Source organism: Vicia villosa, linkage group LG6, assembly GCF_029867415.1.
Source record: "Vicia villosa cultivar HV-30 ecotype Madison, WI linkage group LG6, Vvil1.0, whole genome shotgun sequence".
In the NCBI taxonomy this organism is placed as follows: Eukaryota; Viridiplantae; Streptophyta; class Magnoliopsida; order Fabales; family Fabaceae; genus Vicia; species Vicia villosa.
In genome coordinates this window covers 136,118,171-136,181,781 of record NC_081185.1, presented here as the reverse complement: position 1 = coordinate 136,181,781, position 63,611 = coordinate 136,118,171, and the positions used below count along the sequence as shown (strand labels likewise).

Below are 63,611 nucleotides of genomic sequence, written 5' to 3'. Positions count from 1 at the left end.
ATTGAGTGGCACGATTTCCACGATTGAAAATTGCTAAGTTAGCAAAATCGCAACATAAAATCAAGGTATAAAGTGGCACAATTTTACAGTTTCAAGATTTTTCATATATAATTTAAAACATGTTTAGTTGTTAGGATTTCGAATTTTTATGAGAAAAACATATTATAAAGCAAGGGAGGAGGAAAAATAAACATCATATCTAGTTGTAGATTTTCTTATAGAAATGAAATAAGATAGTGGAAATTTTTATGTTTGTTAGAGATATGGTATACTGGGTCGTGACAATCGATACTTTACATGCAATAAACTTTATCATGATTTCATTAGGGTCATTAGGGAAGATCAATAAAAAAAGAAAGTTACGTGATGATGAAATCATTTGTAACTATTTTGTAAAATAATTGTGATTTAAGAGGAATTGTTATGGGTTATAGCAGGGATTAAACATATAAAAAGGGAAAAGGATTCAAATGGGAGACTTAATTGTTTCTCTCATAGAATATTTCAACTCTTAGTCTAGTTTAGTTATTTACATAAGGAAAATGCTTATTGTTAAGAAAATATGAAAGCAAGAAAGGCAAGAATAATTTCAACGATTCATTATCACCACTACCCCATGATCCCAATTTAATAGGAAATTAAATTTAAAATAAATTAAAAATTCAGCTATAAAATAATGACATGTGTACATTATTGCATTTCTTCTTCAATTTCTTTCGTAATAAATAGCATTACTATTTACATAATTATAACACAACCAAATCAATTACACTCTACGCACCCCCATTGTAGTTACGTATTTCATGCTTCTAATAACAAGTACAATTTCCTCAATGTTGTCAAAGTAATGAAAATCCATATGGATAGGATTTAAATTTACTCACATTTATGCTTTTTTTTACTCAAATAATACTAAAGTTTACAACCAATAAGATCCGATTCTAAGGATAAATATCATAGGAAACCACAAAAAGAGTGAATTTTTCATATTTCAATCTAGTGGATTGAAGAATGTGGTGGAGCAATTTAGAATGTACGGTGCTAAATCATAAGTACCCTTTTGGATCATCATATGAGGCTGTAGGACATGCAATGTCCTAAAATTGAAGAAGAAAAGAAGATTTTGAAGAGTACTTCCTGTGCAAGTGTAGTTGGAAGTATGATGTATGATATGGTTTGTTGTAGACTAGACTTAACATATGAAATTATCATAATAATTCGGTTTATAGAATATTTTGGTCAAGTTAATTGGGAAGTTTTAAAATGGGTGCTGAGACATTTCAATGATTCATTAAAGGGTTGTTTAAAATAGACAAAATCAACCCAAGAGAAAGACATTTTTGTGGGTTTTGTGGATGCAAACATGCGGAGAATGTGGACACTCGAAAATACTTATCCAGTTTTTGTGTTTAAGTTGTTCGGAGAAACTATAAACTGGAAGTAAAATCAATAATAAATGTTTGCATTATCTACTACTCAAGGGATCAAGGAAGCCATATGATTAAACGTCATAAATGGAGAGTTGAGAATCACTCAAGAATGTATGCAAATACATTGTGATAGTCAAAATGCCATTCACTTGGTCAATCATCAAATATATCATGAGAGAAGAAAAAAATTGGCATTTGTTTGCATTTCATAAGAGACATGATCGAATAGAAGAAGATCGTGGTTCAAAAGGTGGCTTTAGAAGAGAAACCAATGGATGCATTCTCAAAATCATTGACTAGATCAAGGTTTAAGCACTCCTTGAACTTGATCCAGTTTGCAGAAGAATGATTTTAGCTTTGGAGAAAGCAACTAGGTGGTTGATGGGAAAATTGACATCACCATCGTTTTTAGAGTCAAGGTGGAGAATTGTAGAGATTGACTCAAGAAATCTTATGAAAATTTGCTAGAACACAATGTGTTTCAGGGTAACGTAATGAGTTTCACCCCTAAAACTTATAAAAAAAGAATTTTCAACCATTTTTCTGGTCGAGATTAAGAGAGGTAAAATTAGAGAGAGAGAGAGAGAGAGAGAGAGATTATTAAAATTCAGTGTTCTACGAATTGGAAACCTTTGGAATTATCTTAGAGTGTGTTTGGATAAAGCATTTTAATGAGGTAATGTAATGTTTTGAGGGAATTCAAAATGATTGCACAAAATTTATTGTTTGGATACAAAAATGAAGAATTGTTAAAATGATGGAAATTTATGGAGTATTTTATCTAAGTTAAATTTAATCATTTTGAAATGACACCAAAAACTAAAGAATTTGAAATTCCTTCATACTCCACAAAATGTATTTGTTACTATTATTTCTTCAAATTTTACAAATTGGTCCTCATATTTTCCAAAATTACAAAATTGACCTTTTTTAAAAAAAAATTGCAAATTGGTCCTTAATAATTTTTAAAATTTACAATTTGGTCCCTACTTTTCAATTTTTTTAATTTGGTCCAAAAAATTTATATTATATAAAAAAATATCCCAAAAATCTAACAATGAATTACCTTACTATTCTATCTATCCAAACAAAATAATTTAAAATGAATGAATTTCAATTGAATCATTTGAATTACTTTGAATTTTAAATTCCTTAAAAATTTTCAATTACCTCATCCAAACACACTCTAAGAGAATTAAAAAACACTTCTAAATACCTTGAATTTGTGTGATTTATATATTAAGATGAGACATGGGCAGAAAATAGGAGGTGTTCTTATGAACTTGGAATGCTATTTTCTTGTAAGTCATCTTGAAATCTCTTGTAACAACTCATAGTGGATTGAATAGTTGTTATCTCCCCAAAATAGATCGGTTTGATGGAATTAAATAAACAAATTAGGCATGTACCTATTCATTATTTTATTCTTACTCTTGTTGAGGTGCTTACTCAGTTTGACAATTGAAGTTGTTTAATCTAATTGTCATTATTCTTTGTTTTACCCATCAAATTTTAGGTGTGTTTGACCTTTCAATTTCACGACATGAATTTATTCCGTCACTAGACAATGCAAGACATTGATTTCTTGCCTCTAGTCAGAAATTAGAATACATTATTAATTTTTTTCTATTGAAGTGAATCTGCAAATATCGAAGCATTCCATCAATAATCTTATCTGCATGTTCTGTTAAGTGTTTTGCATCTTCTATACTCTTCTTATATAGTGGGATACTACATTTGTAATTCATAGTTTTTTTTTGACAGAAAAACAAATTCATTCAACAGAGAAAACAGTGATACAAGCAAGATGATAACCTTTGAGTGAGGGCATTTCCCATCCTCAAACTAAAATCAACACTAATAGCTAAGCTTACAAAGAGTTGGAAAAAGATAAATTGTGAGAGAATAGAACCTAAAAGTGTAAAATCAATCCAAGCTCTTGAACCTAGCAACCAAGCAACAACCTTCCATAAAATATAAATGAGTTTAGGAACCAAAATCTTTGAATCTATCCAATTAAGGATCATTTTTTTGGCTTTATCACGCGCAGTTTGATTATACAGGTTCTTTTTCTTAAAAAAAACTCATCATCTCTAGAAGAAGTCTTAGTTGGAAGGAAGAAAGAAGTTGATTAGAAATCACCCTTAAGTTATTACTCCAAAACTCATTATCCTCAGCCAAACCTCTTTGGAGCAAAAGATCAAGCACCTTGAAGGCCCACTGAAAATAAGGCAAACTAAAGCAAAACACACAATACTGATGCAAGACACCAAAAGGAACAAACATGGGTTCCAAAAGACAACAACACAAAACAGTAACCACAAAACTAAAATTAGTTAAATGAAAAGGAGCAAGAAAACAAAAACCGGATCTAAACCATGGTGGCTTTGGAGTTGGGCGAACGATGAACTCTGTCGAAGTTGTGGGAGAGGCCGATGGTGGCTTTGAAGGTACCCACATGAGCAGAATGAACTTTGGGAATGGGCCACCTGTTGACAGCTTTGAAGATGGGAAAACAACTGTTGGTGGTGGCTCCGGTGGTGGCCGCTTCAAAAGAAAGAGGGATTTGACAGTGATTCGAGATGATGAAAGGGGAAAGCCGATGGATGGGGTTAACAGATGAAAGGGATGGATACTCTCCATAGAGGAGAGGAGGAGACAACCATGAAGGTGAGAAAAGGAAACCACCATGAAGATGGGAGGTAGCCGCCAAACCCTAGAGGGCTGGGGGAAAAGTTTTGTTACCCTTTGATTAAGAAAATTGAATGTTGATAAAGTAAAATGGTTGTAATTCATAGTTAATGCTTACTTAATCGAAAATAAAATACAATTATAAGAACAAGTCTGTAATCTCTAACAACATTTCCAATTTCATAACAGCTATTTTCCATTTAAAAACATATTATAAGGATACATAAACATTCAACAGCCTATGTTGGAAACATTCTTCCAACTCAAGATGCAAATTTAAGAAACTTATTAATTTATAATACTCTAGCACTCTCTATGCCTCACTATATATTCTGTAGCATGATTCAGAAACTAACATGCCACATATAGTAGCAATTAGTAGCTAAGATAAACTCTATAATAAACCTGCTTCTTCTCACACACTATTCAAACCTTCTGATTCATCTTTAGGGTTAGCCTTTTGTGTATGAAGCATGAAGCTACTGCATACTCCAACAGCCTCTTCAACTGTCACATAAACCCATTTATGTCCTATTTCATCTAGGAACTTTGATTTGTTCAGCTTCTTCGTCACCTCGCTTCCGGGATTAACCAAAACAAGCTAAAAACATAATTAAAGAAGTGTTCAAAAATTTGATTAATACTCGCTCGATATTATAAAGGGACAAATATTTGATATTAAAATAATTACTTGTAGTCCTTTTCTATCGACTGTCTTCTTGAACTCTTCAAGCATGCTTATTCCACTTGTATCTATGTTCGCAACAGCTGCAAATCAAAATAAACTTCAAGTTAAACTCGAAATCTTTTGAACCAGATTGTTAATTAATCTCTTAATCACTTTTTAATCAAGAATTTACCTGTCATATCCACTATAACATACTGCAAACTAGTACTTCCTGCACCTTTGATTTTCTCTTCCTCTTCATCAATCCACCTTGTAATCCTATAAACAAAAATTTCTAGTAAGTTTCGAATTTTATTGAAAAAAAATATTTTTGCATGCAACTATTTAGTATCTCACCGCTCTCTTAAATAGCTTGCATTTGCAAAGTAAATCGGCGCATCAATTTCAAGAATTAGTATTCCAGGTACATGATGTGCATTTGGATAATGTTCTACATTTCTGTATGCCGATGAATTTGGAATGTTTCCTAACACAAATGTTCTAGGCCTTGCTACAAATAAAAGTACTCTAAGTACAGATATTGCAACCTGCATATTCACAAAAAAAGCATATATTAATTTCAATAATAGAAATTCATATCAAAACAGAAAAAAAAAATGAGTATTGTGATACATACTGCTAGTACTAAGCCAATTTCGACACTGCCAAAGACAACTCCAATGTATGCACTGAAACATACTAGAAAATCAAATTTATCTATTTTCCACAAATGGATTGCGGCTTGATAATCTATGAGTCCAAGCATTGCAGATACGATTATGGCGGATAGTACCACTAGAGGAGTGTAATGGAACAAAGGAGTTAGGAATAATAATGTTAACATCACTGCTATTGACATTACAATGTTTGATGCTGCAGTTTTGCAACCAGCATTGTAATTCACAGCCGAACGCGAAAACGGGCCTGTTGTGAGATAGCAAGAGGTTAGTGAACCAAAAATATTCATGGTACCAATAGCTATCATTTCTTTATTGCCATCAATATGGTAATTCTTGAACATTGCAAAGCTTCTTCCTACTGCGATTCCTTCCTGCATAATCATGAACTCAATTTCAAAACCTTGTTGTCTTGATAGAGAGATAAATTAAAGTACAGAAAGCTACTGTGTCCTGACATTTGTAATTACATTTAACTAATTTATTTTTTAAAATTATTATTAGTCTTGCCGTGTCAGTGTCAGAATCGTGTTCGAGGTGTCCATATTTTATAGATAAAAATAAAAAGAAATGAGAATTGAGATGTACTCACCGCAAGAGCTATTATACCAGTAATGAGTCCAGTTTTGATGGCTGTGCCCAAATAAGGTGACACAAACACTAAATCTGATGCTGAAGGTGGATTTAGCCCCTTCTTCAAGTTTCCTATCTGAAACAAGATTTTTAAAATTCAACAATAATAATAGTGTCACTTAGCTTTAATTCTTTTTTTTTTTTAAAAACACTAATGAATTTATATTCAATTTTGGTCTAGAATAATTTTTTTTTTGAAATTTTAAAAATATTAAATCTTACGAAATTAACTATTAATTTTTTTTTCATTTTTCTTTTAGTGAATACATACTCAATTAAGTATTTATTGAAAAATGTAATGATTCAAATTTGATCATAAAATTTTACACAATATTCTAGACCAACATAAAATTCAAACATGTACTTTTAGTGTACCAATTTTACATTGATAAGATATTTTATTGTAATAAATGGGCCTCTAGTTTAATTTTAAATGTAGATTTTTTTAATACTAACATTAAAATTAAATATCTATTAAACCATAATTATTAATTTTATATTAAAATAATAAATTAAAAATATGTTTGGATTATTTTATTTGAACTTCTCTACTAATGTTAGTGACATATTCAATTTATTAGACATATTCAAATAAATTAAAAATATGTTTGTGACATTATTTAATTTTTTTTTTACCAAAATAGCTCATGAAAAAACATATATTATATAAAATAATTTAAATTAATTTTATCTTTTAATTTATGAAAATTTAGTCTGAAACGCTTATTTTAATAAATACTTGTACTATAAACTAAAAATTAGTTTGTTTATCCAATTAAATTATCCAATAAGTTAATATAATAATATAAAAAAAATACATATTCAATCAAATTATGTGTCATATTATAATATTACTTTGTTGTGTTAATTTCTAAAATGTGAATACAATTATTTATATGATGATTTGATTTGATACATTTATAAAAAAAAAAAAGTTTTATACTAGTCATGTATCGAAATTAAATGTCTAATAAAATAATTTTTGATCAATAATACAAAACCCAAACGACAACAACAAAACACTACCCACAATAAGTGAATGAGGGCCCAACATGAATCGTACTTATAGGCCCACAATACTTTTGGGTTGACCCAATTACATCAACAACCCAAAAGGCCCCTTTAAACATGAGATTGTGACTTATGAGACATATTGTGGTTGTTGTGTCTGTCCTAGTGCCGTGTTTGGCTGTGTGTGAGAGTCACTCAAGAAAATCAGTTATTATGAAATTAAGTGATTTTAAAAAAAAGCTCACCACTTCAACCCCGTGCTTCTCAGCGTGAGTTAGATAAACCAATATACTTCCTAATATCACCGACGTCAGTGGTGCCATGGCTGACACCCAAAAGAACCTTGGTTGTCGTTTGCTCTGTCATCATAATCACAAATAAACAAAATTAATCATTAAAATAATGTGGGACCCGGTTTTATTACCATAAGAAATAAAAAACAAAATCTGCACCTAACATGTATAGAAGAACTACAAAAATGAGAAAGAGATGAGAATCATGTGGTGGTAACATTATATAGACACATCTATATCTAAGAGCATCTTTCAACTTCCATGCATAGTGCATCTATGTATTGCTTTTTTAACTTATAAGACAAGGGTCCCACAATTGTGTTAGAGTTTGTTTCAATGTGAAAGTTATCCTTAATTAAACGTGGATGTCAATTCACTAATCACCTAAGACCAAAAATAAATAGATATTCACATCCATTTTTGTGAAAAGTTTAGGACTATTTTAAAGTTGAGAACAATAATATTTTTGAGATATTCGAGTTAATATTCATTTTGTACTAAAATGTAAGAAAACATAGTTTGCGAAAAAATAGTGTATTTGATTTAAATATATCAACTTTTTTATATACCTTTTGGTTTATATAGTCATATGTATCAAAATGAATATGTGTTTGATTTTAGTGTTTGGAACATTCATAATTTTATGTGGATGTGTATAAATTTAATTTTGAGGAAAAATAGTTGTTTTTAAAATTAATTCTAACTTAAAATTAATATTTATTATTTTTAAATTTAAATTAATTTTTATACTAAAATTTATAATCAACTCACTTATATGTAAACATATATTTAATTTTTTAATCAATATTAATTTCATATATCCATCATCACCATAAGATTCATGGAATATTTGTTCTAAAATGGGAATCGAATTAATGTCTATAACTTAAGCTAAAAGAACATTATCTAATATAAATATATAAAACAATAGTATTTATGTTTACTATAGTCTATGGATCAAAATCTAATGTCAATTTACTTTACAAAGAGAGCATAGTTTGGTTAATAAGATTTGACAACTTAAGAATAAGTAGGTTTTGAAATTCCAATCACCAAGAATATGAACATAGAATCATAATCAATACGAATAAATTAATTAATTAAAATGTGTGTTAGGTAATACTTACGAAGTATCTTGTAACAAGGAGGAAGAAAATGAAACAACATCCTAACACTGCACTTTCCCACCTCCACTGCATTACATGAATAAGAAAACAAAATAATTTGTGTAATTAGGTGCACAATAATGTCTTGTCTTATTGCGTCACGAGGTAACAAAACAAATAGATACAATGTTTCAAGTTTCAACAAGTTGTGTATATATATATATATGTACCTCGTGAGTTTGGCTGAAAACAGAGTTCATAACTGACACAATATCAGCTTTATGTGTGAATTTTTCAAGTCCTAAAATCGATTTTAGCTGCTGTAGACAAACTACTGTAGCTGCTCCTCCCATGAACCCTACTATCGCTGCATGTGATAGAAAATCCACAATAAACCCTAACCTGCACCAACATGCTTAAATAATTAATCATTCAAAAAATTATAATTATGTTAAGGGAAGGAATAATAATCATACTACAAAGTTCAATCATTCACACTCATGCTTATTTAAAATAAATTTCGGGTATGTGAGATAGTGATAGTACTGTTGTACATCAATATATGAATTGGACTGAAATAGATCAATCGCACTCAACAGTTTTATTTCAGAATTTAGTTTGTATTAGTATAATGTTTATATACGTGGTGAATCTCATAATTGCGAAAATACAAAATGGTTTTGACAAAACAAATTATTAAAAGACAAAATACTCCAGCGCACCTCATAGCCAATTGTTCAAACATCATTCCACCAATTTTCCCTCTGTCTGCTAATAAAATTTTACCAAAATTGTGAATGAAGTAATATATCACCATTTTATAAAAAATTTCATATTAACATAAATATGATATATTTATTACCAAAATTTTCAAAATTTTGTCTTATGATAAAAACTACTATGATCAGTGTCGCAACATTTATACCAACCGAAATCACATAAGACTTTACATGATCGATATTTAAAACGTTAGTTTATATGCAATAGTAGTTACCTGAAGAGGCCAAGTGATAATTGTAGAAGTCCAGCAAAGAATGTAGCAGTGAAAGCAAGGTGGAGATAAAGCGTCGGATTCTCGGTTGGACTAGCTTCACGACTCAACATCGACGCCATCAGAAGCGATCCAACCGCCACAGTTCCAACCGCCAAATCCCTCGAGCTACCCATCATCGCGTATATCAACGGCGGTATAAAGCTTGAATCTGCATTCATCCACACACACCTTTAATTTTCTCTCTAAACTAGTTTTTCTATACGAAGTATAAGGGATACTCCAACCCAATATGAAAAGAACTGAGTCCAGCATCACAAAGAGTAGGAGACTCTCGCGATCATATACTCGAAAGCTAGACCAATCTAAACTAGATGAAGATGAAGTTCAATAAAAATTTATATACTCACAAAGTCCAAGAATGGGAGGAAGATTGGCAAGTTTAGCATAACTGATCCCTTGAGGAATAGCCAAACTAGCAATGGTGATCCCAGCAATAAGATCAGATTTAAAGAAGCCAAGAGTATATTTCGGACCCCACTCCAAAATGGGAAGAAAGTGTTGAAGAGCAAGCACAAACTTCTTCAAAGCCGGTTGATTCTTGAACTTCCTCAATGGATCATCTGGGAATAAAGTCTCCTTCATAGAATATTTCAGAGACTCGAAAAACGGTTGCGGCGGCGGAATAGCCACACGGTGAACACTCTCAACGTTCATACCGGAAGAGTAAGAAGCATAGTCACCATTACCCATCTCTTAAGATAACTTTGGCAGTGTATTATATTATATAGTTTTTATATGTATGTAACTTAATATAGAAAGGTTATAGCTTGTAGGGTGGGACTATATATATAATTATACATATGTTACCAAAATAGTGGCGGTTTTGTTTTGATAACTAGAATCAGAAAAGGGTAAGGGATGGTTGGGTTGAGAAGAGTTGGGAAGTGAGAAGGGATAAGGATGAAGGAAGAGGAGGTAACTTACACTGATGGGTTTGAGAGAGTTGTGAATTATGGCATGGATTTATATTAAGAAGTTTTTGACTTTGTGATGTGTATGGTTGGCGAATTGGAATTATTGTGTTATGGAATGATTAATTAATTATTGTTTTATAAGACTATTAAACTAACTACTTTATATGAAAAAAAAAAACATATATCACTAAAAGTTGTCAATACAGGGTCTTTATAAATTTTGGATCATAGCCCCCATGTTTAGAGGTTTAAAATGGGTGTTATACACTTATAACCTCTGAAGCATGCCCGTACCGGGTACACACTCATAGCGGGTATACATACCGCACTCGTGATATTTTATTTTTTCTCATTATTCGATTTCAAGTGAAATTTGTGAATTTTTCAAATATCAATATAGTATATTTATAATATAGGATATTTATATATTTTAATCTATTGACTATTTTATCTTAACATTACTTTTTTTTTAACTCTTAAAGTGATGTTTTGTTGTGAGCCTAATAATTTAGTTCTCTATTTATATATTTTAAAGAAGATTCTTCTTTTCTATTAATGTAGCCGTACCATAATTTTTAAGAAATGTCGTATCCTGTACCAGTATCGGTACCTGCACCGTACCCTTACCTATGCATCATAGCTTAAAACTCTATGCAATGATGACACATCATATAGAAATTTCAAAATATCATTTATATATTTAGGATTTTAAACTTCGAACGAGTTTATATCAATAAAATCGGTTTATGATTGAGACATCCCATTTGTTAAGAATTTGTTTCGAATTTCAATCTTCGTATCATAGGTCATGATATTAATCTTTGAATTTATCATTTGACAATATTTTTTCCCTTTCATGGTAAGATAGATGAAGTTTGACATTTTTTATAATAAACTTGATTATAGGTCATTTTTAAATCAATCTCATAACAAATCATATACATTTGTCATTCAATAATAAGATAAAATATAAGAACTACTACATATATATAAATGTCAAATACAAAATATCATTATGTCTTAATCAATCCAAGTACAAACCATAATACAAAAATGTCAAAGTATACAAAAAAAAATTCCACTAATGACTATATCTGACGCCCATAGTTCTCTCCTGTCGCTGGTACTACTAAGCATGTAGTGCCTTTGCTAAGATATGGCATGTAGAGTGGACATCTGAGAGATGTCTTCCACAGACTTGACCCTAGATATAGCCTCTTTTCCAATAGTCACAATGTTATGACATGCATGTAACACATTAATGACATGCTCCGCCCTCGCCTGCTCCTCCTCTAAGATCTCTTGATGAACTTACCTTGGGGGATATCCCTATGCACTTGAGGTCATATAAAGATATGACACTTTATAAAACCATTGGATGTAGCCGCATACCATACTCCATGAACAAGGAACTGACACACAACGTACATCCTCTAGCACCATCCCTACGAAGTACAGTGGCACGAGCAACAACAATGGGGACTCTACGTATACACTGGATATACCGAAACTGGCAATAGACTCACTCAAGTTGATTGGGGGGTACTTAAATCGAGTCCCACAAACCATCCATCCAGAGTACAATGCCATCACCTCCAAGGGGCATCTGGGGAAGCAATGACTTATAAGGGCATGAGGGACTTCTCGGGAGACAACGAACACTTGAATTCGGGAAGAAGCTGTTGGAGAACCGTGAACCCGTGATGACGACCCCTCATTAGTAAAAGAATTTTCTCCAATAGCAGTTTGCGAGAGTCTAGTTGTCTCAATTTTTCCTAGTTGCTAGACATTTTATCTTCAATCAAACAAGCACAATAGAGATATGTCATAACACAAAATAGAAACAAGATGCCAAGCCAAAAATTTGGTAGCAGGAAAATTTAATTTCCAATCTCCAAATTAAGGGCTCCGATTGTACAATTTGGACTACATGCGAACCAGGACCAGAACTAAGATATAAACCATATAAGTTATAGTCCTGAAAGAAACAATGCAAGACGGTTCGTAATAAGTACAACAAACATTTATATTTCATTTAAGCATAAACTATCATACATATAGTCTATTTAGGCAATGCGTACATTTGAAATCAAAAAAAGAAAAGAGAATGAGTAACTTACCAATGCATAAAAGGAGAGCTTCAAATAAGTGCATTGTAGTGAAATAGAGATGTGATAAGCTTAAATGCAATGGATAGAAGATATGAGAAGATTTGAAATTAGGAGAAATTATTCTGTAATCGCAGATGAGTGCACTTTCTTCGTATTCTCTATTATTGCTCTTTTTCATAAATGGAAATGTGAAAGGAGAAAGAAAGGTGCAGGTTTACTTAAACAGAAGCATCTGAATTTCAATCTCCGGATTAAATTAAACCTTAGAATCTGAATTAGTTTGAAAATCGTACGGTCTTGACTCCAATCTAGATTTTATCTGTTAGGTGCATTTGGATTTCAATCTCAAGAGTTTTTTAATATCTAACTTTGAGGGTTCTTTCCATTATGCTAAAATGTTTGTATTTTAAGTGCGTTCGAATTTTAAGATTCAAAATTGAAGAGTAAATTTGGAATTTTTCTAGGGTGCGCGAGTAACAATGGGGTGTGAAGAGTATCCCCATTTAAATTTTTACAATATTATTTAGTCTAAAATAAATAAGTCTTTAGATAAATAAGTTTTCTTTTTCATTTTGTCATCAGCTTGATTGAATCCACATGTATAAAATTATTTAACATTTTACTACTGTTGTGATTATGGTGGTTCCTTCTGCCGGAGCTCCGACCCTTGTTACCGTAGTTGCTATTTTTGCCCCTGCTGTTATTATTACGGCAATAACTATTGTTGTTGGTGGTTGGACGAACGAAATTGATTGGAGGAGCTGCCGAAAGAAGATGATGTTGTCGGATTCATGTGCAACACGTTGGGTCATAGTTGATTCTTCTAATTCTAATTGTGATTTATTTGTTTCAAACATAGGCAAGGAATCATCATGTTGAGTATATGTGACAATCCTGCATACGAGTCAATGAGTCCAAAAATCATCTTCAACACAAGACGAGTGTTGTTGACGGGAGAACCAACATGAGTAAGTTGATCGACGAGGAGTTTAAGGCAATTGCAATAGGCTTTGGTAGACGGGAAATCCTCCAAATTTATGTTATTGAATATTGATGCTTGAGATGGACTGCTTTTGAATGTTTATTATCCTGAAACATAGCAGTAATTCGTTTCCAACAACTTTCAGCAATATCATTGATCACAAGAATTAAGCTGAGAATATCCATGGCATACATCCACTGCGAAATGACTACGTTGAAACAGTTTTGGAGATCAGGATCATCAATCTTTGTTTGTTCACTTGTTTGCTGAACTTTTGCATCAGTTGGAGAAATAATATGATCTCAAGTATGTTATGGACACAGGCTTAAATTTGAAACAGAGCAAATCAAGAGAGGTATAGGCTTGAATAGTTGTCCAACGTGATCGGGATGATTCATTTCACGTTGGTAATTGCAAAAGCGGAATGAAATTAGATTTTTGTGGTGTTATTTTGATGCGGTGAGTGGAGGTTTGTAAAGAGTTTGCAGCAAATGCTTGTGCTTTAGGCATAGTCGCAACAACGGATGAAGAAGAATTAAGATTAAAGTGGGGGATGAAGCTATGGATCGAAACCTTAGCTGATACCATATAGGAAAATATTTCGATGATTTTTTTATTGATCATGAACATGTATAATATACCAAAATTACAAATTGTATAAAAGAAAACTAATTGTGACTAATCAATACAAATATTTTCTTTGTAATATATCATTAGTGCAATATATCCAAATATGTGTGTGTGCGGTCATGTTCTATCAGGATCGATGACAATCCAAAGTGATCCAATAACTTGATCGGATCGATGACCTGTGCATATTCAGATCATTGCTAATAAGTAAAACTTTGTGATTTGATGTCTTTAAAACACTTCTAATGATCACTTGGAAAAAATGTAAGATCTTTTTAATTAAGTGCATATGTGAGACTTTAATTTTCTTCTTTATAGTATTAAATTACAACGGAGGAAAGCAAATAAAGGTTAAAGTGGCGGAAGAATAAGGAAGAATAATAATTCAAGTGGTGGCTAGGAAGAGGTATGGATTGAAACCTTAGGTGATATAGGAAAATATTTTGATGATTTTTTATTAATCATGAACATGTTTAATATACCAAAACTACAAATTGTATAATAAAAAATGGAAATTTCTTTGGCCACCTCCCAACCTTCTAGCCCACCTCTGCTGAAAAACCCAAACTACCCCTGACTTCGGAAATGCATTTTCGAAATGCAAGAAAAAGGTGTTTTCGGAGATGCATCTCCGAAAGCGCCATTTTTTTAAAAAAATTTGACTTATTTCGGAAATGCACTTCCGAAAACACCATTTCGGAAGTTCATTTCCGAAATATTGCGCGTTTTGCAGATTAAGCAAAACAGCCCCCCTCCCCCCAAATCATTTACCCTAAACCAATATCAAACTCAACTCCTCTGAGATTTTCTGCTAACACACTTCCAAGGCTGCATCAAAGGCTCCAATCACCTTGCTATACTACATTCAAAAGCCCTCAAATCACTCAATTTGTAAGTTTTATATTTGTTAGATCCATATTTCAAATGCATGTTAGGGTTGTTTTCAATTGCATAAATGATATAGGGGTAGGTTGTTAGTAGTATTTAGGTTGTTTAGAAGCATTATGGGTTGTTTTGAAGTTTGATTTTGGGGTCTGCCATTGGAGGTTGCAGAGAAGTTCTGCGCAGGGGTGTTTTGGAAGTTCATTTCCGAAAACACCTCCATCCCAGTTTTCGGAAATGAACTTCCGAACTGTATCAGAAGTGCAATTTTTTGTTTTTTATTTTGTCTCGCATATTAAACGATTTCAATTGTTTACAGGAACATGTCAGGCAACCAACCAGCACGTATCAGACAGGGTAGAGAGCCCAGACTGCGTCGGCTAGACGCGAGCGGGCGGTGGCGCAGCTGGCGTCGACCCAGGGAAGGGGGCAGGGTCGGGGACGCCGTGTGCGAGTTCCCATGGACGTGGGAGAGGGTACCTCTTCATCTGGATCTAGGAGTCGGCTGGCTTGGGTATCTTCTTCCCGCCAGCGAGAGGAGGAGGATGAGGAGGAGGAGGAGGAGGAGGAGGTGACAGTGCCATACCTTGAGCTGGAGGGGGTACCGGATGTTGACCCTCCACCTGGGGAGGAGGATGAGCAGGAGGACAGCTACCCGGGAGGGCCCATTGACACTTCCGTGCTGATATCCTACCGCGACCACGTCGCTAGGCGTATCTAGGAGGGAGAGGTACTTTTTTAAATTTAACCGTTTATAATTTAGACGTTTATTCGATATTTTCTTAACGGTCTATTTAACATATGCTTTTATTTGTTTTTTTTTGTAACAGGAGAGAGAGTTTTTGAAAATGGTGAACCATACCCGAAAGATTTTCAGTCTGTTTAAACCAGCAGCTGAGTGGTTTAACGACGCGGTGCGAGGTTCAGGGCTTAGCGGGCTCTGCATGACGGGGTACACCACCATCAGCCACGGCATGCAGGGGGCATTTGTGGAGCGCTGGCACAAGGAGACGTCTTCTTTCCACTTGCCGGTTGGGGAGATGACGATCACCTTGCATGATGTGCAGTGTCTTCTCCACCTACCCATCAGGGGGCCGCTGTTGACCCACTCCCGGATCCAGAGGGTCGAGGCCAGTCAATGGATGGCGCTCTATTTGGGCATGGAGCCCGAAGTTGCTGACTTTGAGTGTGCCACGACATCTGGGCCTCATATCCGGTTCACCACACTGAGCCGCTATTTCGAGCACCACTTGGACGGGGCGGCCGATGCCGAAGCCGCGGGTGACGATCTATTCACACAGTATCACCGCGGCTGCGCTCTCCGGTGCTGGTACATGCATGTGGTAGGTGCTGCATGCTTTGTGGACAAGAGTGCAAGGTACGTCGACGTGACCTACCTCCGCTACTTCATGGACCTGGATACCGTTCACCAGTGGAACTGGGGGCAGCTACTCTGGCATACCTCTACCAGAAGCTGAATGAGGCCTCCAACTGGAGGACGAGGCAGTTGGTTGGATCCTGCACACTACTCACGGTACGTTTCCTTTTAATTGTTTCGTATTTATTTATGTTTCGTATTTGTGTTTCGTATTTACTTATGTTTCGTATTTATTTAATTATGTTTCAGAGTTGGATCATCTCCTACTTCTCCCGCATTCTCGGTTTCCACATCGATCCTGCGTACGTTGACGCCATGCCCAAGGCCGCCAGATACGTTCTCCAGATGGGGAACAATACTGTGGGACCATACCGTGGGTACCTGGACCGCACGATGCACGACGACATCACCTGGAGGCCGTTCAGCGACTACACTCAGATTGTCCCCTTTGACGGCATATCTCTATATTCTGGCTGGTTGGCATGCGGGACTACCATCATGGTCCGATATCTCCCTGAGAGGTGCATGCGGCAGTTCGGATTCGTGCAGATGATACCCAAGTCACCTTTCGAGGCTGCTCCCGACACAGTGACCAGAGTGCAGCTCACTGCCATGTGGGACGATTGGGAGCATCATGTGGTACCGGAGGAGTACCGTCTCATGCGGGTCACCCAGGACTGGCACAGTGTGGAGGGGTACGTCACATGGTTCTAACGGGTGTCTCATCCTCTGCTGACACCCGACGCTCCCGGCGCTCCTAGGCCAGCACACGAGGAGATCCTGGAGAACCAGCAGGCCGAGGATGACCACGCCATTGATCTCCTGCCGATCTGCCAGCGGATAGAGATGCTTGGGCGGGACGCGTTGGATCGAGGTGTTGTTCATCAGGGCGGTCCAGAGGCAGTCGCCGTGATGGAGATGATCGTCACTGTTGCAGGTCGTGCGGCGGCATACAGGCGACAGAGGAGGGCCTAGGGTGAGAGGGTTAGGCACACCCAGTAGTGGTCGGGTTTATTTATTTTTTGTTTTCGGATTGTATCTTTAGCACACTATTTTTATTTGGATTTGGATCGGCTTGTATATACTACTTTTTTTATCATATTAGTTTTTTCTGTTTATATGTCATTTATTTTATTTCCCCGTTTCCTTTAATTAAAAATACGAGACTGTGAAAAACATAAAAAAAAAAACCAATTTCTGCATAATTCGGAAGTTCATTTCCGAAACCCCCCAAAATCTGAACAAAGGTGTTTTCGGAAGTTCATCTCCGAAAACACCCCCCATGAGGTGTTTTCGGAGATGCACTTCCGAATTGTGGAAATTTAAAAAAAAAAAAAAGTACTTCGGAAGTTCATTTCCGAAGCAGGGATAATTTGGGTTTTTCGCTGGAGGTGACCCCCATAGGGAGGTGGCTAAAGAAAAAACTTAAAAAATTAATCATGGCTAATCAATACAAATATTTTCTTTCTAATATATCATTAGTGTACAATATATATATTTCAAATATGTGTGTGAGATGTCATGTTCTATCAGGATTGATAACGAGTCTAAAATGATCCAATAACTTAATCGGATCATGATCTAAGCAGATTCAAAACATTGCTAATAAGTAAAACTTTGTGATTTGATGCCTTTAAAACACTTCTAATGATCACTTGAAAAAAAATGTAAGATCATTTTAAGTGCGTACTTGAAAAAAAATGTAAGATCTTTTTTAAGTGCATATGTGAGACTTTTCTTCTTTATAGTATTAAATTACATTGTTTGTCTTTCTTCTACTTTTGAGTGCGCTAGGTAGGACCTAGAAGAAACCATAGCGTTCAATATTAGTGGGAGAAGAGGGAGGTGTATGTATGGCATGCTTTTTCAGATAGATAGCTGGGGAAGGTGACATACTAACCAACATGCCCTCAACTTCAAGATATGATTCCCATTTATCAATGGTGAATAGTGGTAGTAACAATAACACTAATAATGTTGCGAACAGATCGAGTGGACGGTGTAAGAAAATGCAATTAACTAAAAAGAAACAGAAAACATAAAGAAAATGAGAGATGTAACATTTAATTTGACTAGTAATAAGTTGAGAGATACAAAGTGAAAGCGAATCCATATAAATATTTCATATTTTAAAATTACAAAAAAAAAAATTACAAATTTATGTTGCTGGAATGGTGATAAAAAAATTACAAATTTAGGCTTATACATGCAAAGTTTAAAAGAATTTATCATAAAATTTATGTTCTGGACTGGGTCAAGACTAGGGGTGGCAAAACGGGCCGCCCGCCCCGCCCGCCGCCCGCCCCGCCTTATGCCCGCTAAAAAACGAGCGGGGCGGGCATGCCCGCCAAGTAGAATGGGCATCAAAATCATGCCCGCCCCGCCAAGATGGCGGGTTGGCGGGCGGCGGGCTTACCCGCCTATTTTTATTTATATTTTTTTAATAGATTAATATGCTTTTTTTTACCTTTTAATTAAACTTTTCACTTATTTTTTAAAACAATTTTTTATAAAAGTAATTTTTTAACAAATTTACTCAAAAATATTACATATATTTATAAATAAATGTATAAAATAAACCATCAAGAATTGAAATTACTAGAATTAACTAAAAAAATAGTGAGTTTTGGAGGAGGAGCGGGTTTTGGCGAGCGGCGGGCTTTGGCGGGGCGGGTATGGCGGGCGGCGGGTTTTGGCGGGGCGGGCTTTGGCGAGCGGCGAGCCTAGAATCCCAACCCAACCCGCAAATTTTTGGCGGGTGCGCGGGCGGCCCGGCGGGCCCCGGCCCGTTTTGCCACCCCTAGTCAAGACTTGACCCAATCCACTTTCGGCCCACTGGACCTTCGAGGCCCAAACCAAGTTGCACCCTCCATCACGTGAAATGGCGCTCGTCACCCCCTTGCTCGGCAAAGGTGCTCCTCGCTGACATCCCTATCAAGGACCATGCTCCCCGCGAGCGCCCTCCTCGCCAAGTACCCTGCTCCTCGTGGAACTCCTCCATACTCAATCCTCCGAATACTACGGAGTCCACGTGGCCCCTATAAGACCGCGTCTCCCTTGGATTCCGGAGCGGTTAACCAGGACAGAGGGCATCACGCACCTCCGATATTTCCGCCTAGGAAACCTGGCAGTCTCCTAGTTGGGCCTGGAAATCCAGTCCACTAGCGTGATCATGGCCCAGCGCTGGGGGCTATAAATGCTCTCTCTCAGTAGAGGGTCAGGTATTCAATTCTCTTCTAACCTTAGCTAGTGCTTGCTCTCCTTTGCTCCTCTACTCACTTTGGCATCGGAGTACCTTGCAGGTACACCCCCCTCTCACTTCACGAAGACCCAGCATCCGAGCAGGCCTTGACGACTCTTCTGATCAGGTACGATCAATTTATATACAAATTTATATTCTTGAATATAAGCTCCTATCAAATTATTAAATGTATTACCAATCGTTAGTTGTTCTAGTGGTGATTGGTGTTGGACTTTGTATGAAGAACTACAGTTCGATCCCCGCAACTGCAATTGAGAGTTCGGCTCCGCAACTACGATCGGGAGTTCGGGAGTGGGCTTGGGCTTAACCCACCTGATGCTAGAGCTGATCCCCCAAATCGGACTATACCGGTGGTACAGGTGGTGATAAGAAGGTGAAAAATATTTTAAAAAAATATCATTTTTCAAAAGTAGTATATAAAAAATTAATCTATATAGTTAAAAAACCCAAAATAGCCTAACTTCGGAAATGCATTTCCGAAACGTTTTTTATTCAAAATTTGTCTTATTTCGGAAATGCACTTCCGAAAACACGGAAAAAATGTTTCCGGAGATGCATCTTCGAAAACACTCCTTTTTGAGTTTTCGGAGATACATTTCCGAAAACACTTTTTTTTTTTGGGAGAGGGGTGTCTTCGGAGATGCATATCTGAAATATTCCAAGACCAAATTGGTCTTGGAATGTTTCGGATATACACTTCCGAAAGAATTCAATAATTATTAAAAAATTAAAATCAAGGTGAATCAATACAATTAATAGGTATAAAATCAAGGTGAATCAATAAAATGAAGGTAAATCAATAAAATCAAGGTGAATCAAAATTTCCTAAACAATTTTAAAGTTAAAAATTATTTTACTAACTTATATAAATCAAAAACATTTTAATTCCATAAGTAAATTTTGAATTATATAGAATTAAATATAAAATTTATTCATTAAATAAAATTAAGACAAAATCTTTTTTTTAATTTTTTTAAACTAAATAAAAAATTATAACTCATTTTTGATTATGAATCAGAATAGAAATATATAAATATATAATAATAATTATTAATTTTGTAAATGAAATATATAAATATATAATATATAAATATATAATAATTAATATATAAATATATAAATATATAATAATTATTATAAATTAAGACACTCATTTTTTTAATTTTTATAATTATTATATAAATATATAAATATATTTATAATTAATATATAATAATTATTATATAAATATATAAATATATAATAACTTTTATAAATATATAATAATTATTATATAAATATATAAATTAAAACACTCATTTTTTTAATTTTTTTTGTAAATACATAATAATTATTATAAATATATAAATAAAAAATTATAACTCATTTTGTAAGTGAAATTATTTTAGTTTTTTTAATTAAAATTATTTTAAATTTTAAAATATGAATTAGAATAGAAATATATAATAATTATTATTCATAACTCATAAAATATATCAAAATATATAATTATTATTATTCATTACTCATAAATTATATCAAATTTATGATATATGAATTTTTTTAATAAGCAATTTTAGGATATATGAATTAATTAATATCCTAAAATTAATTTTTGGGATTTTTAGAATTTTTTTTTATTTTTTCGGAGATGCATCTCCGAATTAATCAAAATATCAATTTTTGGGATTTTTTCAGAAATGCACTTCCGAAGTCTGAAAAAATTTAGAAAAAAAAATATTTCTAAAATGCATTTCTGAAGCAGGGGTAAAGTGGGGTTTTCGCTGGGGGTGACCCCCATAGGGAGGTGGGTAAAGAAATTTTCACTTTTTATGGTATATATTTAGTCTATAGTTAATATTAATTTTCCAGATTTCTTTACGTGCTTATATTTAATTTAAGGAGAATATATAGTTAATATTGAATTTTCATATTCTAAGATAAATAATGTTAATTAGGATTTTTTTAAAATAAATTAATAACCATTTTTAGTAATTTAAACATATATTTAGATCTATGAAAAAATTTATGTCAAATAAATATTTATATTTAGGGATAGACATACAACGATTTATATCACTATTTAATTAAGCTAAATTAATAAAATCAACATTCTCTTTATTTAATTTATTATGTTTTTATCTGAAATAATAAATGTAATGATTGTTACACATATAATAATATTTTGTTAATACTCTAAAATGATATAAATTAAAAATTTAAAACAAATAGAGGGTTCTTTTAGCTTTAGAAATAGTTTTTATATTTTCAAAAATGTATTTTATAATTTTTGTAAAAAATACTAATCAAGATTTTATACACATTTTTTTTTATAAATTAAGAGACTAATTTTGACCTCAACTATTATAAATATATTATTAAAAATTAAAATATTTTCAAAATCACATATTTATATAAGATATATTTCAAAAAATAATGTTTTCAAAGATATCATCATGAAACAAAGGAGGTAGGTAATGTTGGATATTGTCTTGGGGAAAATGGTCTCATGCTAAGGGGACAGAAACTTCCGTAAGAACTTACCTTGAGGGCATTAGATTTAGTTGTTCGTATATATTTGATTAAATTTGATCAAAATTCGTAGCTTCAATTGTTCTGTATGACAAGGTAAAGTAGGAAGTTGTCGTCTTTCATGTTTTGTGAAGTGAAATACTTTGATATTTAGTTTTACATATAGAACGCGAGAGTAATACTAGTAAAATACGAATAATGATTGTGAATTCTGGATAACCGAGTTGACTCATAAGATAATGAACTCCACTAAATTAAAAATTAATTTGGATCCTCGGCAGCATGTTAAATGACATCCAATTTGGCAGCCTATTAATAGCCCTTAGATTCATCAAACATGTAATTATAAAAATATACTAATTGTCTTGCAAATTGATAATGTATTAATTAAAAAGGAAATAATTAGTATGAAATCAAATATTCTATCTCTTAATAATTAATTAATTAGTGATTGGTAATTCTATTTTATATATATTTTTAAATATAATTTTTAATTCATAGATAAAATCAATCAATTTTTAATTTAAGATAAAATCAAATATATTTTAAATATATTTTTTAATTCATAGATAAAATCAATCAATTATTTAACCTTTAATCAAATATTCATAGATAAAATCAACCAATTTTTAATTTAAGATTCCTAGTTTATATATTTTGTTTTTAATTCGTTTAAAAATTTCTTATAAATTTTAGTTTATATAAATTTTTCAATACTAATTTTAGTTCCATTTTAATAATTTAATTTATATTAATTTATTTGTAAATTTAAAATGAATATTAAATTGATAAATTAAATATTAATTATTTAAATTAAAAACGACATAAATATACTAAAAATTAAATAATTAAAATAATAATTTAAAAATTAAATTAAAGGTTAAATAATTAAATATAAAAATTTCAATGGTAATACCTAATTAAGTTTTTTTTAAGCAATAATACATAATTAGTTAAAAACTAAGAACAATTAATTAGAGGCCGCGACAAGTTGACAACCTCTAAATAGTGATAAAGTAATGAACGTATTGATCTAATTGCACCTAATATAATTATTAAAAGCTAATCAAATAGTCTTAAAAGCAAAAAAATTGTATCCAACGTTCACAAGTTGATCATAATTGATAGCATCTCATCACTTCGTTATAGTTGTGAATTGGTCAATGCGCTATTGTCAAATTGTGCCTATAATTTAAAAAATATAAGTTAGTATTATCATATGGAAGTGAAAGTGAATCATATAATTTAAAATTTACCATCAATAAGCTAGTAAAACTAGTGACACCAGTTTGCATCGAAGTTTCAATGTTTTCCTACACAATATGACAAAACCAGTTAGTTCCTAAACATAAATAAGTTTAGTCTCAAACACAAGTTGTCAATAGCTAACCATAGATTTTTGAGTGTATGCACAATTAAGTTGTGAAGGCACACTTGCTTTCGGCACTGCATATTGCATTTGATTTTGTGAAGCACTTGTATTAGACATTTCATATAGCTCTTTAATACAATTTGTACCTTTCTCCTTCTACATAAATGAAAATAAAATAAAAGGAGAGTTTATGTAATTAAATAAAGGTAAAATAAATTTGATAATTTAATAATACCATATGTTCTTGAGTTTGTGAAATACTAGATCCACCATGTTTATTTCTCTTTGTAAGTTTGAGCTCCACCCAACCTTTTTTTTTTGATACAAGGGAGGGCCTAGGCCCGAAGAAAAAAACAACTAAAGAACTCTACCAAACGAGTAGACTAAACCATGAATATCATCCTCCAGTAATTGAAGGAGAGTATCTGGAGGAGCATCATACACACAGTATTGATGTATTGTGTACCCGATATTTGCTAGTGCATCCGCGCATCTATTGGCTTCCCGATAACTATGCACAACAAGAACATTCTCAAAATCATGAATCAAGTGACAAGTGTCACGGAGCACCGCCTTGCACTCTGTCTTGCTAATGTTGTTCTCATGAATGGCTTTGATAACTATCTGAGAATCGGTAGTTACCTCCACCCTTTGAAATCCCATATCTTTGGAGAGCTTGAGACCTACGTAAACTCCCCAAAATTCTGCAAGTAAAACACTACATTCTCCCAAATGTTTTGAGAAGCCACATATCCACTTGCCATTGTGGTCTCGAATGAGACCTCCACACCCTGCAACTCCAGTTCCTTTTCTCCTTCCATCCGTATTGAGCTTGACCATATCCAAAGTAGGCGGTTGCCACCCAATATATCTTTTATTATGCTCATTACCTAACTTCTGCCCCAATTTGGAACAAGCTTCAGCATAATCATCTTTCCTCTTCAAAAGCTGAATCATAGGATTTGTAGGTCTCCTAAAACCCTCTATATGCTCTTCCTTGTTTCTCCAGCTCCACATAGCATGACAAATGATGGCCCAGAGACTCCCCCACTCCTTGTTTATACCTCGTTGCTCTCTCAGATTAAGCTAGAACCAATTGACTAGATTTGTATGAAAGAAATCTCTCGCTATGCTGCTGGGAACGATGCTTCGCCAAATAGGCACACATCTAGGGCAGTCACGCAGTGCATGGAGAGTTGTCTCGCAAGCACAACCACACAGGTTACAGGCGGCACTTCCTAGGCCCTTCCGACTTCTGCTATGATTCGTCAATAATCTATCGTGACGTAACAGCCACATGAAGCTTCTACATCTCTCAGGGACGTGTAGCTTCCATATATCCAGCCAATTGTCCCCATCGTGATAATCATCAAACCCCGCAACCTCATTAAAAACATCTTTAAAGGAGAACTCCTCATTGCTCGTACCTGCAAAACAGAAAACATCATTAAAAGCTCCTTCCCGTGGCGGCAAGCAGGATTGAAGCTTGTTTATCCATTGCAAAGGCAACCAGTTTTGTAATATCTCATAGTTCCATTCTCTATTATTATCAGTTAAGTCGCACACTTTAGCTCCACATAGATTACTTGGAATTGTCACATCCCACTCCCATAATCTATACGAATTTCCAAGCCAATTATCCTCCCAAGCATTGATAGATTTACCATCACCGACACACCAAATTCCAGTTTGAAACAAAATCGGCATTATTCCAACAATGTCCTTCCAAAGAGAAGAATCATAAGTTTTTGCTTTAATGCTTTCTCCATTGTCTCTTTTCATATATTTATCACGAAGGACACTGCACCATAACTCAGTAGAACCATTATGGAGCTTCCATCCCAGTTTCATAAGGCAAACCGTATTAACCACCTCTAAGTTTCGCAACCCAATTCCTCCCAAAGCCTTGGGTTTTGTGAGAGTATCCCAACCAACTGCATGAATTCTGTGTTTGTCAATAGTGTCTCCCCATATAAAATTACGTTGCATGGCATGGATTTCCTCTATAGTCGTTTATCCGTGGGCTTTTAACTAATTATGTATTATTTCTTAAAAAGAAACTTAATTAGGTATTACCATTGAAATTTTTATATTTAATTATTTAACCTTTAATTTAATTTTTAAATTATTATTTTAATTATTTAATTTTTAGTATATTTATGTCATTTTTAATTTAAATAATTAATATTTAATTTATCAATTTAATATTCATTTTAAATTTACAAATAAATTAATATAAATTAAATTATTAAAATGGAACTAAAATTAGTATTGAAAAATTTATATAAACTAAAATTTATAAGAAATTTTTAAACGAATTAAAAACAAAATATATAAACTAGGAATCTTAAATTAAAAATTGGTTGATTTTATCTATGAATATTTGATTAAAGGTTAAATAATTGATTGATTTTATCTATGAATTAAAAAATATATTTAAAATATATTTGATTTTATCTTAAATTAAAAATTGATTGATTTTATCTATGAATTAAAAATTATATTTTAAAAAATATATAAAATAGAATTACCAATCACTAATTAATTAATTATTAAGAGATAGAATATTTGATTTCCTACTAATTATTTCCTTTTTAATTAATACATTATCAATTTGTAAGACAATTAGTACATTTTTATAATTACATGTTTGATGAATTTAAGGGCTATTAATAGGCTGCCAAATTGGCTGTCATTTAACATAACATGCTGCCGAGGATCCAAATTAAAAATATAGTTCTCTCATCCCAATTATGTTTTTGGCTTTCTAAAAATTTCGAAGAAGAATTCCTACCCTAATTATGTTGTTGATTTTCTAGGAATTTCGAAGAAGGATAAATGAATGGTAAGAATACCTACATATTTGAAGCCATAACTATATTTTGTTTAGTTCTAATGTGTATTTTCGATTAGTTGTATTAGATTAGACGTTTATTGTATTTGTTCTTATTTACTCATGTACTTAAATTAATATATTTTTCAAATATTAATGTGTTGAGGAGGGTAATCATTAGTCTATTATTATTTGGACCTACTCACCTCGTGCTTTGTGCTTGTATATTTTGTGCCCGACTCATGGTTGAAGCAAAATCCAGAAAACTCACGCATCTTCTTAAGGAGGGAGTATGGCCAATGGTTTTACCACTCTCCTAATCAGCTTTTAAATTGTCTCGACTCTATCTACCATCCAATATCTAATAATTTTCCTATGTCGTTTATGTCTTATTACAAAATAAAATGCTATTCACGGGGGAGGTTCTACGTAGTTAGATTTATTGGTTTTCATATTGATAAATTGATAAAATAATACTCCAAAACAAAAAGTAACCATGTATATTGACCAAAGATAATCTAAACGCATGCATTATTTTCTTGATAAAGAAAGAGACCCCCTAAATAAATACTCCAGTGTTTCAATTAATTTTAGGTGTCATTCTTTTAAAATATATATATGTTTTTAATTGATATTTTCAAAGTTTAAAAATGATATTAATTATAATTGTTTCCAAATTATTCCTAACTATTTTATAAATAAATAAAAATTATTAACTAGGGCCGGCCCAACACATATTGAGGCCCGAGGCGGATTTTAAAATGAGGCTTTTTAAGTTAAAAATAAATTTTATTTAAATTTTATTTTACGAGATTTTTGAGATGCAAAATTATTTATTAAATTATTATAATCGATTTCATTTAGAGTTTCTTTTTCAATTGATAATAAAGCCAACCCATTTAATCTTTGTTGAGATATTATTGATCTTAAATACGATTTTATTAACTTTAATTTTGAAAAACTTCTCTCAGCAGATGCAACAGTTATAGGAATTGTTAACATTATTCTATAAGCAATATACGCATTTGGAAAAGAATCAAGTCTCTTTATATAATTAAGTATATCAATTGGTGTATCATTTTCTACTTTTATTATTTCTTTTAAAATTAAAACCTGTTTTTTGTATTGCTTCTTTAATCTTATCTTTGTTGTTCTTCTTTTTGTCCTCTTTCTTTACAATCTTTTTTTTGATAATATTTGATCTTTTTTTCTTTGCAAAACTAGAATGAGAGATGAGAGAGGTACGTACAACCAAGATGAATGTGATTGGATGGAAGTAGAGAATGAAAAAGAGGAAATAGGATAAGCACGTACAGAAAAATTGTTGTGTATCTATTCTTTTATAAATATATTTTGAGCCAGAGAAATTTAATGAGTCAAATAATTAAATTAAAAAGCTGCTACAAATATATGTTTAGGTGCAATGTAGTAGTGGCTATTTAATTTCCAAGTTGCAATGGTACAGTAATGATAGTAAAATTGTTCTGTATCTACTAGTACTACCTCCGGTCCCATTTATAAGAAAAGATTCTCTTTTTAGATACATTGAATAAATAATGTATCTAGACAGTATGTTGTCCAGATACATTATTTATTCAATGTATCTAATAAGAGAATCTTTTCTTATAAATGGGACCAGAGGGAGTATTCTTTAATATAAATTGATGTTGAGAGCAGTGTTTTAAAAGCCGGACCGGTTATCGAACCGGTGAGGGTACTGGGTCACTGGTTTATCGGTCGAACCACTGGGTCACTGGTCGAACCGCACGACCAAACCGGATTAAACCGGATAACTCGGTTGAATAGACCTGTCATTATATAGGTATAAAACCGGTCGAACCGGATGATCCAGTCTCTAAAAAAATATAACTAGCTTTTAAATTTTTTAAAAATATCATATCATAAATTCACAATTCCATAACTTAAATTCAAATTTTAAACAAAGGTATCACACATAACAAAATAGTAAAAATTACAAAGTCTAATTACAACATAATCTAAACAAAGTCTAATTACAACATAATCTAATTGAATAGTTTATAACAAAATAACTCCAATGTGTACCAAATTTAATTCAAAATAGAATCCTCATCAAATAAAATTCAATATGTTTATGCTATTTAAGAAAATTTATTAGCAAAGATAACAAATAGACAATAAAGTTTTTAATTTGTCACTAACGAAAAAAACTACGTGAGAATGTTATTTAAGTAATACACTACTAAATATATTTAAAAAAAATTTAAAAGAAATGTTAAAAAAAAGTTTAAATAAAAATTAAAAAAAAAGTTTAAAAAAAAGTTAAAAAAAACAAAAAAAAAGCAATTAAACCGCCGGTTTTTCGATTTTCTCGGTTTTCCCGGTTTTTCCGGTTCCCACCGGTTTGATGATATACCCGATCCGACTATTGAACCAGACCGGTTATCTGGCCGGTTCTCGGTTCGACCGGTCCCACCGGCCGGTCCGGTTTTTAAAACACTGGTTGAGAGAGAGAAATTTAATGAGTCAAATTATTAAATTAAAAAGATGCTCTGCAAATGCATGTTTAGGTACAATATAGTAGTGACTATTTAGCTTCTTATTTCCAAATTGCAACGGTGCATTAATGATTATGAATAGTAATTAATTAATGTAGCAAGAATATAACATATGCCTAGGTAAAAAACAAATTTTGGAGGCCCTAGACAAAGGCCTCACTTGCCTAAAGCATGGGCCGGCCCTGATAAATTATACGGTTACTTAATGTTACTAATAATCACACAAAGTATTTGGGTTGCATTATGTTGTGTTTCTAATAACACGGCAAAGTGTTATGCGTGCTAGCATCATCATCTAATTCATGTCTAATGCTAGATAACGTTCTAAAACCGTTGCCATAATCATACCAAAATCATGTGGATAATCTTTGCATGAAACATCCAAATAACCATGCATTAAACAGGTTTATTTATCAATATGAAAATTCTCACTAAAGTTCCTTTAGTTAAATTAAATGACACATTTTTATCATATATATCCTTAAGAAAGTATTATTTTGATTAAGCGGAGTCAGAATTTTAGACAGCTTAGATAAAAAATAATTAATTGAGTTGGATTATTAGTTATTCATCTGTTTTAGTTTTCACATCCCGTTTTTACTAATTTTACTCTTGATTTTTATTTAAAAATTGATTATTAAATTAGAGAGAATATAAAAAAAATAGGAAGTTGAACTCAGACGCATGTCCAGACTCGCTGTGCTATAGAACCACCAGATTCTTAGTAACATATGATTTAAAGTAATCTATATATTATATAGAAAATACACATTCAATAAAGACTAATATAAATGTGAGATATTGGATCGAACTCTAGTATTGTTGAAGGGTAGCTTCTTGGTTCGACAGTTCGACAGAGTTAAGCATTAAGTCGAAGGATTGTTCACATGCTGGTGTCGAAGTGTGCATGCTGTAGTCGAAGATGGGTCTAGCATGCAGATGTCGAAGATGCTAGGGTTGTTAGCATGTTAAATTAGGTTTTAGTGTTTAAACCCTAATTTGTTAAGTTAGCTTGTTTATTAAGTTGGCTTGTGTAATGGGCCTTGCTGAAAAAGCCCATTAGTTAGTATGTTAGGTTTTATTATAAATAACATACTAGTCTCTCATCATTGCTAAGCTGCAAATCCTAATTTAGGGTGAGAGAGGTTATTTGTTATTCTTGTAAACTTGTAATCTTGTTTTAAGAGAAAGTAAAAGAATAGCAGTTATAACCAATTCTTGTGTTCCTCTTCTTCCTTGTCCTTTATTCTTCCTTGTTTTATACTTTGTTCTTGGCATTGAATTCACAACAAATTGGTGCGGTGATCGTGGAGAAGATGCCTTCAACAAAGTATGAGATTGAAAAGTTCACCGGAGTGAATGATTTCGGCCTGTGGCGCTTGAAGATGAAAGCCCTACTGGTTCAGCAGGGTTGTTTGGAAGCGTTGAAGGGAGAGGCAGCCATGAATGCAGAATTGACGGCAGCGGAGAAGACAAATATGATCGAGAAAGCACACAGCGCAATTTTGTTGAGCCTTGGTGATAAGGTTCTCCGGCAGGTATCAAAGGAGACGACGGCATCAGGGTTATGGGTGAAACTTGAAAGTTTGTATATGACCAAATCGCTGGTAAATCGACTCTACCTGAAGCAAGCTTTGTATTCATTCAAGATGATTGAAGACAAAGTATTGGCTGAGCAGTTGGATATGTTCAACAAGCTGATTCTTGATCTTGAAAATATTGATGTGAAGATCGATGATGAAGATCAAGCGCTGTTACTATTGTGTTCTTTGCCTCGATCACATGCTCACTTCAAAGAAACTCTCTTGTATGGAAGGGAGTCCCTGACGTTTGAAGAAGTTCAATCAGCCTTGTACTCTAAGGACTTGAATGAACGAAAGGAGCATAAACCTTCGACTGTTGGCGAAGGTTTGGCCGTTAAAGGAAAACTCTTACGAAAGGATGGTAAGTTCGACAAGAAGAAAGGCAAAAGCCAGTCGAAGACTTACAGTGGCGAAGCATCTGGCATTCGATGCTACCATTGTAAGAAGGAGGGTCACACAAGAAAGGTGTGTCCTGAACGCTTGAAATATCATGGAGGTAAGGATAATGGCAACGCTGCCATTGTTCAAGATGATTTCGAATCATCTGATGTTCTTGTGGTTTCAAGCAGTGACTCTAAGAAGGAGTGGATTATGGATTCAGGTTGCACTTGGCACATGACTCCAAACAAAGACTTGTTCGAGGAATTATGTGATCAAGATGGTGGATCAGTATTGCTGGGAAACAACAAGGCTTGCAAGATTGCAGGTGTTGGATCTGTGAGATTCAAGCTCCATGATGAGTCAATAAGGTTGTTGACTGAAGTCAGGTATGTTCCTGATTTGAAGAGAAATCTGCTTTCTCTTGGTGAATTCGACAAGAAAGGATATGTTTTCCAAGGAGAGAAAAGTATCCTAAGAGTCATGAAGGGTTCGAAGGAAGTCTTGAGAGGCGTGAAGAAACAAGGCTTGTATACCCTTGAGGCTGAAGTTGTAAGTGGTTCGACAAATGTTGCATCCACGAAAGGGGTCTGGTCGAATTAGGGAAACAAAATCTGCTTGGTGGATACAAAGTCGAAAAGCTGAAGTTTTGTGAACCCTGTGTACTTGGAAAATCTTGCAGAGTGAAGTTCAACAAAGGCAAACAAAGAACACATGGATCCCTTGATTACATCCACGCTGATCTTTGGGGGCCTGCAAGGTGTCCATCACATTCAGGAGCAAGGTATTTTCTATCCATAGTAGATGATTATTCCAGAAAATTATGGGTATTCATCCAGAAGACTAAGGATGAAACTTTTGAGAATTTCAAAAGTTGGAAGACTCTGGTTGAAAATCAGACTGGCAGAAAGGTCAAGAGGTTGAGAACCGACAATGGCCTTGAATTTTGCAATGAGGCATTTGACAGTTTTTGTGCTGCCTCTGGTATTGCAAGGCATAGAACTACTGCAGGTACTCCACAGCAAAATGGTTTGGCTGAAAGGTTTAATCGAACTATTTTGGAGAGAGTCAGATGCATGTTGACTAGTGCGGGGTTAACAAAGGTGTTCTGGGCTGAGGCTGTTGCGACAGCAACATATCTGATAAACAGATGTCCTTCGACAGCGTTAGATATGAAGACACCTGAAGAAGTTTGGTCGAGACATCCACCAGATCTCGACAAACTGAGAGTATTTGGCTGCATAGCCTATGCTCACATTAGGCAAGACAAGGTCGAACCTAGAGCTCTGAAATGCATGTTCATGGGATACCCAGAAGGAGTCAAAGCTTATAGGCTATGGTGCCTAGAGCCAGGTCACAGGAGGTGTATCACCAGTCGAGATGTTGTTTTCAATGAAGCTGAAATGGCTTTTAAGAAAACTGATGATGTTGGTCGAAGTACAGAAACATCTGACGAAGAGCTGGAACAGGTAGAGATTCCTGTTGAGGTGGAGCATGTTGATGCTGAATTGCATGTCCCTGATGAAGTCGAAGAAGAAGCAGAAGATGCTGAGGAAGTTGAGGAAACTGACGATGACTACCTATTGTCGAGAGATAGGTCGAGAAGAGTCATCAAACCACCTCAGAGACTTGGGTATGCAGATCTTATAGCTTATGCCTTAATCTCTGCAAGTGAGGTTCTAGACGAAGAACCTAGAGACTATAAGGAAGTTATGAGGAGTCGAAATAAGACTGAATGGCTGAAGGCCATGGATGATGAGATGAAATCTCTTCATGATAATCATACTTGGGAACTGATCAAGAAACCTGTTGGGGCAAGGTTAGTCAGCTGTAAATGGATTTTCAAAGTTAAGGAAGGAATTGAAGGAGTGACGTCGAAAAGATACAAGGCAAGGTTAGTTGCAAGGGGTTTCACTCAGAAAGAAGGTGTCGACTTCAATGATGTGTTTTCTCCTGTTGTGAAGCATAGGTCCATTCGAATGTTGCTTGCCATGGTGGCACAGTTCGATCTTGAACTGGAACAGATGGATGTGAAGACTGCGTTCTTGTATGGTGATCTAGATGAAACGATCCTGATGAGGCAACCTGAAGGGTATGTCGAAAAGGGGAAGGAAGATTATGTGTGCAAGTTAAAGAGATCTTTGTATGGGCTGAAACAATCTCCTCGACAGTGGAATAGGAGATTCGACAAGTTCATGGCACGCATAAGTTTCATTAGAAGTCAGTTCGACCACTGCGTTTACTTCAGATTTCGACCTGGTAATTCATTTGTTATTTTGTTGCTTTATGTGGATGATATTCTCATAGCAAGCAACAATGTTGAAGATGTGATGAGGGTGAAGGCTGAACTCAATAAGGAGTTCGATATGAAGGATCTGGGAGCTGCTTCCAGGATTCTTGGAATTGACATTCGAAGAGATAGAAAGAAGTCGAAGTTATGTCTATCTCAAGAGGCATATCTACGGAAGATTCTTGAAAAGTTTGGTATGTCGAATTCGAAGCCAGTTGTGACTCCAACAAACCCTCAATTCAAGCTGAGTATTGATCAGTGTCCCAGTACTGATGTCGAAAGAGCCTATATGAATAGCATTCCGTATGCTAATATAGTTGGTTCTTTGATGTATGCTATGGTTTGTACTAGACCCGACATAGCTTACGCAGTCAGTCTTGTAAGCAGGTACATGGCGAATCCTGGAAAGGCTCACTGGCAAGCATTGAAGTGGATTTTAAGGTACATAAATGGGTCTCTGAATAGAGTCCTAATTTATGGTGGGGCCTTGGGTGAAGATAGTAAAGCAGCAATAGAAGGATATGTCGACTCTGATTATGCAGGTTGTATGGATTCTAGAAAGTCTATTTCTGGATATGTTTTCACTATGTTTGGCACAGCAATTAGTTGGAAAGCAACTCTTCAGAAGGTTGTTGCTCTATCAACCACTGAAGCGGAATATATTGCTCTCACTGAAGCTGTGAAAGAAGCATTGTGGCTTGAAGGTTTTGCGAAGGAGCTGAAACTTCAAGGTCGAGGTATCACTGTTAAATGTGATAGTCAAAGTGCAATACACCTGTCGAAGAATTCAGCCTATCATGAGCGAACTAAGCACATTGATGTGAGACTGCATTTCGTCAGAGGAGTAATCGAGCGTGGAGAAGTCCAAGTGCTGAAGGTTTCGACTGAAGACAATGCTGCTGATATGATCACCAAGACATTGCCGAGTTGCAAGTTTTTCCACTGTATGCAGTTGATAAAGCTGCATGAAGAAAGCTAGTTTGTTCCTTGACGTTGTAGAGTTAGGTCCAAGGTGGAGATTTGTGAGATATTGGATCGAACTCTAGTATTGTCGAAGGGTAGCTTCTTGGTTCGACAGTTCGACAGAGTTAAGCATTAAGTCGAAGGATTGTTCACATGCTGGTGTCGAAGTGTGCATGCTGTAGTCGAAGATGGGTCTAGCATGCAGATGTCGAAGATGCTAGGGTTGTTAGCATGTTAAATTAGGTTTTAGTGTTTAAACCCTAATTTGTTAAGTTAGCTTGTTTATTAAGTTGGCTTGTGTAATGGGCCTTGCTGAAAAAGCCCATTAGTTAGTATGTTAGGTTTTATTATAAATAGCATACTAGTCTCTCATCATTGCTAAGCTGCAAATCCTAATTTAGGGTGAGAGAGGTTATTTGTTATTCTTGTAAACTTGTAATCTTGTTTTAAGAGAAAGTAAAAGAATAGCAGTTATAACCAATTCTTGTGTTCCTCTTCTTCCTTGTCCTTTATTCTTCCTTGTTTTATACTTTGTTCTTGGCATTGAATTCACAACAATAAAGATCACATTCACTTGCTTGAGAAAGCATTATCCAAATGAATATATGTTTTTTCATTTAATCTATCTGGTTTTCTTTTGCATATACTATTACCACTCAAATAATATAATAATGAGCAGTACATCCAACTAGAAGAAAAGAAGTGTAAGACACGTAGTTATTATGAGTTTTTTCATTGAATTAATTAATGTCATACACTACATGTGATTGTTAAGCAAGTGTTGTTAAATAAAAATCTTGTCATCCAAATTTTATTTTTCTGTATTTGTTTTGAAAAAGGTATAAACTAAAAAAGTTGGACGAATCGTTGACTTAATGATTATTGATTTGATACTTTATCTACATTATTGATTGACTAGCTTTTCCATGAACATTATATCCATGGAATTGGAATAACTAGATCAATCAGACAAAGAAAAAAACATAAATTTAGGAGGTTGCTACTTGATCAGACATCGATATTGACATGCAATTAACACTATACCATATGTATTTCGTAGGTGAATATGGCTCTCATGTTTAATACTGCAGCATGGGGACACCTACATTATGGATGAGATGAAATCCATTTTAGAAAAATAATTGAGTCAAGGTATGATGAGTTGATGCACTACGGCTCCTCCACTAGAATAATTCTTACATGGTGAAACTATGCTATGCACCACCAATAGTGACACACAGGCACCAATAACTATTACATAATTAATAAATTTAAATAAAAATACATATTTTCCAAAAATAACTCATCTCGCTATGCTAAATATATAGCTACTAGCCACTAAAGAATAATATTCTAATTTCTAAGGGTTTTGATACTAAGGGTTTTGAGATTGTATCGAGACTAGTGATTGATTACCACAAGAATAAGCTAATTGGCATTAATGTTAGTGATAATTTTTTGGACATTGCTTCTAGTTTTTTATCTTATAGAAAGGAAGAGAAACATTTCATTTTCTTTGATATTCCTATAGGTTTTAATCCTAGAAGAATATTATCTTGGAATTTGATTTTGAATAAGATCAAGTCTCGGCTTACGGATTGGAAGGCTCGTTTGTTAAGTTTCGGTAGAAGATTAACTCTTCTCAAGTCGGTGCTTTGTAGTCTCTCGATATTCTTGCTTTCTTTTTACAAGGCACCCGTGAAAGTTTTAAATGAAATTACGAGGTTGCAAAGTAACTTTGTTTGGGGCGGATCGGTCGAAGGTAGGAAAATTCACTGGGTTAGTTGGAGGAATATGTATGTCTTCCCATTAAGAAGGGTGGGCTTGGGTTGAGAAGGATTCGTAATTTTAATTTTGCTCTTCTCCATAAATGGAGATGGAGAATTCTAGAAGGTTCGGAAGCTTTATGGTACACAGTTTTGAAAGTTAGATATGGTGGTATTAATTTACTTGTTGTTTCTTATGATGAGAATAATTGCAAGAGGGTTTCTAAATCTTCTTGGTGGAAGGACATTATTTCTTTGGAGAATAGTTACAAGGAGAATTTTTTTGTCAACAATTGTAGATTTAATATCGGTAATGGTTACAACACTTCCTTTTAGCACGCGAATTGGTTGGATGATAAGTGATTAATGGATTTATTTTCGGATGCGTTTAACCTATAGGAGTTGAAATTTGTGGCGGTGGCGGGTATGGGCCGTTAGGTCAACGGTGTTTGGGAGTCGAGGGAGTTCGGTATCCCGATTAGAAACAGTTCGGCGGCTTCTACTGCAGTGCAGCGCCTAAGACTGTTTTTGCGCCATTTTCAGCCTGTTGTTTCGGGCAGCAATGGCGTTTCGTGGTCGGCGAAAGAGGACAATGTGTATTTCGGTTAGGAGTTGTTATGCGCTTTCAAACGTTTTCCATGTTCCTTTTGGCCCAGAGAAGGAGTTTGTCAAAGCTTTTAATCTTAATTGGAAATTGGATGTGTCTCACAAGATTAAGGCTTTTGGTTGGAGATGTTTTATTAATAGATTGCCAACAAGGGATCTTCTTCTTATTAGAGGTATATCTTTACCTTCTTCTACTGTTTGTGTGCTATGCAGAACGGAAAGGGAAACATTGAATCATATTTTATTTTCTTGTGGAGTTTCCGCTATTAATTGGAAGGAGGTGGCTAGTTGGATCGGTTTTATTGATTCTGAGTCTGATTGCATCATGAGCATTTTTTTGAGATGGAATAGTTTTTGCAAGTCCAACAAGGTGAAATTCGGTAGAGAAGGGAGTATTTGGTTGGCTAGCTTTTGGGCTATTTGGAAGCTTAGGAATGAGATCATCTTCCGGAATAATACTTGGAATGTTTTCGATACTGTTTGGAGCATTAAGGCACTTCTTTGGCGTTGGTCGTTCATAGAAAAAGTTACCCGTACCAATTACAACTTTTATGAATTTAGCAAATCTCCTTTGTTTTATCTTTCTTAGGTTGTATTTGGAGTGTAATTTTTCTTCGGTTCGAGTTTTTGTCTCGTCCTATTGTATTCTTGTTCTAGAACTTTTGGTTCTTTCATTAATATATCTTGATTACAAAAAAAAACTTAAGAATAATATGATAGATTGTTGAAAGGGAAATTCTTATTATAGGTCTCAAAAAGATGAGTAAAGTTATTCATAGAGTAAAACGAATTAAAAATCTTCAAAATTTGGATTATTAAATAATTAATTAAATATAATAAAATAAAATTTTATTAGTTAATTGATTGAAGGTATATTATCCAACTTTTTTTTATAGATAGAGAAGTTGTCCCTTTATTGAAATTAATATCATTGCATCCTTCAAGGAAACATGAAGACTTCTAATCATGTAATACGAATTTTGTGGGTTCTCTTTAGGTATCTCACTACTCTCTCAATAGTATCATAATGGTTCATAATAGGTATATTAGTACACTTGCATAATAGTCCTACATATGACTTCTGTGTATTATAATAAGACCTTGCCACTACACTACTTAACATCTAATATTATATTTTATATTTAAAGATATATATACATATATTTTTATATAAATATATTATTTGTTAAAACAATAAAAAAGATGAAACTTTTAATAAAATTAAAAATTGAAAAAGAATTCATATCTTAAAAAAAAAAAAGAAAATAGTAGCATATAAAGAGAATTAAAAATAGAAAAAGAAAATAAAAAATATTAGTGACCGAAATTTCAGTCTCTAATTTTATATATAAATTAAATTGTATATAAAAATAATTTTTCCTGACCGAATAGGTGGTCACAAAATTCTGGTCTCTAAATCGGTGGCTGATTTATTTTAGAGACCGATTTAGTGACTGAAACAAATTGGCTCTAGAATATCAAATTTTGGTGGCTAATTCGGTCACTACAATGACCAAAATTTTACGGTCACTAAAACCGAATTTTCTAGTAGTGGTTGGCTCATATGTTGTGCAAGTCCATTTATCGTCAAAGTAGTTAAATATTTAAAAGATATTCACAATATATGTGAGGCAAATCCAAATAATTTCTCTTTTCTAGTTAGTAATCTTAATATTGATGATTAGACTTGCTTCTCTGAGATCTTTCATATTAAAGTTGATACACAAAAATGATTTCACAACATTTACATCATGAATATTTTAATAAAATATAATTAAGTGGTCTACATAGAAAAATATGATAGTGCAAACTCCATTTTCATATTTATAGTGAATGCATTTGTCACTTTAACTTTAAATCTATGTGAGATCATCAAATTGTCGTAACCATCCATAGATCAATAAGAGCTCTATAAATATAATAACAATGTCTGACTTTTAAAATTATTTATTTTTTCTTTGTATTCAAAATCCCTAAGAATATGAGAGCATTTATATTTGTGTACATTATAATCATCCCCTTCTTATATCACTTCACAACTTCTATCGATGTTTTTTTTTTCTTTCGATAAGTATGTCAAAATTTTCTTTTTTCCTTATTCTTTCTTTTGCATCTTCAATGCTTTATCAATGATTATTGTCATGTTTTCTTAAAATGAGTATTTTTCTTTTCATCTTCATCACTAACATATGCCAACTTGGTTTTTCTTTTAATTTTGTTATTTCATACAACATATTCTTCCCAAATTAAACAAAAGCCTAATTAAAACAAATAATCTACTATTCTAATACAAAATAGGTATCACCCAAAACCCAAACAAGAACTTGATTTTTTTTTTTAACTTCATGCATACAAAGTGAAAGAAATATATAAGAAAAACAAACTAAATATATGAGTGATATGATTGTTGTTGCATAAAGAAAAGGTTAATTTTTGTTTCATGTTGTTCCTAAAAATATAAACTTGTATAATTTCATCATATTTACGGTTTGGGTGTTTTTCAACATGGGATTGAATCAACCATATGTTTCACAGGAACTCCCAACTACTCCCCGTGAGAAACCAACAATGGGAGTCTTTGCATCATTAAATTTTCTTTCAGGTTAAAACTTGGAAATAAATTTGATCTCAAGTGTATTCCAATTTGTCATTACTACTCAGGCGGGTCCAAGTATTTAGGTTGGTCCAATTTGTTATATGAGTTTCTTATATCACCTCACAAATGTTCTCTTCTAGAATCATTGAAAATCTCAAGTCATTAGTTTTCCTTGGGAGCCATCTTTGTCACCTAACGAGCTTCTTTTCTCAAAACCCTTCAATATTTATGTTTAAATTTCTCTAGGTCGTTGACTGATTCTCATACCAATTGCCTTGATTAATCTTGTTCAATTTCCTTTAAAAAGTGTGGGAAAAAGTTCATACATAATATAAAATAAGTGGAAACCTAATAAATAAAAAATGTACAAAAATTGGTGGTTTTAACATATTTTCTTGTAAAAAAAACAGAGATTCCCTGATTACACTATGGAAAATACCTCAATTTTAAAACTTATCAATTTCCCCCAACTCACAAATTGGTTCGTCTTCGAATAAAAGTCCTACAAAATTTTATTAAAACAAGTTTTAATCATGAAAATATGTATTTTTTTAATATTTAAGGTTTGATCAATCAAGATTTCAAGTTTAAAAACGATTCAAGTTTGCATGATTCATAAGAATGCGAATTCAAAATCACACTTTTATGCTCACACTAGTATCCTATCATGAATATGAATCTATTTTGTATTTAAAGTATGATTTTGAGTTTTCAAAGTCAACCATTGTTCAAAAAGAATCGCAATCATTATAATTATTTAACATTCAAACATGTTTTGTTTTACTCAATCAACAATGACAATACTACAAATTTATTTTGAAATATATATAAACGGTATAAAATAATATGTAATCAGTCATAAATCAATAAGAGCTTTATAAAGTTTATAACAAGGCCTGACTTTAAAAATTATTTGTTTTTCTTGGTATTCAAAATCATTAAGAATGAGAGAGCATTTATTTTTGTATACATTATAATTACCCCTTCTTATACCAATTCACAACTTCTATCGATGATTTTTTATTTATTTTGATAAGCTTGACAACTTTTTATTTCTTTTCTTGTTCTTTCTTTTGCATCTTTCATGCTTTATCAATGATTATTGTCATGTTTTCTTATAATAAGTATTTTTCTTTTTATTCCCATCACTAATGTGTGTCAACTTGGTTTTTCTTTTAATTTTGTTCTTTCATTCAACTTATTCTCCCTAACTTGAATAAAAACCTGATGAAAACAAATGATCTATTATTCTAATACAAAAAATGTGAGAACTTTGTTACTCTTTTAAAGGTTAATGGGTATATCATTTCAAAACAAATAAAAAAAATTTAATTTTCGAGGCTCGAAGGGTAGCAACAGATCACTATCTCACAAGATAAATTTTACTAGGCTAAGTAGGTATCACTCAAAACCTAATCAAGGATTTTAAAACTTCCTTAACCTCATGCATTCAAATTGAAAGAAATATATAAGAAAAACAAACAAAATATAGGAGTGATATGATTATTGTTGCATAAAGAAAAAATTAGTTTTTGTTTCATGTCGTCCCTAAAAATGTGAACTTGTATAATTTCATCATATTTGTGGTTTGAGCTTTCTTAACATGGGCTTGAATAAGACATATGCTTCACAAAAACTCTTAACTGCTCACTGTGAGAAAGGAACAATGTGAATCTTGGCATCATCACATTTTCATTGAGGATAAAACTTGGAAATAAATTTGATTTCAAGTGTATTCCAATTTTTTCTTACTACTCAAGTTGGTTCAAGTACCTAGACGGTCACTAAATCAACATGAAATGTTATGTGAGTTTCCTAGACCGCCTCACAAATTTTCTCTTATAGAATCATTGTAAGTATTAAGTCATTAGTTTTCCTTGGGAGCCATCTTTCTCACCTAACGAGTTTCTTTTATCAGAAATCTTCAATATTATATTTAAATCTCTCTAGATCATTAACTAATTCTCATATCAATTTTCCTGATGAAATCTTGATCAATTTCCTATTAAAATAGTGTGGGAAAAGGGTCATACATAATATAAAATCAATGGAAACCTATTAAATTAAAAATATACAAAAAAATCGGTGTTTTTAACATAGTTTCTTGTAAAACAAGATCATAGCTTCACTGAATACACTTTGGAAAACCCTTCCATTTAGAAACTTATCAATTTTCCCCAACTCAAAATTTGTTTGTCTTCAAATAAAAGTCCTACAAAGTTTTCTTAAAACAAGTTTTAATCATGAAAACATGTATTTTTTTAATATTTAAGGTTTGTTAACAATCAAAATTTCATGTTTAAAAATGATTCAAGTTTGCATGATTCATCAAAATGCGAATTCAAAATCAAACTTTTATGCTCACACTAGTACTAGTATCCTAGCATGAATGTGAATCTATTACTTATTTAAAGTATGATTTTAAGTTTTAAAACTAAAAATTAATTGAATATAATCACAATCATCATAATTGCTTAACACTCAAGCATGTGTTGTTTTACTCAATCAACAATGACAATACTACAAATCTGTTTTGAAATATATAAAAAAAAATTATATTGTCATGCTTTATCATTGATTATCGTCATATTTTCTTACAATAAATATTTTCATATTCATCTTCATCACTAATGTGTGCCAACTTGGTTTTTCTTTTAATTTTTTCTTTCATACAACCTATTCTCCCTAACTTGAATAAAAACCTATAATTCAAACAAATGATCTTCTGTTCTAATACAAAAATGTAAGAACTTTTCTATTCTAATAAAGGATAATGGGTATATCATTTCAAAAAAAAAAGTTAATCTTTAAGGCTCGAACGAGTAGCAAAAAATCACTATCTCACAAGGTAGATTTTATTGGGCTAAGTAGGTATCACTCCAAACCCAAACAAGGACTTGAATACTTCCTTAACTTCTTGCATACAAAGTGAAAGAAATATATAAGAAAAATAAAGTAAATAATAAGAAAATATTGACACTAAATATTTGTATCACATGAAGTTGCACACACACACTCAAAAGCTAGGTCTTGAAGTGATTCTCAAAAATGGATTAACATATTATAAATTAATAAGTGAAATCTTACATTGTTAACATAAAGTAATTGAATTCATGTACATGTTCTCCTTCAAGGAAAATAACAAAATTAAACCTTAAATGAAGCATTTGAAAAAGAATAACTTAAGCATGCAAATATATTTGATTATTCACAAATCTAGACTTGTTACTTTGAATGCCTCAATATTTCATCTTTTTTCACAAACAATTTAAATAGACTAATTAATGTAAAAACATAAAAAGATATGTAACAACAAGAAATAACAATAAGTTCAACTCATTGGGGTTTTTAGTTTTTTTTCATCAAGTCTTCGTCTCATACAATAGTTTATTTTGTCCATAGTTCGAGACTTAATATAAAAAATGTCATGCTTATAATGGATCTGAAGGATTCGCCCCATGAGAAAGGTTGCTCACCCCGCAAATTATTGATAGATTTGGGTTGTCTGAATTTGATGTGCTCGCCTAGCGAGCAACCTTCCTCACCTGGAGAATTTAACATAAGAAAAGTTTTACATTAAAAGTTATAACTAACCATTAAAAAAATTGAACAACAAATGTCTAACTAAAATAAATGAAAAGAAAGAAAATTTGTGTTGCCTTCCAATAGATTTTGTTTAATGTAATTAGTTTAACTCATGTTTTATTAATCAATTTGGAATGAATGATTTTATTCTGCTTTACCTTTGAGTACTTAGGAAATTCACTTTCATGTAGACTTTAGAAAAAGACGTAGCATACCAGAATCTTGATGTATATTTTTATTGTCACACTGTTATCATCAACATCCATTTTCACCCTCACATATTGGATAAGAGGTCTTACAAGTACCAATGAAGCCATTTAGTATTATTTTGTCTCCATCACTAGAAGATCTTGTGTAAATATAAATCTATCCAATTGGATGTGGGCTCCTTTTATCTTCCCAGATAGTTTCCTTCATGATTTGATAGCAAATTTCAACATCGACAATATTTGATGAATTAGCAATGTTGGGTGAGTTTTCACTTCAGCAAGTGACACAAAATTTTTACTTGATCCTAAAATAAGAAGAACATTTTTAAATTTCACACCACCATAATTTCAGGCACTATTACTCATCCTGGATATTTGAATTTGTGTGATTTTGGAAAATGTAATATGCATCACTATACTATCACCTACTGCTTCTTTGTGTTTCATATCTTCTTCATCCTTGTTATCATGATAACTACTTTTGAATTCACGATCACTCATGAGGTCAAAACTTTCCTATATATTACTTACCTCATTAATAACTTCATCAATCTTTTCACTCTTATTCCCCAAAATTGTGATGGTATTTTACATTACTACTTTGGATTAGTATGTGTATTTGCAAGAAACATTTTTGTTTCTTAGTGAAACACCTATTTTGCAAGATATCTCATTATATCTTTCAAATATGATATCAGAAATACCTTTTAAAGTTTGAGTTCTTTCCCCTTTAGATACTCACACGTTTATTCGCTTGAAAAAGTATAGCATGTCAAATATAAAAATCACAAAATCCGTGAAATATAAGAAAACTCATTAGTGGTGTTGTTTTTCCCAACCGAAATGTCATTTTTAACAATGATGTACAGATTTGTCCCAATAATCTTAGTAAACCTTGTCATATACGTGAGAAAGTTGGAAACCAAATTCTTCCATATATCTTGAGTATGCATCACATCTTTTAAAATTAATTTATTTTTGTAAGATTTTAGATCAAACACTAGTCTCGACATGGGTAGCTTCTTAGTTCGGCAGAGATCAAGCATGATATCGAAGTTTGTTCACATGCTAATGTTGAAATCCTGCATGTTGTAGTCCAAGTACGCTCAAGCATGTAGTAGTCGAAATGCTAGGATTTATATCATATTGAATTGGGTCTGTTTTGAGCATTATAAAATTGTATAAAACATGGGGGAGACGCCAATATCGACTCCCCACTAATATAATACTCCAATAAATTGTATGCCATGAATTATATATGTAAATGGCTCTTTAATAAGGTTTTCATGTGGAGAAGAACTTGGCATGTTCCTGCACATGTGTTATATATAACCAACCCGGTTTATCACAATTGTAGCAAATAAATTTTGAACTATGACATTTTTATGGGTGGTTTCTTGCTCACATTTAGGACCCTTTAGAGGTTCCAATTCTTGTGGTTGCTAGAGTAGTGGTTCTTATTCTTACAAAGATTCTGATTCTTGCAAGATTTGACAACTAACTTCAGGACTACACCTATGAGTTTTTTTTCTAGTATTTTTAGTTGAAACAATCAACACTATATCTTTTTTGTCTTTCTTGCAAAATTTTCCCTAATTATGGAGGCGGATTGTCAGGTTTTCTAGAGAAAATTCTTTGGTTTTTAGCCTTATAAGGTTTTATAAATCTTTCATGTAGGGGGTAGTTTGTCTATTATACAATCTACTTAAACTATTCATCTAAAGGCATACCTTCAATTATGATTTTATGTGAAATGTTCTAGATCATATTTTCATCACTCGCTTGGTATTTGAGGTAGCGACTCACATAATATATTTTATTATCAGTTTTATCAATATTATACTTCTTTTTAATAGCATCTCCAACTTCTTTTTCCGACTTATATGTTTTGTACTAATAATACAAATCATCGTAAAATCCATTAGGAATATAATTATAGCATAAAAAATTATTCTCGCTTCATTGTGTGAATTCTGTAACCATATTATCTTTTCTTCTTGTTCAACGTTTTCAAGCACCACTTGCAAAACATCATTGATAACAAATACAACTTCTTTCATCATTTGAAAATATATCATTTTTTGAAATGACAAGTATCAAAAGAAATGGTGACATAAACTTCTACCATTTTTTGATGTCAAAATCAGCATAACCAAAATCAGTAATATCTTTGTTAACATGGCATAAATGAAATGTATTATAAGTGTTATAAATTTAATATAGGTTTGAAGATTATTTTTGACACCAAATATATCACTAAGTTGAGTCTAGTACTAGGTAAAAAAATTGGCATCATCTAAAACTGTGCAATTAAACTATCAACCATGATGTTCTCGTGATAAAATAACCTAGTCAAATTGTATAAATAATTTACCACTCGAAAATCGTTGGCACAGAAAAGAAAGGGGAGAAGTTGCTAGAAAATTCTTCAAGGTTCAACCACAACAAGCTATCATTGAAATCTAACATTAATATTGATTTTGTTCATAGCGAAGATGTGTGAGACAAAGAACAATAATCTACAATCAATATAAACAAATCACAACAAGCAAGAGAAAGATAATAGACAAGAATACCTAGAATTTATTAACTCAGATCGATCAAATTGATCCACTATATAGAGAGAGTAGTTATTTTATTATGTATAGTTCCAATAATTGCTACAATAAATTACAAAAGAGTTACGAAAAAGTAGTTATCATAGTTCCCAAGAAAAAACCCGAATTATAATCAAGTATTTTCCAATCTCTTTAACTATCTGTATATGATTACACAAATTCAAGATGTTATAAGTGTTTTCGAATCCCGTTAGATGACTTCAAAAGTTTTCCAAAATTCCAAGAGTTCCAAGGAATTTATACCTTGTCTCTCTAAGTTTTCCTACAAGGATTAACACATATTTCTTCTGTCTTTCTTCAAGTCTTACTAACAATAGTGATAAAGATACATATTTATAACTACTGAAACTCAACAGATCCATAAAAGTCCCAAAACACTACCCATTAACGAAATAATTCACGATTCGAATTTGAATAAACGTAATAATTGTGAACTACTCAAACTAGAGTCATTGCTTGAGGATTGCCACTGTCTGAACCCAGATGCCAATGTGATGTCGTCATTCGATGATCTACTGTTATTGTGTTAACTTTTAACTATGTTTTTTACCTATACTTTTTACACATTGAGTTAACCATGGGAGATTCTATATTTTTTCTTCAATTCACACATATTATTATAGTTTAAGTTCCAAAATATTATTGTGAGAACTCTAACAATAGTGGTAAATTTGTTTATAAGTTCAAGCACATCAAATTCTTGTTGAATTTAATTTAACATTAAATTCCTGAAGAGTAATAGATGTGGAGGATAAAAAACAACGATAACCAAAATAGATAGCACCAAAGAAACAAAATAATCTACAATTAACCAGTGATAGCAAGTCCACATCAAGTAGGAGGAAGATAAAAAACAAGAACACAAAAAAAAATTATTTATGTAGTTTGGTCAAACCGATCTACTCTTGAGAACAAATAAACTCTCTTATTCTTAATAATTCCAAGAATTATTACAATAAATTCTAAAAGAATTACATGAAAATAGTCACTCATCTTTTCACAGATAAACTCTATTTTCTACCTTCAAGTGTTTCTCAATCTCTCTAACTCTTTATATATGAATCACATGAGTCCAAAATGTTTAGAAGTGTCTTTCAAATTTCAATCCTCTTATATACCTTTAAATATTTCCAGATTCTAAGAGAGCGCAATCAGGGCCGGCCCAACACAAATGGAGACCTAAGGCGAAATTCACAATAATTTTTTTTAAATAATAAAATTTATATTATTGAAAAATATATTTTTGAAATATAAAATTATTTAAAAATTAGTTATTTATAAAAATAAAGTTTAGCATTTTAAAATTAAGAATTCATAATTTCATCAATAGTTATAAGATTGTTGAGTAAATAAAAGCTAAATGAAATAATATGTTAATCAATTTCATTTTCAATAATGAGTTTTGCGGATATATAATTTTTTATATGCTGACATGTTTTATTCCTATATGCGAAGTAAAGTAGGGGTGTTCATTGGTTCGGGTAAATCCGAACTAAACCGGAATCCAAACCAAACCATAGTGTTTGAGTTGGACATTTTTTCAGTTTGGGCAAGAACCGAACCAAACCAATGAAATCCAATATCAATTGGTTCGGAAAACGGATTTTCAATTTTCTACCCGCAAACCCAACCCAAACCAACCATAATTAACTATCATAAGAATTACTACCAAACATTCAACTTGAACAAGAAAAAAAAGTGAAATCTCGTATATGGACAAATTATGTTATTTTAAATTGGCATTAGAAAATGGTTAGTGTATTGTGGTAACTGAACATAATGCTATGAAACACATTCATTATCATATTAATTCAAATAAATAATTATATTAGATATTTTTTAATCTAATACAAAAAATTGTTAGTCTAATATTTACGATTGAACATTATTAATACTATATTTTTATAATATTATAAAAAATTAATTTTCATAAATAAATTATTTTTTCAAATATTTTTTTATCTACCCGATCAATCCAATCCAAACCAACCTGTTGTTTCTCGGTTCGGTTTGGTTTGGATTGAAAAAATTTGCAAATCCAATCCATGTAATTTTAATCGGTTTGGGTATCGGATTCTCTCAAAACCGAACCAAACCGGCCCACGAACACCCCTAAAGTAAAGAGTGTTGCTTTACCTCTATACATCAACGCATTCACTATTAAAATAGTTACGAGACACTTAATTAGTAATAGCTGCATTCACTATTAAAAATATGTGAGGCCTTTTTTTAGTAGACATGAATGAGTATACTAGGTAAAATATTTGAGGCCCAAGGCAGCAGCCTTGGTGGCTTGCCCCTTGGGCCGGGCCTGAGCACAATCATATAAATTTCTACCGTTGTAAATTTCTCCTAGAATTCTCATCACTTTCCTCAGTGTTTAGTTCGGAAAGTTATGAATAAAAAATGTTAGAGATACATATTTATATTTGTGGAAAACGGATTTATAACAAACTCAAAACACGACTCATTAATGAACGGATATGTCAATCAGTCGACCAAATATTAAATAAATATATTATATTATTGGTTAGAAAATGATACATAAAATCAAGTTGGTAATTTAATAAATAATTTTACATTTTTAAAATCTCAAAAAATTTAAATATAATAACTTTTCCAAAAATATTACTATTAATATTTTAAAAAAACACATTTAATTTTCAACAAATAATATGTTGTTAGTTTAAGAATATATACTATTTTTTTTATAAAAAAAAAATTATAAGCAAAATTTAAATAAAACAAGTATTCCTAAAACTCGAACCTAATATAAAAGATTCAAATTACAAATTTTTATAAATAAATGTATATATTGGTCTTCCGATAAGGGATAAGGGGTTATTCAGGGATTTTTTTTTCAATAACTATATTTAAAAAAAATTAAAATAACCATTTTTTCAAAATAATTACATAAATGTCCAAAAATGTTTATTTTAACACGTTGTCGCCAAGGGGTGGCGACAACAATACCTCCTTACTGAGTTCGCCAATGGACTTGACGACAACGTGTAAAAGTTGGACAAAGTCGCCACTTCCTCAGCGACAACACTCATTCCTTTTTTTTTTCAATTTTTTTAGTTAAATTATTTTACCTATTATATTTTATTATTTTCTTCATCTGTGGGTCCGCTTGTTTTTGGATCATGTCGCCACTCTAGCTGGCGAATTATCTTCATGTGTGGGTCTAAGTCGCCTCCTTAAGTCGCGACAATACTCATTTGAGATTATTTTTTTGCCCATAAATATTTGTTATCATATTGTCGATTTAGTTTAGAATTTAAATTGATCTTTAAAGGATAACTGAGTTAGAAACTAATAACAATTATGAATAAGTAATGTTATAATTTTATAAAGGTATATTATATTATAATACCTTTGATCCATCTCTAACACAATCCATAATACAATATTATTTGGTTTGCTTAGTATCCATCATACCAATACACATTATAAGGTATTATAATATGTAAAACAATATTAAAAAGTAAAAAACTTGTCAATATCGTAATCTATGTGTATGATGAGTACACGCCGCCGGTCATATCTAAATTGTTGAGATACTCATCAAAATATATAGTTTGTTTAATTTACCTGAAAAATGGAATGGTTATACATAATATAAATATAATATATATAATTTACGTCTTATGAATTCTGTTTCATTATTATAAGTCTAAAACTAGTATTATAGTAGTACAATCTAGACGTGAATCACTGCGTGCACAACTCAACTCAATAATTATATACTAAATTATACTAATTTATATTTATCAAGTTTCTTACCTCCATATTATTTGATGTCTTATTCTGGTTCCAAAAGAGATATTTTAAAGGGAAACAATTCTGGCACGTAAGGGTGTGCATAAAGACAAAAATTATGTCTACCCTTAATATTTACTCAGCCCATATGATATATGTAACCACTTCTATGTAGTCTATTTAATTAGCCCAATTTTATTTCAGTAAGGTTTGTTTATAGTAAAAATTTAAGAATTTTAGCTGGCACTTCCAATATTGCATTTGGCACCTTCATATATTTTTATAATATCAAAAATATTATTCTCATTATTTAATTATATTTTATAAATAAAAAATTTAGTTGCAAAAAATCTGATAGACAATACAAAAAAATTCAATATAGATTTATGCTAAATTAATTAAAATATTTAATGTTACAAAAGATTTATTAGATGTTTTAAAAAATTCGATATACTAGATATTTTTCCACACTCCTTAAATATTAGATCGGATTATTTTTGAACGACCACACCCCTGATAATTAGTAGTTTAAAACAGATGATTAATAGTTGATAAATTAATTGAAATGTTTTGTAAATTAGTTGTTCTACTAGTCGATAATATAAAATGACATAAACGAACATTCTTAATTAATAACTTATCAGATCTATTATCTTGTATATACTATTATTAAATTAATTTTCACTCGATAAAATTAAATGTAAAATGCACATGTAAATTTTTTAAATATATATGTAAAATTAAACATAAAACAAAAATGTATTCAACTCATATAGAAAGTAGGAGTGAATAACGACAACAATTGAGAGTAAGGGTGAAATTAGCTCAGAAAAACAAAACAGGAAGGTGGAGTGAAAACAACAAGGAAAATAATAAGGAATCGTTGCATTAAGATGTTTACGATTTTTTTTAAGATACAAAACTTTACATTTTATATGCTTGCAATTAATTTTTTTTCTTAAAACTATAATAAATTATAAAAGATAAAAATTAATTTTAATTAAAATAATAAGGATAGTAGTGGAAAAAATATGACAAACTAAAAACTATAAGCTTAAGCCAAGGTAGATTGACTAAGTTAGTAAGAAGTTGACTCACACATCGAGGGATTGTGGGTTCAACCCGTGCTGCTGATGGGAGGATATATTTGATGGATGATCTATAAGTATCTCTATAAATGCTATCTGAGCTTTGAGGTTAACCCTGGCCCTAGTGAGACTCCATAGCCCAACTCGCCTATGTGGTGAAATTTGTTGATATCAAAGCTACAAATCAAGTGATTAACTTTTAGTTTTGATGATGGCAACACTTGATATTAAACGATATCCGCTTAAGTCCTTATCTATTGAAGATGGATTAAGCGGTCGAAGATGTCAAGATGTTTTGTCTTGATATCCTCTTGAAGACGTTCTTGAAAGATCAAGTCATCTCTTTGAAGTCAACAATATGGTCAAACGACATTCAAATGAAGACATGCAAAGGTTCACATGTGGTTTATATTTTCAACTCTCAAATGGTGGTAATCAACTTAAAGATGTCGCGTGTCTCATCAAGCCAGAAGACTCAAGGCTCTTGTGTGATACTATACTAAAAAATAATGATGCCATGACTCAAGGTTCTAATTGATTGGAAGACTTTTTCCAACAAAACAATCGATTAAACCTAATAACCGAATCGATTGTTTTCATTAGGTTGAGTTTAAAATCGATTAGGATGGTCTTTTAATGATTGGTAACGACTAAATATTAAAACCTTTCATTTGCGCCTTTAACAATTGATTATTAAGGTCCAATAACCAATTAGCCTAATCGATTATGACATTCATTTCTCTTATGGATTATTTTGATATTTAAACCACAATGTGGCCTATAAGTAGAGTGATTCTCTATCATTTTATTTCATCCAGAAAAGGATCTTTGGTCTCACTTTTTCTTCTCTCATCATTTTCATTAAATTTCTCATTTTTCTCACATATATTTAGCCTTAGTACTTAGAGAATATTCTTGTGTCTAAGTGAAGATCATTTTTCTGGGCGAGGGCTTAATTGTAATTTACAAAAAATGTATTATCTCTTGAGTAAATATTTCTTCTATAATAAGTTTATCTATGGGTTTCAATGGTTATAAATATGTATCTCTATCATTCTTATCTTCACAACCTTCAGAACTTTATCAACTGAAGATAGATAAAAGTTAGGAATCCTCCGTAAAGTTTGAGAGACAAAAGTTAAAATTTCATGGAGTTCTTGAAATTTGTAAAATCTTTGGAGGTATCTAAGAGGATTGAGAAACACTTCTAAACATATTGAGCTTGTGCGATTCATATATTGAGAGTTGGAGCAATTGGGAAACACTTGGTAAAAATAGGATTTTGTTTGTGACAACTCAAACGTTTTTTTTCTAGTAACTGATTTGTTATCTCTTGTAACAACTTTTGAAATTATAATGAATGAGAGAGATGCGTTCTCCCTTCGAGTAGATCATTGAATCGAACTGGGTAAACAAGTTATTATGTTCTTATATTTTATCTTCTTCTGGCTTGTGGTGGGTTTGCTTTCATTTTTGGTAGGTTATTTTGTTGTTTTAGGCCATTTATTTTGGTATTCATTGTTCTATGTCTCCACGCATAAAATTTCTTGGTGTGTTTGAACTCTGTATAATTATTCATAATTTCTTTGAGTTATTCTACCAGTTTTTCACAACAAGTGGCTTCGGTCGTACGAAAAGGGTATTGTTTACAAGTGAGCACTTTGAGTAAATGAGAGATCGAGAAGTTTTCCAGAGACAATGATTTGGGTTGTGGAAACTTAAGATGTAAGCAATATTAACTCAATAAAGTGTATTGAAGCATTTATGAGTGAGGCATCAATGCCCTCCATAAGAGGGTGGTATTTTCTCTTGGAATGAGTGAGTTTACATGCTTAGTATTAATTTGACTATCTTGAGAGTTTGAAGGAAATTCTCTTAGAATTACTTGATCACTATTGTGAGACAATCTAATTATTAGTATCTTCAATCTTCAAAGTGAGACAATATAATTATTAGTACTTTAACCATAAAGATCAACCACATAAGTTAGAGAGAGTGAGATCAGATATTCTCCAAAAACCGTAAGGCATTAGATATACGAGTCCTTTCATTTATAAAGTGTTCAACCTCCATTTTTTCAAATAATGTGGAACTTCTAATTAGCACTTGTATCACAATACAAACACATGTTCTTCAAATCATGTCACATATTGAGTTATTAAAACGTCGATTACTCCATATAAAGAAATATAGTTCAATTTATTCACTTAAATGCCAAAACCAATCCTCTTAAAAAAGGATAGTGTCGTAACTTTTTGCTCGTGTGTCTGTTATTTCAGTATAATCACTACTATAAATAATATATTTCATGACAAATCTTTCACCTCGATCCAGCAATAACCGAGGTATATGTCTTGATAGTACCATCATTTATTTTATTTTAAAAAAATATATACAACATATACCCTCGATTATTACTAAAATCGAGGGAATATAACTACGAGGGAGCTCGCTTTGAATCCTAGTTACTGCATTTTATTTTTTATTTATTTTTAATTGGTTTAGGGTCACATGACTCCTTTCTCTTTTTCTTTTTTTAGTTTTTTATTTGTATTACCCTTAGTTATATTGACCAATCGAGGGGTAATATATTTTGCATCAATATTTTCAAATACCTTTTTTTATATTATTTTTAATTATTAATTAACATATTACCTTGATTTTGTCTTAAAACCAAAGTGGTAGTTATTTTAAATGATTTCTCAGAATATGATACTATATGAGACTTTTCTATTTTTTTAATTGATATATTCCTTTGGTTTGGCCTAAAAACTGACGTGTTTGCTCTTTGGCATAAATACTTTAGAGAGATAGACTCTAACTTTCCTTTTACCTATCAACAATCATACTAACTTCATTGTCATTCTCTTCACAACGTTTATCCTTCCAACATCATCTCTTTTTAAAACATGTTAAAGTTTCTTCATCACGTTTGAGATACGTAACTCACCACTGAAATATTCATCTCCTATAGAAATGGTAATACCACTTAAATGTTGTTAGAAATGTTGTTACCACTGAAATGTTGTTTAATAATGTGTTAGAAATGCAATACCACTGGAATATTTTAATGTCAACTCTTCCATATATGTTTCATAATAACTTATTGTGTATGTTTCTAGTTATCATGATTCTGATTGTGGTTTAGTTGTTGTGTTTCTTATATATAAATATGGCATTTAAACTTCTATTTTGTTTAAGCAAACTTATGAATGGAAATGTCATTCATTCCATAAGTAAACACTATAGGATTTATGATGTCCGTGTATATTGAAAAAAAAGTATACATTATGGACAAAATGAGTAGTTTAACACCTCAATGTAAGATGGAAATGTAAGAAAAGCAAGATATCTCCTGACATCACTTTACATGTTCTTTTTCTTGGTTTATCTCTACTGCATATTTCTATTTAGTATGATTCTATGATTTCTCTCTACTACATATTTATTCTAATTAGGATGAAGTGTTGTGTGATGTTTCTTTGATATTCATGTTGGTGTCTCTATTATACGTTTCTATTTTTCTTAATTTACACAAACATGGGTGATTCAACAACTACCTCTCATACAACTTATGTTGCAACCTCTGTTAATATAAAAAGTAACAGAAAAATTGGAGGTGCCATAATGTGTACCAAGTTTTAAAAAGCTCACAAAAATGGGTTCGCTCCCCGGTTAATTGTGATCTGAGAACCATAAAGGCTTATGGTGAAAATGCTGATGATTTTAAGAGTTATGTGGCATTACAAGGTAGAAGCAAAGTGAGTATTTTAATAGATAATTGACACAAGATTGGCGGTAAATTGAAAGATAGCATATGGACTGATATTATAGTATTTATTATGATTATTTTTATTTATTTTACAAGTATATATGACCATTTATTTTTTGGCTTAATACTAATATCAACTCTATTATGTAAATGTATGAAGTTTTTCTTGTTCTAGAAGATAGTATACTGAAAAAGAAATGACTTGCATATGCTGGTGAGCGTTATAGGGAATTTAAGACAAAACTCACAAATGAATATATCAAGCATACAAAAGATAAAATAGATCCTTCATACATGAAGTATTCATTTATTGGTATAGGCGATTGGAACCGAGAATCATTTGGGCGTGTCCGTGGTCTTGGAAGAGGCGTCAGCTTGAAGTTACATTTTGAAAAATCACAATCAATCAACAAAATAAACTGTAGGAGAGAAATTGAAGAGGTAGTTGCTGAAAAGATAGGATAGGTATTAGGACAGGAGCGGGAAAAGTGGAATCAGGAGAAGCGAGAGGAACAAGAGAGGATGTTGCAAGAGGAGCGAGAGAAGATGTTGTAGGAGGTGGGGGAGGATCAAGAGAGGTTGTCTGAGGTTGACTGAGAGAAGGATCCTCACGATCAGTATGCACATAAAAATAAGTTGTAATGCAGTAAACACTATTATTATGCACATACAAAATAAGTCGGTTAAAGAGAATAAAGAATGTTACATGGCACATTTTGTCCATATGTAAGTATATGCTTTAATTTGTGTATTCATTTATAAATATATTTTATATAAATTATTATTTATTCTAAGTGTTTATGTAGGGACTAGTGGAAGCTAATTATTTTATGTCCAAAGTAAAATATTGTAGTTATATTATGTTCGTTACACTATAATCTTGATGAAGATATGCAATAGCTTTTGAGCGGGTAAGTGTTATTATTTACAATACTAAAATTTTACCTTTAGTTTTGAATAGTTTTTGTTCTTGTTTAATTTTTACCAACATGTAGAGCTATGGAGGGATACAATTTTGTGAAATGTAATTTAGTTGATAAAAAGCCAAAGTTCATAGAACCACATGTAAGTATTGCTTGTGCATTTCGACATTCTTTTATTTTTAAGTTATTACTTATGTTTTGTGTGTATTAATTAGTAACAATGAAAATTATTTGTAGTCGCAAAAACAACCAAACAGCTTTGAATATGAATACTATGTTATGAGACATATGTTTAATATTGTCTCCAACAATGACATTATAAATTCATGGAGTAAGGTACTAACTTTATCCATGTAAATGTAATTTATGTATATTTGTTAAGTTAATGTTGTTGTTGTTGTTGTTAGCTTATCATAATTTAAATTTTGTTTAAATTATAGAGATTTAGCTACGAAACACCATTCCTGCAAGAAGATATAGATGACATCCGATCATGTTGGACTGGTGCCTTCCTATCTTATCATGAATCTCATAAATACTAATTTTTCTTGATTGTTGTAAGCATTGTATAGAGATTTTGTCATTATAGGTACAAATATGTATATGTCCAATTATTTATATTTGAATTTTAAATCTTGTATATATAAATCTAGGGTAAATAGTTTTTCGCCCTCTGCCATATAGGCGAGTTTTGAAAAACCTCCCGTAAAAAAAAAGTTGCATGAATTGCCCTAACTTTTCCAAAATATTTTAATTTTAACCTTAAGCATGACACATCATCAAAAATGCTGATGTGACTTTGTTTTTTATTATTTTTAATTCAGAATCTTTGACACATGTGTTTATTGCCTCATGTAAAGTCCAAATTGCCCTTCTACACAAATTTCTTAGTGTTACACTGTATAATTTTTTCACAGAAAACTTCTTCCACAAAACTATACAAACCAATCCACACCTGCATAATACATTTTCTTGCAACATCAAATCACACCATAATCTTCAATTTCAAGCACAACATAACAGTAACACAACAAACACCATATCATCGATTCAGCAAAAACTCCATAACATCACTGTAACCAATCCAAGCATTCAAGAGCAAGAACCAAATCAAACCGCAACTCGCATCTCTTATAACCTCTCCAAATCGTAGCATCACTCCAAACAACACAACAAACACCATCATCATCACGATTTCCACTTTGCAATTTCAACTTCGGTTCGTTCATCAACCTGCAACTCTGAAGCAATAAACGCTAACAACACAGAGCAACAATTCGGACAACACAAAATACTCGCAGCAACGCACGCATAGAGTTGAAAAAGAAGAAGACAAAGTAGAAGCAGTTAGAAATGAAGTTATGAAGTTCACAATGTGAGGTAGAAGCAGTTAGAAACAAAGTAGAAGACAAAACACTCGCAGCACGTACAAACCATTTTGTCACCGTTTTCAAGCTATGAAATTCACAATGTGAGGTAAAGTTTTCACCTTTTTGAAATGGTGGCTGCCATTTCAGAGAACCCATTAACCTCATCAATGGCGTCATACCCAAAAGAGGTAAAGGTAGACAAATTTCTTCTACACGTTCAACGAATTCACCTAATTGCGGGAATCAAGGGTTCAACAATGGCTTGAATAGGGTAAAATTGAGTGATTACAAATTTTCCATACTGTAAGCCATCAAAAAGGGGTAGAAGTAACAAAGGGCAGAAATTAGGGTTCTGAGTTTGTTGGATTTTGTGAGTTTTTGGGGAGAAAGTTTAGAGTGGGAAGAGAAGAGGGGTTTGATGAGGAGAGGAGGAAGGAGGACTGACGAGATTTGTGGGAGAGATTGAGAGATGATAGGGCTAGAGATGTCATTGTTGAAGGTTGGATTGAGAGATTATGTGGAAGAGCAATTTGGACTTTACATGAGGCAATAAACACATGTGTCAGAGATTCTGAATTAAAAATAATAAAAAAAACGAAGCCACATCAGCATTTTTGATGATGTGTCCTGCTTAAGGTTAAAATTAAATATTTTGAAAAAGTTAGGACAATCCATGCAATTTTTTTTTACGAGGTTTTTTTAAAACTCGCCTATATGATAGGGTGCGAAAAAGCTATTTACACTTATTATTATTATTATTATTGTAACCACCACTCTTTAAATGAGAATCAATCAGACAACCATAGATTATATATATAAGAAAACCTCAAAGTTGAAATATTTGAATTTTAAATGTTGTATATAATTATGAATGTAACCACCACTCTTTAAATGAGAATCAATCCGACAACAATGTAGTAAGTAGGAATAACACAAAACTAAAATAAAAAAGAAGGAAAAAGATATGATATCACATATGAATATGATGTGGTGGGTGGGAGCACCTTAATTTTTTGTCTTTAATAAGTTTCAGTGCAATCTCCTTTATCCTTCCCACGTACTACTAACCTTTTGCTCTTTACACCTTCTTATCTCATCATTTTTGAATTCCCATGTCGCTTTCGCTTCTACTCTAATTTTTCTTCTTTTTTGGCGCTCTCTCTTTTTCTAACATTCATCATCATTTTAAATTCTAATTATAATATAAATAAATCCAACTACTACTAGTATATTATTATATCATCATCACATGTCATATATCATACTATACATTATTATATTAATTACTGGTTCTTTTACTGCTGCTGCACTCTTCTCAAATTTCTCAGTATCTTTACCAATTTCAGGTTCTTTTCCTCTATACATCTTATGCATGATCTTGTTTTTTTTTCCTATGTGATTTTACTTATTGTATATAATTGTTCATGCTACTGGTAATTCTCTTTTCATTTCAATTTTCAGTTGTTTTTTTTTTTTTCATTTGTTTTATTTCTATATTTGGGGTTGCATGTGTGGGAAACTTAATAATAAATTATTTATCCTTGGAAGGGGTTGATGATTCAAACATCATAGATGTTTGTTGTGTAGAATTAAAGAAAATCAACAAACACCTAGCTGCAATTTGTTGTTCTTTATTGCAAATTTATAACTCTTGTATGGTTGGTGTTATTTATGCTTCTTATACAACTACTTGTTTAGTTTTGATAATTTTGAAAACTTTGGGCTTGTTTGGAAATTATGAGTCTTGATGAGGGAGGTACATGTTTGTCAGAGAGTTTTAATTGTTTACTGATAACAATCTTGCTCTATTTCTATGTCTATGTCTAGGTTTTGTTGTTTGGAACTGGGTAGAGCTTTCATTTACCAGTTTAGCATCCAAGTTTTGAATTCAGTTCTCGTAAATCCGTGTTTTACGGCTGTATAAGCATTTACAACTGAATTGCGTTCTTTCTGAAGGTGAGAATTGATTTTTCATTTTCTCTGTGATAGTTGTTTTCAGGTAATATTTTTATGTGGTGTTTGGTTTGTAAAGAGTGATGCTACAACGTAGGTGTCTTGGGTTACCAAGAAAATTTTACTTATAATGTTTGTAGCGCTAAGGAATTGTGTTATGTTGTGTGTGTGTGTTGATATTGCTTTGTAATGATGAACTTAGGGCCTGTTTGGATGCACTTATTTGAGTTTATCTATTGCCATAATTTTTGTGACATTATTTGAGAGAGTTAATCAAAACAGTATATGATATTTTTTATAAATATTTTTGAACTTCTTTTTTATAAATCCTTCATGATAGCTAATGAAAACAATTTAAAACATATATAAAAACAATTTAAATTTATTTTATCCGTTTTATTAAAATAGCTTATGTGATCTTCTTCATAAGCACTTATTTTGATAAGCAGTTATGTTATAAGCTGTTTATCCAAACAGACACTCAATGTTGCTATAACTTCCAGCAATGTTATTCTGTCAATGACAGTGGGAGGTGAAGTGGTTTAAATTCAAATGGAGCAGTATGAAGTTCTAGAACAGATCGGCAAAGGTGCATTTGGTTCTGCGCTACTTGTGCGGCACAAACATGAAAAGAAAAAGTGAGTATAAATGTGATGTGGTTCAAGATATTGTATCTATTCTTTTGCTGGTTGGTTTTTGAAATTTTTAAATGTCATGTATGTATTTTACCATACACTGATTAACTGTGTATCATATGATGTTTTTTAATACGTTGATGAGTCATTTACATTTTTAGGTATGTTCTCAAGAAGATCCGTCTTGCTCGCCAAACTGACAGAACACGCAGATCGGCTCACCAGGAGGTAATCCACTCCTTTTTACTTCCTATTTTGCAGTTATTTGAGGAAAATGGAATCAAGTTCTTGAGTGAAACATGATATTTGTGGTGTCTTCTATATTAGATTGTAAGATGCCATGATAGTTATTCCTTGTTTTGTAGATGGAACTTATATCTAAAGTTCGCAATCCGTTTATTGTGGAGTATAAAGATTCTTGGGTAGAAAAGGTCAGCCTTGCTTGTTTCCGAAACCTTCTAATTCTGTTACAATCTTGATTGATTTATGATACTTAGCTAGTTGCAATCTTTATATACAGGGTTGTTTTGTATGTATTATCATCGGCTATTGTGAAGGAGGAGATATGTAAGTCATGTTTTACACTGAATTCAATTATTTGACAAAGTCAGAGCATTTGTGAAGACATTTTTATCTTTTAATTGTCAATTATGCCGTCTTTTAATAATTTGTTTATGGCGTCCAGGGCTGAAGCTATAAAAAAGGCCAATAGTGTTAACTTTTCTGAAGAGGTTGGTCACCATTTCCGCAATTCCCTTAACTTCTGAGCCCGATGGATAATATTCATTCCTATTTAAATGCTCTTTGGAACTATATGAAATAATTGGTATCTGTCAACTTCTGACAGAAACTCTGCAAGTGGCTCGTTCAGTTACTGATGGCACTAGATTACTTACATGTAAATCATATTCTTCATCGTGATGTTAAGGTAAAAGACTTCTGTAAGTTCAATAACAGTAGATGTTATATAGCTAAAATCGCAGAGAACTTTCAGAACCAGCTTTGTGCTGATGTTATTTCCCCGTCTCTTTCAGTGTTCAAATATATTCTTAACAAAAGATCAAGATATACGTCTAGGTAAATGACCTTAATCATTTTATTCTCACACAGCTCTTAGACTTTATTAATGTTTAAGAGTTTGTTTGTCTCAAGTTTGTAGTATGCAATCCTTATGTTGCGCATGTTCGATGCAGGTGACTTTGGTCTCGCTAAAATGTTGACTTCTGATGATCTTGCTTCCTCAGTGAGTAATACTACAAAAGTACCGTGCTATTTATCGTTTCAGTGTTTTTTTTTTTGGATTAGTAACTTTTTGTTTTTGCTTTAAACTAAGATTGTTGGGACTCCAAGTTATATGTGCCCTGAGCTTCTTGCTGATATACCGTACGGCTCTAAGTCAGATATCTGGTCTTTAGGTATGATACTTCTTTTGCAATCCCTTTAGTCCCACTTTTTATTTCGCGCATCTTACCATGCGTTTTTAAATTGCATTTGTAATTTGTTATGACTTGTAATGTTGTCCAGGATGCTGTGTTTATGAAATGGCCGCTCACAGGCCAGCTTTTAAAGCTTTTGTAAGTCAATATCTTGAGCTTTTTTTACTCACCGTTTTAAAACAAATGAGATGTTATTTGCAAAACTTTTTAAACTCTGTGTGTAGTTGAGTTTACTAGTTTTGCCGTAGTTCTTTTAAAACTCGAACATTCACGATGGTGTCTGAGACTTTGAATTATATTATTTTGGAAAGCGTTTTCTACTCATTCTTTTCTGATGGATTATTAAATTTCAGTGTTTCATATTTCTAAAGCTTGGACCGCAACGTAAAACTATTGACTTTTATTTAATTATTAATTTGTGCGTGATGTCTTCGTCTGAGCAGGATATAGAAGCATTGATTCACAAAATAAACAAATCTGTAGTAGCTCCACTGCCAACTATGTACTCTAGTGCTTTGTGAGTTCTTTGTTCTATAATAATCTGAAGTTATTATCCCACTATCCTTTGCATTTTTATTTTTTTCCACTCAAGTTATCTACTTCAATGAGTGACATAGTCGGGTAACGTATTGTGATATATTTATTATTTCAGCCGAGGGCTTGTCAGAAGTATGCTGCGGAAAAATCCAGAGCTAAGGCCAACTGTAAGTTTTATCTTTGTGGCATCTAGTTGTATTCAAGTGATGAATATGAGCCAGATATCATCACATTCTGATTAATCTCGAATCGATGCAGATTTTGATTCTGCGCTCTAACTTTTTCACTTTTAATTTTGAACAATAGTTCTAGCTTTTCATTTTTCACCTTATATTTTGGTGCTTTATTCAAAACAACTAAAGCGCAGTTTGTTTTAACAGGCTGGAGAGTTACTAAATCATCCACATCTTCAGCCTTACATTTTGAAAATTCACCAAAAACTAAATAGCCCCAGAAGAAGTACTTTTCCGTTCCAATGGTCCGAATCAAACTATGCAAGGAGAACTCGCTTTGTGGAACCAGAATCTGTTTCTACACTTTCTGACCAAGACAGATACTTGTCCCTAAACAATCACAGGGCGTTGAATCCTAGTATTTCTGGTACCGAGCAAAGTTCTCAATATTCAACTCAAAGAGCTCAAGGATTATCCAATTGTTCAGAAGAGAAGCTCTATGACTTATCTGCTGGCGGTGTACGTGATTACTGCAATACTAACAAATCAAAAACGATAAAGTCCTCAACTGGTGAGAGAACACCAAGAATTAGAGTAGCTAAGGATTCTGCTGGTGCCAGAAGACAGACAATGGCACCACCTAAGATATTGGTTGCTGGTTCAAAGCGTGAATCAGTAAGTTTATCCTCTGCAAGGATCAATATTTTAATGATTATACGTCAAGGCTATTTTATTGATTTCATTATTTGGTTATCGTTTCAGATTCCGGTACCTCGCGCACCATCTGGTAAATCTACCATGCCAACTCGAAGAACATCTCTTCCGCTGCCTACAAGAGGCAGGAACACAACAAACTTATACACTGATGCTAGTTATGTGAATTCTCCGGATGTTTCTGTTGATGCCCCACAAATCGACAAGATTGCAGAATTTCCAATGGCTTCGTATGAGGATCCATTCTTCCATGTTATTCGCAGATCATCATCACCATCAGGAAAACACATTTCTAACTCAGCAGGAAGTACTGATTGCACGATCACAAAAGACAAGTGTACAATCCTTGTGGACAAAGTTACTGTCCCAGCTAGCATCACTAATGAGTGCTCGAACAATGTTACAACTGGTGTTTCAAGCCACTCCTCATCCGAGTCGCGTGAACATCGGTTTGACACCTCGTCATATCAGCAACGCGCCGAGGCATTGGAGGGGCTACTGGAGTTCAGTGCTAGGCTGCTACAACAACATAGGTTTGATGAGCTTGGGGTATTGCTGAAGCCATTTGGGCTCGAGAAGGTTTCCCCAAGGGAAACAGCTATTTGGTTGGCCAAGAGCTTTAAACAAAACTCTTGATCTAAAGTTTTCAAATACACTTGCATGGTCATTGTCATTGGATAGTGTACATTAATATCTTTGTATATTTGTTATGAAATGTGAAGAGTGTGGCTTTGATTATCTGCATTGAAATTTCGCATGAGATGTAACCATGTTCTGGTAATGACTATGCTTTATATGGAATAATACCGCACATCAATTGTATGATCGACTCACACGAGACACCTATAGTCCAACATGATTACAACCGGTTCATCTTGTTTGAGTATCATTCCAAATATGAGGGGCACTTGTTGAATTCAACCTACACTACTACTAATTCTAAATAGATAGATATATGTTTTAAATGTTACATTTATAGATATTTTATTTTAGGAGAATTCTCAGTCCATCTCATTGATCCCATAAAAATTTAATTTTGTCCTATTTCATGTTCCAAGAACTCCAAGGAATTTAAACCTTTTCCTCTCTAAGTTTTAGAAATGATTATTAACTTTTTTTTCTCTGTCTAAATGTAAAGTTTTAAAGATTGTAAAGACAATATGCATATTTAAAATTTCTAAAATCCAATAAATCCTTAGACCGCCCCAACGTCTTTTGTTGAATTTTTTGATGTTTTTTTTAATTTTTTAATTTATGCAGTCTTGAAACATGTTTCATTTCCCTTCATTACTTATGATTTTAAAGCACGCTTCAATAATCTCCACTTTGACTTGTAATTTTGATGACGTAAATTTATCTATCAACCAACTTGTCGCTCTCTACCATGTGGAATCACTATCAACAACCTTGATCAAATGCAAGCCACACTTGAACTTTGATCTTTCCACTCGCTTCTAATCACTTTTTCCGCTTAGGTAATCTAACAAGTCCACAAGCATATTTCTTCAACCAAATTTGACTCTCATTGACTTCGAATGCCTCCCTGAAGGTTCCTGTTTATGAGTTTTGCAACCTTTCAGTCACATTGAAAGCATAACATTCAAGGCCAACATAATTATCCCTTTGAGATAGTACAATCTCCCTTCTTACCTTATCACAAGTCAATTGATAATCAGAGGC

General features: G+C 32.5%; 3 protein-coding genes across 3 annotated transcripts; 2 read left to right on the top strand and 1 right to left on the bottom strand.

The window, feature by feature from the left end:
• Nucleotides 1-4,299: 4,299 nt before the first annotated feature.
• LOC131610143 (sulfate transporter 3.1-like) lies at nt 4,300-10,503 on the bottom strand. Its single transcript, XM_058882019.1, has 11 exons — nt 9,910-10,503; nt 9,503-9,710; nt 8,739-8,910; nt 8,530-8,595; nt 7,355-7,468; nt 6,058-6,174; nt 5,426-5,839; nt 5,146-5,336; nt 4,982-5,067; nt 4,813-4,889; nt 4,300-4,722 (listed from the first exon to the last, which is right to left on the bottom strand). The coding sequence occupies exons 1-11, from the start codon at nt 10,250-10,252 to the stop codon at nt 4,537-4,539; spliced, it is 1,974 nt and encodes a 657-aa protein (XP_058738002.1). The 5' UTR covers nt 10,253-10,503; the 3' UTR covers nt 4,300-4,536.
• Nucleotides 10,504-36,516: 26,013 nt separating this feature from the next.
• LOC131614757 (uncharacterized) lies at nt 36,517-37,149 on the top strand. The gene has a single exon (XM_058886311.1). The coding sequence runs from the start codon at nt 36,517-36,519 to the stop codon at nt 37,147-37,149; it is 633 nt and encodes a 210-aa protein (XP_058742294.1).
• A 20,531-nt stretch (nt 37,150-57,680) lies between these two features.
• On the top strand, nt 57,681-62,756 carry LOC131610142 (serine/threonine-protein kinase Nek4-like). The gene is made up of 16 exons (XM_058882018.1): nt 57,681-57,829; nt 58,311-58,439; nt 58,963-59,074; nt 59,233-59,299; nt 59,437-59,502; nt 59,592-59,638; nt 59,757-59,802; nt 59,919-59,999; nt 60,106-60,148; nt 60,265-60,314; nt 60,405-60,486; nt 60,596-60,645; nt 60,951-61,024; nt 61,160-61,211; nt 61,425-61,892; nt 61,980-62,756. The coding sequence occupies exons 3-16, from the start codon at nt 58,989-58,991 to the stop codon at nt 62,565-62,567; spliced, it is 1,800 nt and encodes a 599-aa protein (XP_058738001.1). The 5' UTR covers nt 57,681-57,829; nt 58,311-58,439; nt 58,963-58,988; the 3' UTR covers nt 62,568-62,756.
• Nucleotides 62,757-63,611: the final 855 nt, after the last annotated feature.

Excerpts from the sequence above, each read along its gene's own strand:
- LOC131614757 (XM_058886311.1), top strand. The coding sequence starts at position 36,517 with ATGGCGTTTCGTGGTCGGCGAAAGAGGACAATGTGTATTTCGGTTAGG.
- LOC131610143 (XM_058882019.1), bottom strand. The coding sequence starts at position 10,252 with ATGGGTAATGGTGACTATGCTTCTTACTCTTCCGGTATGAACGTTGAG. Across the intron at positions 9,711-9,909 it reads TCCTCCCATTCTTGGACTTT|ATTCAAGCTTTATACCGCCG; the intron begins GTGAGTATATAA and ends GGATGAATGCAG. Across the intron at positions 7,469-8,529 it reads TCCTTGTTACAAGATACTTC|AGCAAACGACAACCAAGGTT; the intron begins GTAAGTATTACC and ends TTATGATGACAG.
- LOC131610142 (XM_058882018.1), top strand. The coding sequence starts at position 58,989 with ATGGAGCAGTATGAAGTTCTAGAACAGATCGGCAAAGGTGCATTTGGT. Across the intron at positions 60,000-60,105 it reads TTCTTCATCGTGATGTTAAG|TGTTCAAATATATTCTTAAC; the intron begins GTAAAAGACTTC and ends CGTCTCTTTCAG. Across the intron at positions 60,646-60,950 it reads GGCCAGCTTTTAAAGCTTTT|GATATAGAAGCATTGATTCA; the intron begins GTAAGTCAATAT and ends TCGTCTGAGCAG.